Here is a 63,875-nt window from a genome sequence, read left to right on the forward strand (position 1 = left end):
CTCGGCTCTTCTACGTAAACTCCGACGTCCGGCTGAGAAAGTGGTCCCGGCCACGAGTGTACCAGCCAAACACGGGTACCAAGGCAATCTCTGGAAATCCCGGCCTTGCTCACCGAAATCTCGGCAGAATCCGAGAACGATAACTACGAAAATCTTCGGCAATAACTTGTTTATTAGCCCGCGCTCCCTACGAGGGGTTCGGAGTTGAGTTTGGAAATCCGGCTAAACTCCCCGAATAGCAGCACGCACAGACCTAGTCCGGTCTTACTTAAAGGGCCAAGGCCCGACCTCGAGCCCTTGAGATTTTCCTGAAGGCTAAACGTGATGACTTTCACGACACTCAGATCCGAGCTATAGGACTTAGAGAAATTTTCTAAAAAACCTAAAACTCGGAGCTCCTTTTGGTCGGAATGACTGGAACCCGAGAAGGCTAAGACATAGCCCGGGAAAAGAGGGCAACTTCGTTAAGCAGCCCGAAAATTAAAATACAAAGTTAGAGGTCGTCGAGGCGGTTAGCCAAAGCTCTAGCCTCATTCACGACAACAGAGGGAAAGATGAACACGGAATGACAAAAATATCTTTTCATTAACAAAGGGCCGGAAGGCCAATTACAAAATTGGAAGTCGGCCACTCAAGGGCCGACCCCGGATACAACGAAAAAGAAAAGAAAAATACGCTAAGTCCTAAGCGGCGGGAGCAACATCCGGGGGGTCGTCCGGCACATTGATGACCTCATGATCTTCATCCGGAACAGGCTCGGGGTCGGGGGCAGGAGCTTCGGGCACCGGCTCCGGGACGGCGTCCACCTCGGCCGCTGGAGCCGCCTCCACGACACCGTCCGCCTCGGCCACCCCCGTCGAAGGCTCGGCGGGGTCTTGTTCATATATTCCCGCCTCGGATGTCAGGATGGCGGAAAGGGCTTCCACGTCGGACCCCCAGCCCAGGTCCTCCCTCGGACGGACAGTCGAAAGGTCGTACTGAGGGCAGTACCGGCGCATCTGCACCCGGAAGTTCTCGAAGCCCCGGAGGAAACCGTCCACCGTCTCCTCCTCCAACATGTCGCGGAACTCTTGCGACTCTTTGAAGAGTTCCACGGCATGTTCGGCTCGTTCGAGTGCCCTCCTCTCCCGGGCCTCAAGTTGCTCGATTCGGAGGCGGGAGACCCCGTCCTCATACTTGAGGGCCGCGACCTCGGCCTGGACCTCCCCCAAGCGCGCCTCCGTACCGCGCATGGCCGACCTGGTCAGGGCGTGAGCCGCCCTCTCCTCCTCAAGCGCCCCCGCCATAGCAAGGCGCTCGGCCTCGGTGGCCGCCCTCCGAGCCTCGGCATCGGCCAATGCCGCCTCCAGCTCGGCGACTTTCTTCTTGGCCGGCTCCAGCTGTTGGCCGAGCCGCCAGGCCTCCTCTTGACAGCCTTGGGCGATAAACACCAAGGCGTCGAGCTCGTGGACATGCTGAAAAGAAAGGAACGAAGATATCGTGAGTCAAAAAGCATATGAACTCGCCAATGACTCAAGGCAATCAAGGAAAGAAACTTACTCGGGCAGTGTTGCAGTAGGCGCCGTTGACGACCTCCTCCAGCGGAATGTTCCGGAACTCGGCCCGGTCCGTTGGGAGCATCGCACGCCGCAACACGGACCGTGCGACCTCGGCATTACGAAAGGCCGAACTCCCCTCGAGAATAGGGGAGTCCGGCTCGACTGACTCTTCTCGGAAAGCCCGGGAAGAGCTCGGCACGATCGAGCCCGAGGTCTCGGAGCCGCTCGCTTCGGGGCCTCGGGCAGGCCCAGGTTCTGGCTGCTGCGGCCGGGCCATGGACGACTCCCCCCGCTGGGCAAGGGGGGCAGGGCAAGGAAGGGCCAATGGGCCCGCATCGCTGGCGACCCGCGCCCGCCTCGGCTCGGCTGCAGAGGCCCCCGCCTCGGGACCACTCCTCCCGGCCGACGTAGAAGCGCCGTCCGTCCTCGCCCTCTTCCGAGGCTGGGGCGCGGCTCCCCCGGCCTCGGCTTCTCGCCTTCTCAGGCGAGAAAAAAGTGATGTGTTGCTGGTCGGCAGGGGGGGAATATCTGAAATCAAAATTTCGTTAAGTGTCAGACCAGCGGCAGTGAAAGCAAAGAACGAAGAAAAAATAAAATAATGTAACCACCCTTACCCTCGGGGCGCGCCGAACTCAGACCTACGCTCGCCAGGGCGTCCTCCCGCAGGAGCTCGGTCAGGTCGTTGCCCCTCCCGAGGGCTCGCACAGAGTCCAGGGTCCTCAGCTCCCTCCTCGAGGGCTCGGAGAGCTTATTGAGGGTCTTCAACCGAGGGTCCCCCCACCTCGGGTCGAACCCCCAAGGCGCCTCGGACGCCAGGAAGAAAAATTTCCCCTTCCACTCGTGAATCGAGGAAGGGGCACCCTGGAAGAGTGACATACCGCCCCGAAAGGCGAAGTATAGCCACCCTGCGTCCGCCGGGTTCTTCTTTAACAGAAAACACCGGCGGAAAAGGCCTATCGAGATCGGGATCCCATGCCCGAGGCACAGGGACAAGAACCCGATTATGGTCCTCCACGAGTTCGGAGCCAACTGCGCCGGAACGAGCTGGTACTCGGCCAGCAGGTTGCTCACAAACTCGTGGGCGGGAAAGCGCAAGCCAGCCCACAGTGTCTCGCGGTAGACCGCGATCCGACCTGGGGGCGGCTGCGTCACCCTGTCTTCCGGCCCCGCGGTCTCAAGGCGAAACCCGGGCTGGAAGAAAAAACGGGAGCGGATCAACTCCAACTCCTCCCCCGACAAGCTCGACCCAACTTCTTCGGGGCCCAAACCCATTCCCACAGAAGAACGAAATAAAAGTTAAAAGCGGAAAATGGAAGCTGGGGAGGAGAAGAAAAGAGGAAACCCTAGTGAAAACTGGGTGAAAACCTACTGGACATCGCCGGAAATCGCTCCGGGCACCGACGGCAAGGTTCGGTTGAGGAAGGAAGTAAGGGAGAAAGATAACGAAAATGAGAAACGGCCAAACAAGACCTTTAGGGCAACCTCGAGGGGTTTATATAGACCCCCCTGACGGCCCAGATCGACGGGGTCGGTTCCCATCCCCCGATCGGGTTGCGCCACGTGTCGACCTCGGAAGCCGAGGCACCGTATTCACTCCGGATTAATAAATCGGGTATGAAATCGAAGCGTTGTCCCGTCGGATCTCGGGGCCTCATCATGGGTCCGCAAAATCAAATCGTCTTGAGGAACGAGCGGACGCCGCCCCCGCTCCCCTCATTTAATAAGATCTGGGACACGTGGAGCATCGATGTGGCCTCCACCTCTCCGGAATTATGATCTAGTAACACGAAATCGGAAGCGTCCGACCTTGGGTCACGCCGCGTGTCCGTTTTAAACCCCGTAACGGCACACTCATTAATGAGCGAGAAGCCTCGATTACGGGATCGAGGCACCGCCTCGACGAGCTCGAGGACCCCCATCATTAATCCGCCGTAAAGCGATCCTGGCGATTCAAGGGACGCCACCTCCGCTTCAAGAAGCATAATGATACGAGCTTCATCATAAGCTCACTGAATAAAGCAGCCTCGAGACGCCAAAGGGCGCAGGTTTCACCATGAAAGCTCCGAGAAGCGCAAGGGGGCGGACGAGACTCACCCCCCAACCTTAGTGACAGACTTTACTTTCCACGTCCGAGCCCACAAGTCGCTCGAACTCGGAAGTCGGGGGGTAGTGTTGGGGGGAATAAGATTTTTTCCCAAATGACATAAATGCCCCTAAGAAGCCGTACAACTTCCGACCCCGGACGGCCGAAGTCGGCGTCCGACTTCGGAACGCCCGACCTCAAGACGACCGACCTCGAGACCTCCGACCTAAGAAAAACCCCGATGTTCGAGGTCTACTCTTGTCAGCCACCTACTACGGCCGTGCGCCTCTGAGGTCTGGCCGAGGACCATACCCTGACGCCCCTCTGGCATTTATTGCGCATGGTCGCTGTAACTCTCCGGCTTACTCCACAATAAATGCGGATCTCCGGCTTACTCCACAATAAATGCGGATCTCCGGCTTACTCCAAAATAAATGCGGATCTCCGGCTTACTCCACAATAAATGCGCATGGCTCCTGTCATCTACGGACTCTCAGCTCTCCACGGCAAATCAGCCCAGCAGAGTCTAGTCAACTATGATAAGTCTCCGATCTCGGCCATACCTCCGACACCAATGCAATAATTCGCCTGATAGCGTGCTAGTTCGGGCTGTATGACGCCCTCACCGCCGACATCAGTGCAATGATCCGCCTGACCGTGCGCCGACCCGAACGACATGCCGAGCCGTACTACGGCTTCGCCTTGTTACATCGCAGGTAAACCGACCCCCGCCTATAAAAGGGAGCCTTGGCCTCTCAGGAGGGGGTTGGAAGATTGATGCACTCTACAGACACTGTTTATCTCCTTTCTACACTATTTGCCCCCTCCCTGACTTGAGCGTCGGAGGGCCGGCGCCGGAAAACCCGGCCACCGGCTCGTGTGCAGGCACCCAGACGGAGGACGCCGCCAGCTGACGGATCGTCGCCTCGCCGCGTGGACCAGCCGTCCCTTCTCTCCGACCGCCCCAGACGGAGGACGCCGCTCGCCGACGGACCGCCGCCCCGCCGTGAGAACTCGCCGCTCCCTTTCCTCGACCCGAAAATTGCCCTCGGGTCCAATTTCCAGCAACAGTAAAATATGCTCGAAACTTAATTTAAATATATATAACTCTTCACAGATTTTCTTTCCAAGGAAAAAAGTTGATTTGTATGAAAAAAAAAATTAATTTTTATAGCTTTACCCGACCCGATCGTCTAACACACACTGTTTAACTCTACCCGCCCTGCTTCGCTCCAATATTCTACCCGCTTTGCCCTACTCCAAAGCAAGTACAAAGCAAATATGGGTAATGGTCTATCTGATCCATACCAATCCGTTGTCATCCCTAGGTAAAAATGCTTGGTACATATAATGTATAAAGAGAAGGATGAGCTCAATGCTTCTAATAGACTTGTAATAGAAATTTGTTGAAATATTTTAGTTATGGGGCACTTTTGATAGAGTCTACAAATATAAGAATGAAGTGTGGTCGCTTCTTAGAGTTAAGAGCTTGTCTCCTGAAGCACTTATAAAAATGATAGAAACACAAGGCTATAAAAGTGTCGATTTATACTCAACATTCATTGGTGCAAGAATATTATGTAAGAAGATATATTTAGCTAGTCAAAACCAAATTGCTAGTTGAAAGACTAATTTACCTGACTAACTTTAACTTATCCTCACTAAGCAAAATTCGAATTTCAAGGTATCTTCATTTATACATAAGATTCCAGAATTGTTGTTGATATGATAAAATTAACTTATGTTGAAAATGGTAGAGGATTGTTGCAAATTTTCAAAATAAAAGAAATAAAGTTTTATTTGAAATCAAAAGCAAGCAATCATTGTGGTGGTTGGCTGCTTAACATGTTTTCAAAAGGGCATCTACCAATGGATTTATAGAAAAATTTAAATAACTTCATTTAAACTTTAAAATTCAAATTTCTAATGTATTTCTAATGTCTTTTCATGAAAATAAAGTAATTGATCAACCAAACATGATCAAATATTGGGCTTATCCTAAAGGCTTATCACATATTTTTCTTGCATACCTGATTGGTAGGGGCAAATAAAGCCTTAAGAAAAATAGTGGTGCTACATACCTTGAAGCCATTATCATTTGAAGATTTCCAAATTTCTTCCTCTTGCTCATGCCAGATCAAAGAAGTTTGTGCAAATCTGTTAATTGAGCCACCATATTCAATAATACAGGCTAGATAGCAATGCCATGCAAGAGGTGTGTTGTGTGTATAGTAATTGTTTTACCAAAATCACAGGAAAATATTAAACATAATGAGAGCTAAAAGCATAGCAAATATTCAAATCAATTAAATAGAGGAGGCATATCGTGCAAGACTCATCATTTGCTAAACAACACATCATACCATATACAGAGTACAAACCAAAAAATGCACCAAGAATGAATTCCAGCACCACAATGCAGCACTCATTTTTTGAGCAAGCAAAGCCTAGCCATACATGACATAAATGCATGCAATAGCATGGCACTGCCCCAAGAGACAGTATGGCTAGTGCATATAAAGAAAAGAAATCAAAATATCAAAATATAGCAAGCACCAACTCTTGTAATTGAAAGCAAGTAAATAATTGAGCTAAGAAGGGAGAGGGAACGGAGGGGAAAGGAGAAAAGGGAAAACCACAACGGTTGCCAAAGGTTCAACTGAGGCCATCCAAAGCAGTGACCAGGTGCCAATAAACTATAGAAATTGAAGCTAAAGGAATTACTGAGGCTAGATATTTGAGGTAAAAGGCCACATATGATTCATCTATTTCTTGTAAATTTATAGTAATAGGGTCAACGTTAGAGAAGGAAAAAATAAAAAACAACTTACAAACAAGGTATGCTTTCCTAGACTATTGCATAATGTGAAGGAATGTTTTTGAATAGTTGCATAATATGCAAGAATCCTTTAGTCACCTTGATTCTCCATGATTCTTGAGAAGCATGATTCTTGTTGATGAGGATTGTTTTGAATTGTTGCACAATATGCTAGAATCTCTTAGTCAACATGGTTCTCTATAATTCTTAGGCAACATGATTCTCGCCAATAAGAAATGTTTTTGAATTGTTGCAAAATAGGAAAGAATCTCTAGTCAAAGTGATGCTTGATGATTCTTGGGCTGAATGATTCTTGCCAATATGCCTCCGCAAGATAGGTGATCCATCAGAGATACCTATCTCGGAGCGAAGAAAGGTGAATCGTTGCCATCATAGAGGTTTAGTGAGTACATCTACAAACTGGTCTGGAGTAGATACATGAGACTTTTGAAAAACCATCGGAAACTTTGTCCCGTACAAAATGGTAATCTATAGCAATTTGTTTTATTTTGGAGTGAAATACGAGATTAGCATATACATATATGACACCAATATTGTCATAATAAATTATTAGAAAGGTGGGAAACCCAATTCATGTAGAAGAGACTAAGCCTAGGCTAATTCTAAGGTTATGGCAGCAACAACTTGATACTCCATCTCATTAGATGATCGAGTGAGAGATCATTGCTTTCGTGAACACCATGAGATAGGATTGCTCCCAAAGTACATAATATATGCCATAGATGTACTATTATCTTTGTCACCCGCCCAATCGGTATCGGTATCGGCATAGGCATGAAAGGAGGAAAAAGAACAATGCCTGAGTTGTAGGCCATGATAAATGGTTTCTTTGAGATATCGAAGTACACATTTCATGGCAATCCAATGAGTTTCCGAGGTTTAATGCATGAATTGAGATAATTTGTTGACTACAAATACGATATCAGGCCGAGTGAGAGGTAGATATTGAAGAGCACCAACAACTCATCTATATTTGGTAGCTTCAATGTGAGGAGAAGAGAATTTTTCTAGAAAGGGCTTGAGCAAACTTGTACAAAAATGAGTTATTATTGCCAATGAGAATTAAATCATCCACATGGACAAAAAAATATGCAGTAATGCCACCATGAGAATAAATGAATAAACAAGGATCACACTTTGATTGCATAAAACCATAGTCAATAACAAAGGTGTTAAGAGCTTGATACCATGCCCGAGGGCCTTATTTGAGCCCATAGATAGCCTTCTTAAGCCGGCAACATGTGTGGGTAGAGAGGGATCAATGAAATCTGATGGTTGTTGTATATAAACCTCTTTAGTAAGGTTACTATATAGAAAGGCATTATTCACATCTAGCTATTAAAGAGCTCACCCTTTTGCTAAAGAATACTAAGAACAACTCTGATTAAAGTCAATTTTACTACTAGAATAAAGGTGTTATGATAATCAAGATCAGGTCTTTAGTGAAAGCTTTTGGCTACAAGTCTCACTTTGTAGTGAGCGATATTACCTTCAAAATTTCGTTTGATATGAAATACCCATTTACATCCCATTATATTTTGATTTTATTGAGAAAAAACTAATTCTCAAGTGCCATTCTGAAGGATAGCATTGAATTCATCCGATATAACAGCTTGCTAGTTAGGGTCCTTTAGAGTTGAGACACACATGTTGGTTCTTGAGCAGGGGGAAGGAGTTGTTTGGTGATTGTGGTTAACAAAAATTACATAATAATTGAAACCATCAACGGGTTGCACAGTTGTTGAACCCCATACATCAACATAAAGAAGATCAAGAAGGCCACGACTAGATAAACTTGATACATCAAAGCGAAGTCGATGACTTTTATTGCATTGACACGACTTACAAAGTAAAGTAGGATGGACTTTGAAAAGGAGGATAGTGAACTAGACCTTAAAAGATATTGAAGAATTTGAGTAGAAGGATGGCTAAGATAATTATGACACCAACCATAGCCAGTGGCCGTGTTTGAGATGCATGCACCGAGGATAACATCTCATAAATATCATTGTTATTTAGGCCTCGAGTTAGAACTACCCTTGTGCATCGATCCTTCACCAAAAAACAATCAAGAAAAAATCAATAAAAGCTTGATTATTTTGCAAAACTTAGAGATAGAAATTAATTGTTTTTATATAGAGAACACATAGGACATTAGATAATCAATATGAGACAGTAGGGGAGGATAAAGATGAATAGGTTCGGCTGGGATTTTGGCAATGCTCTCAGTTGTTTTTGAGAGGTGGGGCTATGCTTGTATATATATAATGGAGTTGGTTATAACAGATTCAGAAGATTACAATTTAAAAATACAGATCCAAGAAATCAGGAGATTGTTGTGGAGATATGATTTTGTTGTTGCAGATCCTAAAAAACTTGTGGATATATGATTCGGTTGTTGCAGATCTTAAAGAACTTGTGGGGATATGATTCGGTTGTTGCAGATCTTAAAGAACCGAGCGTAAATGATCTTTGCAGATCTTCTTGTTATTGCTCCCTTGCAAGCTGAACGGTGGTGGAGTAACTTTTAGTTTGTCTCGCGGAAACTGAAAATGTGAGAAAGGTAGAGGCTTGGTAAGCACATCAGCAATTTGATCTTTGCTTGATAAGAACCAGACGTCTAGTAGCTTCTGTTGAACCTTCTCACGGACAAAATGATAATCAATTTCCACATGTTTCATCGTGCGTGGAACATAGGATTAGCAGAGACGTAAGTTGCACCAACGTTATTATACCATAACATTGGAGGACATGAGAAGAAGATACCCAGTTCACGCATAAGAGACATAATCCACAAGGTTTCTGCAGCGGCTTTGGCGACTGCTTTATATTCGGCCTCTGTTGATGAACGAGCAACCGTTAGCTGCTTCTTGGATGACCAAGAGATAAGGTTGGAACCAAAATAAACACAATAAGCTCCAGTGGATTTACGGTCATCTGCACACCCTGCCCAATCGGCATCTGAAAATACAGATAAATGAGAGGAAGAGTCCTGACTGAGAAAGAGGCCATGCTCTATATGGTTCTCTTGAGATAGCGAAGAATTCGCTTGACAGCTCTAATACCATGTTGAAATCACCACTTGTTCCAAAAGCTTGAGCCGATAGGATGAGGTAGATTTATTTATATATTTTATATTTTCTTACACTCTCCTCACACGTGGGCCGAAATTTTCTTTAATGGGTGAGCCCAACATGTGAAATTTTTAATAATGGGGTTAAAGAGTGCGGAGACAGGGTTCGAACTCAAGACCTTTGCTCTAATACCATAAAGATAAATAGGCTCGGTTAGGATTTTGGCAATGCTCTCGGTTGTTTTTGAGAGGTGGGGCTATGCATGTATATATAATAGAGTTGGTTGCAACAAATTCAGAAGATTACAATTTAAAAATACAGATCCAAGAAATCAGGGGATTGTTGTAGAGATATGATTCGGTTGTTGCAGATCCTAAAGAACTTGTGGAGATATGATTCGGATGTTGCAGATCCTAAAGAACCGAGCTTAAATGATCTTTGCAGATCTTCTTGTTATTAGAGAAAAGTGTCGTAGAACCAATATGTGTAATCTCCAAAACTGACCCATCACCAATGATTATTACATCGAAACCACCATAATCTAAGTAAAGAGATAGATTCCATAAATCAGATGTTACATGGTGAAAAGCGGCCGAGTCCATGAACTAGCTTTGATCAGAGGCATGAGAGGAAGTAGCACAATTGGCAACCGGCTAAAAGAAAAAAAAATTGTTTGGCATGATAACACTATTTGGTCATGTGACCTGATTTGTCACAAATATGACATGTCACCCTTGAAGTTTGGTTTGGATGACCAGCTTTGGCGCTTTCAATAATTGGAAGGATGGGTGTTATTGGTTTGGTTCTAACTAACCTTGTTATGGTGATGGTAGGTATTGGATTTTTTTTTGTATAACTGGCAATGGCTATAGAAACTTCACTTCCAACTTCCTCTTTCTTCAAATATTGTTCAAATTTAATGAGTTTGTCATGGGATTCTCCAAAGGCAATGGGAGTCTCTCGAGCTCTAATTGCAGCAGAAATCTCCTTGAATTTTGGCCCAGACCATTAAAAGTATGAAAAATCAAGTCATCCTATGATAATTGGAGTATTAACAAGAGCAAGGTCATCAGCAATACCTTCATGAGTTATAGATATTTAGCCACCGAGCAAGGATCATGCTTGGTGAGCATTAGGCACTTCTTAAGACTCATAACGCATAAGCATGTCCTATTTTCGAAGAGATATGCTAGCTTCTCCTATGCTTCACATGATATCTTTGCAGTAGTGATGAGAGGCATGAAGCAGCTGTTTGTCTTGATGAAGCCAATAAAAATAAGCCGGATTTAGGCTTCTTTTCCCATCATTGATAGGAGTCATGGGCGGAGGGGTTATGGTTCCATCAACATATCCCATCAAGTCGTAGCCAACAAGGGGCACATTGAATTGAGAACGTCATGATGGATAGTTCATGGCTGTGAGTTTTAGCGGTAGTTGGGCTGCAACATTTATAGAGACAAGAGTATTGTTCGGTTTAGAAGAGGGAGGGTTGGACACAATCATAGGATTGGTGGCACTTGAAGATGTTTTTTCTGTTATGAAGAGAAAAAAACTTAGATCGTCAGCTTGTTTAAGCAAAGAGCCTCGATATCATATAGAAATTGAAGCTAAAGGAATTATTGAGGCTAAATGTTGGAGGTAAAAGACCACACATAAGTCATCCATTACTTGTAAATTTATAGTATACAAGATCAACGTTAGAGAAGAAAAAAACTAAAATACAAAATACAAATAAGGTATGCTTTCCTAGAATATTGCATAATGTAAAGGAATGTTTTTGACTAGTTGCACAATATGCAAGAACCCCTTGGTCATCTTGATTCTCCATTTTTCTTGGGCAATATGATTCTTGCCGATAAGAAATATTTTTGAATCGTTACATAATATGCGAGAATCTCTTAGTCAACATGACACTTCATGATGCCTGGGCTGCAATGGCAAGAAATGATTCTCACCAATATAAGCAATCTTTTCTGATGCATTGCCAAATCTCATCATTGCCCTGCAAATTAAAATATCCTCCAAGAAGAGAAGCCAAATGATGCAAGTGGAAAAACAAACATCTAATGCTAAATTCAACAAACAAGCAAACACACATGCCCAATGGACATGGTAGGCATTTTGAGGAGCAAACCAATGGGGCAAGCCAAATCGCCGGTGATCCACAACACTTAAACCCCATTCCAAGCGACCCTGTGAATAAGCTGAAATCAAACATCAGACGCCCTGCCAGACCTAAAATCATCTAATCTAATGACTTCTTCTGGCGAGCAAGAACAAGTCCTAAGGTAAGCTCATGTCGATTCAGCCAAGTCAGTTTAGTAAGTTCCAGTTTCGTTGCAGGGCGATCCTTCGATAGCAGGGGAGAAAGCACCATGAAACACTCACGGTATTTAAGCAAAACAAGAAGGGCCGCAGAATTTCTTCCACCGGGCCTGAAAGTGTGTTCGTATATTCATTCCTTGCTAGCTTGATATTTATTGAAGATATAGATATAGACAGATAACTGGCATTGATTCTCTTCCCCATTTACTATATTCTCAATTCGATTCAGAACATTTTGTCAAGGATGTTGTAAATTTCCTTCATGGTCTTATTACCACATGAAATGTTTTGGAAAATAGACATACTATATAGTTGGATAAACAAAAAAGACTTCAAGCTTTCATGCAAATTGATGCAAGAAGGTGTAACATTTATAGCAAATAACATGATGAAATTATTTAGAGATTAAAAAAGAAGAGATGAGTAGTTGACTGACCGGTGGAGGACTTGAAGGGGGTATTAAGTTCTCCAACCATAAGGTAAGTGAAGTATCTTTTAGACTCAAGCTTAAATTATATTTAGAACAATCAAAATGTAACTTAACTCTTTTTTTTATCCTTCAGAATTAAAGACATGAATTATAATATTAAAATATGAGGTGTGTTAAATATGTCCCTGCTGCTGCTGCTGAGGGCCGGCCTGTGCCAGGTGCCGAACGGGAGAGATACTGGAAGAGGGCCGACTTGTCTCGGGCATCGAACGGGAGAGATGATGGAAAAGCTACTCGAACCATGCAAGGTTGCGACTCTAGTTGGATGGTTGTAGCGGGAGTCTTGGTCCATGACCGAGCTCCAACTTGAAACAGCAAAACTGGAGAAGTTCTCTTGCCAGAGTGTATCTGGCAGAAACTTTTCGATGCCTAAGTTAGAACGATACTCAGAGAATAGAGGAGGTTCTTAGTGGTTTGTCAGAGCTCTCAAGCACTTACTTAAAAGGTCCTTTAGAAAGTGGATTATATAGGCGAAGGCGATCGTCTATCGCCATAAAATTCGGACACTTGAGTCAGCCAGGATTGGCAGGCCTCCACACATTTCAAGAATCAAGTGCGGGCATTTTGCACACGGATCGTATCCTGCCCATTTGATCGGCGTGGTTTCAGAAGCTTCAGTCCCTCTAGTCGGTGATTCAGAGGCTTCGTGGTGGACTTTGGTTGGCTAGCCTTCCGTATGAGTTGTGGTCGGTTCCAAGACACAACCATCCTTTTTCTTAATATATATATATATATATATGTAGGGGCGATGCAGACGCTTCAGTCTTCGCATGGTTTTTTTAAACTTTCTTGGACTAGCTTAATAACTACCACACTCAAGATTTAAGCACGATGACAACTGAGACGTCACTTGCAAGCATCATTGCTCTTTATCCATGGAGGAGGCGGCCAATCTCATCTTCACAACTTGTTTCTAACATGAGAAAAAAACTCTCCAGGAAAGCAATAGTTTACTTTTAGAGCACAGAGAAAATGAGATGATGTTTAGTTTTAGTCAGGTCAATTCCCAAGGTATAAGCACTTAGAAGACACGTTGCTGTCCAATGACTGCATCAGCCTCTTCAAGCAACTGGGTGCCGGTGTTGCAGTTATAATCGTTGTAGCTGTTGTTTTAGTGGATGTGGATCTGAACTCAGCACAAGTCAATTTAATTCAATCCAAGCCTAGCACCAGGGACATGCTCATACCAAGATCCGAACATGAATAATTCAACATCCAAGTTACATCATCAACATGATGCTGATTTGAGCAAAGAAAAAGAAGAAGAAGAAGAAGAAGAAGAACACATATTTTCACCTTAGCCATATGAAATTAGGGTTTTGAGATTGACCTAAGGATTGACAATCCTGTCTTGATACTAGACCAGTGAGAAATGCTGGTTTGACTGCCCATGGCTGCCGTTCAAGCATGTGGAGATGGGTACATGCAATGGGTTGGGATAGGTGCTCTTGGGCTCAACCTGCACAACTCTAGCCCAACCTTGACCAAAAGAGTCCAAGTCATGTATGTGGCAACGATGGCAAGACATTGAAACGTTTCTTGATTTTTGGGGATCCTATTTGGAAAGTTACTCTACTTCTATTGCATGAGTAATCTATTTTTCACGTATACATGACTCAATTGCTACATAGGATATCTTTTATTGTGTTATGACTTTATTTTATGGAATATTTAGATTCCAAATAGCTAAAGGATAGGCTTGAGCTTGACTCGATTCAAAATATTTGGACTCATCAAATTATGATTCAAGGTCAATTGATCCTTGATACTTAAGCTCGAACTCGACTCGATAAAAAAAAATAATACTCAAGATCGACTTGACTCGAATATCAACCGAGTCGTACTCCAACTCCAATTAAAACCTTGATCATAATTAAAAAATATATATTGTTAAAACAAAATATAATATAGTATAAATAAATATAATATTAATAAAAATATATAAGCCTTCGAGTCAAGTATTTTGTTACTCGAGCTCGACTTGAAAAACCGCTCAACCTACTTGAGCTCGATAATAGTCGAATCGAGCTTGGATTCAAGTTCAGCTCAAGTAGTTCATGAGTTGCTATGCTCATTTGCACCCCGACAAGCAACCGAGAGCTAGGGGCAACGAGAATTTTTTTTTTTCTTCTCTCTCCATCATAATTGCCAACTTGATGCCAGCTGGGCATGCCATGCATATTGACACATAAGCAAGTTATTTTGCTGTGTTATATTTTTGTGTAGCCCTAGCGTCACTCTTACTTCTTATACGGATGAAGCGGATGCTATCCAGCTGAATTACTATTGGCCCATTGAACCCAAGCTTGGCTCTAATATTTCAAAACAAGCAATATTTACAAAGTCCAAAATCGGTGGAACCTGAGGATAACTTGCGCCTCTTTGTTCTTCGAGCCACCTGCACATTTATCTCTCCATTCTTCATGATGTCCATTCCCATGGAAAAGTCGTTTATCTTTGCTAACCTGCACTACCAGCATCTTTGGTCCCCAATTAGGGTGCAAAAACTTGCAAATATGATCGTTGCGAAGATAATCTCCTTACTTGATACATGTCAAATTCCATTCTGATCCCCTTATATATCAAAGTAGATCTCTCATCGTTCAACTATTATAATCCTCTAACCAATTCATGCGGTAGAAAAATGATGGTTTACCCTAGACTTCGATAGTTTCCTCATTTCATATGTTATCCTGTGTTGTTTCTGTGACAATCCAGAACCTCGTCCAAAATGGCTAACCGGAAAGTATTATTTAGGTTCCTTAATCCTGTATAAGTACCCAAAATCTACCCAATGAATAACCGATGTGGGACTAAACACATGCCCGCACGAATTCTCACATACTTTTCCCATTTAAGCCCTGACGTCCTCGTCAGGCTAAGCGCTCAAATCTAATTACAAGCACCACGATCGGCCTGCAGTCAGCCCCAATGGATCCGTGCTACAGTGTTCCTTAGTCCACATAAGTTATGAGCTGAGTACGCTCTGATACCATTTGTAACAACCTAAAACCTCACCCAAAATGGCCAATCGGAAGGTATTCTTTGGGTTCCTTAATCCAATAAATCCATGCAACAGTATCCCCTAGTCCACATACATTATGAGCTGGGTCTATTCTGATACCATTTATAACAACCCAGAATCTCACCCAAAAAAGCTAGTCGGAAGGTATTATATGAGTTTCTTGATCCTGTAAAATTTATCCAAGATTTTTTCGGTGAATAACTGATGTGGAACTAAACACACGCCTGCACGGGTCCTCACAGTTTCTCTCTTTCTTAGCTCCATGGCTTAGGATGATGACTATATGATAATAATGTAGCTCCCCTACCATGATAATGTCCTATTTATTATGTAGAGATCTTTCTCGATTGCTAGTGTTGGTATTGTCAATGGTTATTGTAGTGCTTACAGTTCCGATAGCCCTCCAATTTTAGAAAAATTTTTTTTTCCTGAGTGGAGCATTTTGATCTTGATTTGAATTTGAATGTTGAATTTGGGGTTGGTGTGCTTAGATTTCTATTCGATAGTTGAGATTTGGGACGGGATTGGTTTTCTTGAAAATTATGATGGATGAGTTCGCACTTCTTGTATCATTATTTGCTTAATGAAATGTTTGGATGGGGCTAGTCCCTTACCTTTTTTCTCAAAAGAAAAATGATGCATTAGAAAACAAAACAGGAGCTAGATAAAATCCAAATAGTCCTCAATTTCAGACTTTGCCAATGCTAGCATCCAATGAAAATTTTATAAGACCACCGGCGTGTTTGCTCCAGCAATTGGAAAGGAAAATGAATTTGGCTAACTACAGGGTAATACGTCAGACTGGTTTTCATATACATACACATACACGCACACACACGGCTCCTCTTTAAGTATTGCATTACACTTTGTTATCAGGGGAAAGCAAAAGTGTTTTCAAGTACGAGTACTGTGACCAAATCAAGATAAAGCACGACATGTATCTAACAGCAGACTGAGATGTTAGGAGTGCTGCTGCGCTTACAAGCAATTTTCAAGATTTTACATGCTACAGGACAGTAAATGATCGGCAGGACAGGGGTTGTACCTTTTGTGGGGAAGAAAGATTTACCTCTCCCTAGAATTAGTTGTTTTGAGATCTATATAAATAAATTTAGAGTGCTTTGAAACCTATACCGGTATACTGGCACGATTTATTCGCCGATGTTATATTAAAAAAGTAATTATTTTTTTTGTGTGAAAGATGCAACCATACCCTTGCTGAAAGTAATGGCTTGTAAATGAGGATTTTGTTGCTGAACAATATTGAATTTGCCGTATCAAGCGCAGACGCCTAAATATATAAATAAAGTAAATAAACATTTATTTGTGGGTGTAGGCACCTGAAATCCGGACCTAAGCCAGAAAAAAAAAAAAGCAATGTAGCTTTATAATTCAAGAAAAATTGGCCAATTCACGAAGTGCCACGCCAGCATCACTTAGTGCCACATGAAGGGCCGACAAGGCGAGGGTTTGGATGGTGGCGGCGTTGGCTATCAGCTATTCGATGTTTCAATTTCTAGTGCAGAGTTGAGGGCCGCATGGGTAGACCTTCGGCATGTTCAGCTAGATTTGCGAGCTCGCTCAGTCATCTTAGAGAGCGACTCGGCCGTGGTTATCAGATGGATTCAGAGGGTTCGAGAAGTGTGGGCGACGACCACCCTCTGCTTCGTGATATTTGAGCCATGACGAGGGATGGAGTGGCCTTTTAAGCCAAGCATGTCTTCCGTGAAGCTAATGGGGCTGCGAATTAGGTGGCCGCATATGTAGCCTGTCATACGGGTAGTACCGTATGGGTTGGGGATGAGGAGTTATTTCTGATACTGCAAAATATCCTATTTTTTGTTTTTATTGAGTATATTCGTACTCGTCCTCGCAGCCAAAAAAAAAAAAAAAAAAAAAAAAAAAAAAAAGAAAAAGAAGAAGAAGAAGAAGAAGAAGAAGGAGGAGGAGGCGTTCGGTAAGGAAGTATATTCCGGCCAGCAGATGCCAAATCCACTCGGCTTCGAGTCCTGCACATTCTAATCTCCTCCGTCCAAGCGTCAAGCACTTGGAAGACGGTTCTAGTACGCTGTCGTCCTCTCCCCCGCCCAGAATTAAACAAACCAATGACCCAGAATTAAAAAAAACCGAAACCCATCTGCTGTCTCCACTCTAGTTCTCTGCCCCTCCCGTCGCCAAGCAACCACGTCCCATGTGAATCACCAACACCCGATTCTCGACTCCCAAGTCCCAAGTCCCAAGTCCCAAGTCCCAAATCCCAAATCAGCCCCTGTAAAACGCTTCACGCAGCCCAAATAGTACCCAAAACACATACACAATGTGCACTTCCCAATGTCCTTGTGCCACGTTGAATGGGGAATCTGCTTAGGCAACCTATTTGGGCCGTGTAGAGTCGTACGGGCTAACCTAAAGCCTCCTTTGACCCGATCGCTCGTTTTCCCACTTTCTCGACCCCAAGAGTCAGAGCTCCGACCGGCCCTCCGCCGGAGCAAGTTACCGCTGCCTTCTTTCTTTTCTCTCTCCTCTTCTCTCTTTTCCCGTTTTTTTCCCATCATACTTGACCACCTTTTCGTCTCCCAATTCCCTGCGCCAATCGCGGGAACTCCTCCCAAAATGATTACAAGCCAAGGAAAGAGAGGGATTTTGCTCGAAATCTAGGGTTCCTCAATCCCCACACGGTACTGTGTTCCGCAGGATCGCGGGCTACTTGGGGTGGCGCGGTGGGGGGAGTGAGTTCTACTAGGGTTTACGGACGGCGGCGCCGGCGGTGGAGGCGGAGGAGGCGATGAGGTGAGATGGGCTGCGTGCTTGGAAAAGAGGCGGCCCCGCCTCCCTCACGGCGGAGGGAGAAGGAGCTCAACCACCAGCAACATCACCAGCACAACCATCACCACGAACCCCCGGCGGTCGCATCTGTCCGGAAAGCCCAGGCGTCGCTGCCTAAGATCGAGACTGGAGTCGACGTGCACGACGCGGATCGGGCGGAGGAGAAGGAGGAGGAGAGGGAGGTCAAGCCGGATGGCGGGGGCGTAGGGGCGGAGAAACCTCAGAGGAGGGATAGGCGGCGCCTGAGGATGGACCCGCGGTTGAGCAACCCGCCCAAGGGCGTCCACGGCGAGCAGGTCGCCGCTGGGTGGCCGGCTTGGCTCTCAGCCGTCGCTGGGGAGGCCATCCGGGGGTGGACCCCTCGCCGGGCCAATAGCTTCGAAAAGCTGGATAAGGCAATTCTCTTGCTTTTAATCCCTTTTTCTCTTTAATTTAGCAGTTTCTCTTTTTGGATTTTATCTAAAGTTAGCATTTTGATGCGTTTCTCAGATTGGGCAAGGGACTTACAGTAACGTCTACAAAGCTAGGGATATGTTGACGGGCAAAATTGTTGCTTTGAAGAAGGTCCGGTTCGATAATTTGGAGCCGGAGAGTGTGAAATTTATGGCCAGAGAAATCAACATTCTGAGGAGATTGGATCATCCCAATGTTGTGAAGTTGGACGGATTGGTTACTTCCAGGATGTCATGTAGTTTGTATCTAGTTTTTGAGTACATGGAGCATGATCTTGCCGGTCTTGCTGCCAGCCCTGAAATCAAATTCACAGAGCCTCAGGTTTGATCATTTTTATATTCCCAGTTGTTACTTTATAGAAAAGGTTGCTACTTTTTGCATCTTAAATTTACATTAAAGTTCTATTTTGATCAGGTGAAGTGCTACATGCATCAGCTGCTGTCAGGGCTGGAGCACTGTCACAATCGGGGTGTGCTGCACCGTGACATCAAGGGATCAAATCTCTTGCTTGATAATTCTGGAATACTCAAGATTGCAGATTTTGGGTTGGCTTCATTCTTTGATCCGAACCATAAGCAGCCCATGACGAGCCGGGTGGTCACACTTTGGTATCGGCCACCTGAGCTTCTCCTGGGTGCTACTGATTATGGCGTGGGGGTGGATCTCTGGAGTGCAGGCTGCATTCTAGCAGAGTTGTTGGCTGGGAAGCCTATTATGCCTGGGAGGACCGAGGTATCTCATCTTTTATCAATACTAAGCACTAACATCCATTTCTGCACCCTGTCAATAGCATGAGAGATATTTTTGTTATTTGATGTGATGATGTTCATGTCTTGATTACAATTTGCTTATTTTATTAATCATTTTTTATTCAAATGGATGAGAAAGATTCTTCGTCCAGGATTGGATACAATATATTAATGTCATAATTTTGCAGTCGGTTGAGATAATTATGTTTTTCAAGTGGATAGATCTTGTGTCTTGATTATGCTCTATGACTTCATCATTCAGCAAATTTGAAGAAACTTCCATGCAAATAATTGTTTATTCAAATAAATGATAAGGTGCCTCATCTAGCATCAAATATTCTGTGCTTTCTCGTTTCACTCTTGTAGCTTGTATTATTTTATTTTAATATTTAATGTGTGTATTCTTAAGTAAGATTTTACTTATGTTACAAAACTACTTTTTTCATTGCTTATGTTATCCAATGTGCTATTTTAATCCTTCTCTTTCTTTCTCTTTCACAAGCACATTAACAGCTATCTTAAAGCAGGAATGTTTATCCATTTAGTCTTTTTCTTCTTCCCATCAACCAACAAAATTTATTTCATACTCTTCTTTTATCTTGTCAATATGATGTTCAAGGTAGAACCTATGTGGTCATGGGAAGTTTTGGCTTTTCCAAATTGCCTTGCCTTAATTGTGGATTCCATGATCTTTAATAAAATTAAGATCAGATAGAACAGGACAGGAAACTCTTTCTAAATTTATTTTGTGTATTTGTTTAATTACTTATATTTATGTTCTTTTCAGAAATACAGTTTCATTTTTCCATGCCAAGGAAAACAGCATCATATACAACTATGGAAATATAAGGCATATCTTAATGAGTTTGGATTTTTGCCAGTTCATATTTCCATCCAGTCCTTCCGGGGACCTTCTGACAGTTGGATCATAATATTTGATTATCAATGATTGACATGGAGTTAACTTGACAGGAGAACCATCTGTTCAGCTACTCACCAGTGTATTATTTAAATGGATAGGGAATTTTATGTGGTGGGAATTGATGGATACACGAAGTGGAGAGGATCCTATCTTAGTTTTAATCTTTAAGTCTCTAATTATATTAAAAAGTTCAATTTCTAGGGCATTTCTCTTTCCTTTTCCTTCGTCTGCCTGATTCATGTTTTTTAACTTCTAAGTATCATTAACCTCATGTGTTTGGGGTTGATCGTGTTTTTGATTTCTTTCTTGGCAATAGGATACTTTTTATGTCAAATTTTCTACTTCAGGATTTGATGCTTGGTGCAATCTGAGTGGAGAATAGGGTCCATGGACTGGAAGGAGGGTGATTGGGTATTCATATCATCAAGTTCTAAGCTTGTTCTTCTTGATTTTTTAGTGGTTTCTAATATCAGGCTGAACATAAGACTTTATTTGAAATTTAAGTTGATTTTTTGAGTGTTTTTGCATAGACCTATAATAAATTGAAATTTTGAAGTCAGCTAAATTATACATGATTTTGGTGGGTGATGATGAAATGCAGCTTTTGGATGTCTTAGGTGCCTGAGAGAGCTTGCTTTGACCATTTTTTTGTGGCTTGAAAGGGGTAGGACTGGACTAGAGACATAAATGCCCTTTATATCTTCTTAGTCTTAAGTTTCTATTAAGCCATGATTGGTTTAGTTTACTTAATAAAGTAGACTAATTATAAGTCATTTAGGGTTGTTGAAAGGAGGAGTTGGAGCTGGTGTAACAATATGCAGAAAATTTAATATAAGATCTGATTTCCTCTTCATCTTATTTGATTGATCTTTTTTGACCAACGAATGAAATATTCACCGGCAGTGCAAATTGTTTTGCTATTACTGAAAGTCTGAAACTCTCAGCAATTATAGTAGAAAACTTGGGTCTAATGTTCACGTTATCTTTTGTCCTTATGGGCAGTGGAATCAAGGATGATACCACATGGACTGTCTTTTGCTTCTTCTTGACAACAATTGTGTTGATATATTTTGTTATAAGATGTGAAATCCTTTATTTTGAAAGTATAAGACAAAGAAAATCATAAAAAAAAGTTGAAAACTTGTCGAAAGAAAAGGTGAAACGACAAACATGAAACACGTCACTATTACAACAGGGCTAACTTTAGTCTCTGACTTCTTAATTCAGTTATTTCACTATGATGTGGAGTTTTGCCCTCAAACAGCTTCCTTGTAAATATAAATGCCAAGACATTCGTGTCTCTCAATCATGTATGATCCAACTTCAAATTGTTTGCATTACCTAGCAAGTACATCCCATCCGAATCAGATAGATTCATATCTGAAAGAGGGCATATCTCTAGTAAATCCACTGGCCGCCAAGAATATGAATGATGATTTTGTTGTTTGTCTGAGTTATCTAATAGGAATGTACATGTTCTTAAGTGCTAATGTATCTCGATTCCATTTCCACTTACATAAACTTATTAAAAATGTTTTTTTAATAACTTTCTTCCTCGAAGAACTGCCTTTAATTTTGGCAAGGAAACATGACATTTTTACTGCAGATAACTGTTACGAAGTTCCTTGCTATATTTTTGTGCACCACCAATGCATAACTGAATATTGGTTATACTTTATTGCCACTGTGTAATAGTAATCATGTTTACCTATTCTAGGTGGAGCAACTGCATAAGATTTTTAAACTGTGTGGTTCTCCTTCAGAAGAATACTGGAAAAAATCAAAGTTACCACATGCTACAATATTTAAGCCCCAACAACCATATAAACGGCGCATAGCAGAGACATTTAAAGATTTTCCTCCATTATCATTGCCTTTAATTGAAACTCTTCTTGCCCTTGACCCGGCTGAGCGTCTAACTGCCTCTGCTGCTTTAAGGAGTGAAGTAAGTTTCCTACGCCTTGATGTTTACTATTACCTTTTGTGGTATTGCAAATGGCATAGCAATTTGTTTTTCCTTGGATGAAAGCATGTGTTAAAAGCTTTTCTTTCAGAATGTATCATGCACAGGATACTTTATTATTATTAGTAGTACGACTATTATTATTCTTGTTATTGTTCAAGGTTTCAGATGCTGGTATCAGATCTCATATTGGTTTTTTTTTTTTTTTTTGCCGGAACAGTATGGTACCGGGTACCAACATGGTATGAAATTGCATCTCATACTAACACATTGTGTATTGATGTAGAAAACCTGTCGGAATGATACAGTACCATTTGTGTTGTCCCATTCTAATGTTATTTAAAACTTTGTTATTGTTACTGTTATTATTATAATTATTATTAGTATTAGTATTATTAGTATTCTCATGGTTGTTGTTATTACTACTATTATTCTTATTGTTATTGTTGTTATCATTGTTATTATCATTGTTATTATATGAATAATTATAGTGAAATGTTTCGTATCTAGTTTCTGAAAGAATGTTTTTGTCCTTTGGTATAATCAGCTCTTATGCTTAATTATCAAAGGATGATTAATTGGTTTATTAGTGAAATGTTTCATATCTAGTTTCTGAAAGAATGCATGACTTGAATTCCATCTCAAAGAAAAAAAAACATTTAGAATGTTTAAGCTTTTGAGACACGACACGGCATGGCATGGCAGACCAGAACAAAGCCCCTTGACTGTGGTCTTAAAGTTTCGAGATGTAGCTTAGTCTTCATAAATTTCTCAAAAGAACACTTCAATTTAAGCATTGGGACTAAATTTGCTGTTAAATAACCAATTGACCCCAAAAGTTTAAGCTGATTGGGAATTGGTCGGCAAGGCATATCAAGCTTAGCAGCCCCTCTCACATGTGGCCCATACCCTGCACGGAAGGATAATGGCTAAGTCAAGGATAGACAAGAATTAGGATTACAGATAACTGACAATAATTAAATAAATAATTGAAATGAAGTGGTTCAAACTTATGATCTCCAGCAAATCCGAGCTCTAATATCATGTTAAGTATACTAACTAATTGAACCCAAAAGTTTAAGCTGATGAGCAATGGGTCAACAATGTATATCATGCTTAACAAATTCCAATTGCTTTTTGGGTGGGTTTTCCAGACTCCCTTAGCTTCAAAAAAGTTCCATTTGCTTCCAAGTACCAAACGATTCATGCACCAAGTGTCTAGAAGTTTGTTGGTGATCCACCACTTTTTTCCTTTGTTAAAGTGTTCCACTAATACCATGTTAAGTATACTTTAACTAATTGAACCCAAAAGCTGAAGCTGATGAGCAATGGGTCAACAATGTATATCAGGCTTAACAAATTCCAATTGCTTTTTGGGTGGGTTTTCCAGACTCCCTTAGCTTCAAAAAAGTTCCATTTGCTTCCAAGTACAAAATGATTTGTGCACTAAGTGTCTAGAAGTTTGTTGGTGATCCACTACTTTTTTCCATGGTTAAAGTGTTCCATTGACTTGTCTGCCATAATTACATATTTATGTTTTTTGATGGTTATATGCTAACTTGTTATATGATCATGATTGTCAAAATACGATTGTTTTGGAGGTTATTCTTTTGGACATTTTGTGAACTTTGTTGCTACTCCTGACAAAAGTGTTCAGAACTTCAGATAATAATAGACCCAGATTCTTCTTGTTCTAAGTTTTCCCTTTTTTACTTTTGAAATGATTTCATATTCTCTGATATCATAGTTGTTCCTGGGAGAGGAAAATTCTTTTCTTTTTTTTTCACATAATTTTCTTTATCAGATTGAAGGTCTGTATTGCTATTAAGTGCCGAAGTTAAGTGGTCTTTGATGATAACCATCCCTGGAGTGCAGCTAGAAGAATTAAATGTGTAAGCTTCAAGTTTTGCAGCAATGGCTGCTCCTCACTTGTGGCCACTCTAATCTGATAAGGACTGTCTTCCAAACTTAGGTGGTTTATTTGAATACTATATTTGGACAGATTCAACTCTGCGCAGAAGCATGTATTGTGTCCTTCGGTACAACCTCTCTTGTCATTCTTAGAGTTTAGTCCTCCATTGTGTACATTAAAAGAGGGCATCCTTTTTTTTGATTTGGAGATGAGGATGACAAGAAGAAAGGCCCTTTAAAAGGAGATTAGTATGTAAAGATGGGAGGGGATGGGGAGAGGAAGTGGACATGATAGGGCTCTATGAGTGCCTTCAAGTATTTTGACTATGCTTGAAACTTTGAATGTTATAAAATGGTATGAGAGTTGAGATAAGGATTTATTGGATTTAAGTGGATTTAAGTGAGATAGAATAAAGATTCTTTTCAAGAGAAGAAATTAAAAAAACATGAACACAGGAGTAATGATAGGAGATTATCAAGAAGGGAAAGCTTTTAGAGATATAAGATAAATAAAGCAGAGAAGAAGAAATAAGGAAGAGGGTGAACCTTGGCACAATGGTAAGGTTGCTCCATTGTATCCTGGAGATCACAGGTTGGGAAAAAAAAAGAAGCCTCTCCACATGTGGGTAAGGCCCGCATACATCGAACCCTCCCTAGACCCCGCAAGGCGGGAGCCTCATGCATTGGGCCACCCATTTTAGGAGAAGAAATAAACAGACAGGAGAGAAGATAAAAGGAGAAAGAAAAGAAGCAATATAAGGAGATATAAGAATAATTATATAACTAAACCATCATTGTCTTTTCCCACAATTTTGTGGAACCTGTCATTACAAGGGAAGCTTTGAACCTTGCGCTTCCCTAAATTCATGACTCGAACTTATTTAGATGACATTTTGATGAATCATTGCATCATACTCTTGGGTTACTTGTGGTGACTCTTTAATATTCATTAAACTGTCACTCTTTAAGCAATGTTCTGAAAAAATGTTTTATAACTAAATGCCTGAATATTGTTGAATGCATTTAGACAAGAATGAAGAACTGGTACTTCTTAGCAACATGGGAATCAAATTGTGTTAAATGACTGGATGAATGTCTAGTGCATTTACAGAAGAATGGCATGCTGGTACTTCTTAGCAACATGGGAAATGCAATGTTATGAGATCTCCATCGTTCAAACTTGAGGTTATTAATCATTTCAGATGAGACCACCTTTAAATATATTTAGCACTTCTGCATTCTATCTTCTTATGTTCAGAAGATGTGGAAGTAAATTTATGATATATGATGCATATGTAGGTGCTACTACATGAACCAGTTCGCAGCAAGTTTCCAAATTATATTGGACAGGGGTTGATGTATTCTGCACCAATATGCAATGGATATATGCCCCATTTTTTTCATATATTATGTATATACATGTTTTGTCTGTTTGTAGTTCAATAAGTAGGTTTGGAGTTTGAACTTGTTTCGTGTCACATTGGGAAAAATAGAATAGGTAAAGTATCGTCAAGTGGTATTCATCAAGTTCAACAATACCATCATGTTAGTCATAAACTGTAACTATTATTTGATCAAGCAATAGACACTAAGAGAAACTGAGAAAAACCTCTTTTTCATATATACTGCAAACTTATTGGAGGTGGCTCACATTTATTAATCACTCACACGTAAGTGACATGAGAAAGTAAGAAAAATAATTCCCCTTTAATATAAAAAATGAGAGAGGTGATGGAGCTGTGCGTCTATCACAACTTCCCATGGAAGTCTCTTCACCAGTTCCCTGAAATCTGCCAGAGTTGTAAAACAGGCTAAGATTATTCATCAGTTATTTTTTCTATCACAGTTACTTCAAGCATATAGCCCCTCAACAAAAGGAGCCTGGAGACTGGACTTAAGTTTGGTAAAGAAGTTCCCTACAATGCATGTTTAAGACTTAAGCACCTTTTAACTCATATGTCAAAACATTGGGTGCACTTAGCAATTAGTTTCCTGATAACAAAGTTAGAGTATTAGAGACAATCACAGTTGCGCAAAACTGTCATAATTGCAAAACAGGTGCACATTAAACATGCTTTGAACATGAGGACAGTGGAAGGAAAAACATTTTCACCATATTGTAGGGTAGAGTGGATCAAAATATGTTGGCTGTTGACAAGGTTGCAGATGCTTAAGACAAGCACAAATGTTAGTCGGATATGTCATGAAAGGTAATGAAGCTAGCTTTAAGCACATGAATGTTCAGATAAGAATGTATTATTTTACCTAACAAAGAAGAAGATCTTGGAATCATGTGGAAAGTCTACAAAGGTGGCAAAGATCCTAGCAGACGTTATGGAAGTTTAGGAGGGATATGAAAAGGTTACCATTTTTGGATAGTCCTTGGTAGCATACAAGTTCACTTACCTAGTGAATAAGGCCACTTGATTATGTACAAGAATACAATACGGCATTTTGCTTGCATAGATGCTACTTTATTATGCTATGGGTAGATTTGCTCATGTTTCCCTTCTTGATTCTAGTTTTAAATCATACTTTCACCACTTCAGCTGACTGCAGCGTCTTGTGTAGTCTGGTACTGAAACAATGTACGGCAGAAGGATCGTGGATTTTGGTTTATAGCTGCTATCATTTTTGTAGTCATGCATTTATATTGTATGCTCTGTACATACATCAAGTGATATTTAGGAGCTGGAGAAAAAACTAATATTGCCTAATTTTTTTGTTTCTGTTGTACTGAAAAGTTAGTTGTTTTCTATCTGCTTTCTGTCTTCAGAAATCATGCTTGTATAAATTTTTCATATTCAACCACCAACAGCATTCTATAAGATTGCCGCTATGACCTGAATAATTTTTAATGTTGCAGTTCTTCACAACTAAGCCTTATGCATGTGAACCATCAAGTCTGCCAAAATACCCTCCAAGCAAAGAGATTGATGCTAAACGAAGGGATGAAGAAGCTAGAAGGTTTTTGATCATTGACTTGTTACATTCTTTAATTCATGTTTTAAAAACTTTTATTGAGAAATCTTTGCTATTTAATCTTCCCTAGAGCATTCAAAGCATCCCATTTAAGGTCTGTTTCGGAGAATCCTGCTGGATCCAGTAGAATCTGGCAGGATGGCTAGAGAGAAGGAAAGGAGAGTGGGAGGGGGAGGGAGAGTGAGAGAGGAAGGGCAACTGCAGTGAGGTTACAGCTCCAATTTGGAGCTTTTGGTTAAAAGTCTACCTGAGATGCGTTGGGAGGCTGTTTTTTGAGCAAAAGCTCAATGGAGAGACCTAGGTTTAAGTCTCGGCAACAAAATATTCTGAAAATTTAATTTAAAATACTTTTTATTTCTATGTTCATTTAAGTCGGTGACTTGTTACTCCCATAATCATATAATTAAGGATTTTGAGTTTAACCTTCTGATGAGGAGGAGGGGGATCCACTCTCTTTTGATTGTTTAGATAAACCATAGAAGGAAAGGAGACAGAACAAAGTCAAACATTGAATAACTATGAGATAGATTTTGTGTATGATTGTGTTGCGACTCTTCTTATGGATCATTGACTTGTTTATTTAGGATATTATGCTTGTAACTAGGGGCGGCAATGCTTAACATGTTTAACTTGATTCTCTTGTAAGTCAGCTTGGATTAGCTGTTTGACAAAATGGTCAGGTTCAATTTGATATTTTTGACACATTGAATAAACAGGTCAGGTTCAGTTTGATAGATTTTTAACCTATCTTGAATCCGACCCAACCTGTATCTAGTTCGACCCGACCCAATTGCCGCCTTTGTAACATGAACATTGAGAAATACCGGTAAATATTTATGTTGCTATTATGATTGTGGATATATGAATAATTTATTGTATCTAGATAAACAAAATCAAGTATTTATGTTGCTATTAGAGTCAAGAACTACCCAATTTGCTATTATGATATTTTTGTTACTTGGTAATCAGCTATAAAAAATAAGTATATTATTTAAATTAGAACATAAAAAATAATTTATAATTTAACAATACTTTATAATAATATTATAGTATAGTACAAATAATAATCATAATATAATATAGTTATAATATTATATTAATATAATAATATCATATTAGTATAATTTAATAGTATTATTATTATTATAATATACTAACATTATTAATATATTGTTATACTTTATAATAAATATAGAAATTAAAAATATTATGCGATGTATTTTATTATTATTTCTTGATATCAAAATACTTTTTTAGTTTGGCTACCAAACAAATGTTAAAGTTTAAAAGTACTTTAGAAATATTGTTACCAAATAGCAAATAGCTTTTTATTAAAAGCTCCACTAGCGAAAGCTTTACTGACTGAAGCTTTTTAGGCAAAAGCTCTACCACCTATAGAAATGCCAAACATGGCCTCTACCTTTTTGTCCAAGCTTAGGACCAGCATCTGTGTTTCTTAGCCAAAAAAGATAACTAAATGACATTATGGTTTTATAAAGAGGGCTAATCTAAGTTGTTTAAAGCTTGCATTGCAGTTACCTGATTAGGAGTCAGTGACCACTCATTTATTGACATATAAAGTAACAAGTTATGGATACATTTCTAGAAATTATGAAAAGCTATATACCTAAAGCTGGATACGTGTGATGAATAGTAGCGAATTTGTCTTAGGTGATTGGGTCTTCCCAAAGTTTATTCTCAAAAAAGAAAAAAGAAAAGAGAAAAAGGTCTCAGGGCAGTTAGATTTATGATAAGCATGCCAATTTATGATATCTTGGCCTTAATGAAGTTTATAGTAATATCGTTTTCGGAGCATCTATAGATAACATAATTTGCTTCTCTCAAATTCTTGTGAATAGAGTAATCTTTGTTCTTCAGATCAAGCATTACATTGTTCAATGAGCGATATTATTTCATAATGAGGAGTAACAGGAAGGCAAAATTCATGATTGGGAAAGTACAGCAAAATCTTAAGACTGCCAGGCAATCCTGCTGAAAGTTGACATGAGGAGAAGCTCTTCAATGTGATTTAGCTTACTTTCTAGCTTAATTTCCTTGACATCCTTGGACTTCCCATCAATTGCATCCAGCCATGGATGCAGAATTTTTTTCTTTTTCTTGAAGGTCAAGCCTTCAGGGGTGAGGTGCCAACCAACTGTACTAATAGTTGTTGTCAACCATGGACGTACTTCAACTTAGTGAATTTAACTACCTAGGAGTAGGTAATTGCGAGACAGGCATTGCGAAACCATGAACAGAAGGAATGGAAGTTTTCTTGCTCTAGATAATTTCAGATTACGATGACATTGCTAGCATCAGCAAAATCTTGTTAATGCTGCAATTTAATTCATGATCTTGGTGGTCAATCACATATCCCATACTCCCACAGGTTGTCCTCAAAGCTACCTTTGATATTTGGTGATGATGACAACTTCAGCAAATATTTATTTTAATTGATTTCCCATGTTCTTTTATATTTGATTTGTAAATTTGCATAAAAAGTTACCTTGGCATTTAGATAAGAGTTTTATTTTTTTTTTTAAAAAAAAAGACATAATCAACCATGTCATTAAATGACTTTGTTAACTTTTTTGGTGGCACCACGATAGTGGACAAGAAGAATGTCAAGCACACCATCATCTGACCTAATTTTTTCATATTCAAACCACTAAAGCCAATTTAGCTTCCTTTCTTTCCCCAACCATTGGATTGTTAAATTTCAGATGAACATTAGATTATTTGCGTGTCTTTTAGGGTTTTTATAGCAGAGGGATGAGGATATAAAACTATAAATATTTGACTTACAGAAATATTTTTTAAAAATGATTTTTCTTTTCACCATTTTAATGGTATGCTCTAAGATGTGATATTGATGTTTTTATATAATATTGTGTATTGACTTCTTTGAGATTGACATGTACCTAGTGAATAAATATTATGTTGTTCTAATTTTTTAGCAATAAATTCAAAATGGTTATAACTAAATTAATTAACTATATGGTTTCATCCAATGTCATCCATATTCTTTTTATTTGGTTCTTATAAGTCCATTTTTTTTATATCTATCAATCATAAGACATATTGACAATAGTCTTAAGTAGTGACATAATTAATTTGGAAATAATTTATGTCGGATTCATTTCCAATGCGAAGATTTTTTGTGACTACGTATCTTGAATACCGCATGTTCTTGTGTTTGATTATAAAAAGTGCATAAGGTGCTGTTAAGTCAGAGTATATGAATGTAGGTTAAGAGCTGCTGGTGGTGGAAGAGCCAATGGTGATGGAACGAAGAAGACAAGGACGCGTGATCGTGTTGCTAGGGCAGTTCCAGCTCCTGAGGCGAATGCTGAACTACAAGCAAACCTTGATGTATGTCAGATTAACTGTTGCCCCTCAACTTATTTTTCCCTTTTGGTTATTCTATTATTTAGTAAGCCACAAGTTTTTGGGATAATCGACTTAGTATATATGTATGTACATAAGTATGTAGGCATATATTTATATGTAGATAGAGATGGACTATTCTCCTTTTGGAAGAATAGAGTCTCTACTTCTCTCAAGTCCAAAATCAATAATCAAGCACTCAAATCAAAGATCACACTGTTGATCACGATGTATACCACTAAGATGTCTAGAAACCAGTAATTACGTGTTTTAGCGATCTTAATTTATGCAAAGTAGACACAAAATGGACAGTTTTCATTGTACTAGTATGCTAAAGTATATGATAGATCTTTTATATTAAGAATCCACTATATTGGTCATGATCTAAATATGTTAAAATATGTATGGAGTTAATGCTTTGATCATAATAAAATATGATCTCATATCATTTTAATTGTATATCCATGCACCTATTTGATGCATAGGTTAGAGACCACTAAACGCATAATTTTTGGTGTCTAGGAATTTCTAATGGTATAAATCATGATCAGTGGTATGGATCTTCGATTTGGATATCTAGTTATTGACTTTTAACCCAAGAGGTGTAGATACCCTCTTCTCTGGAGAGGAGTGTAGTCCACACACGCACACAAAACATATATATACATACATACATACATACATATATATATATATATATGTAACATTTATTGATATATTTGTAGTAGAAATATGAGCAATAAAATAAGTCTGCTATATAAAATTTAGTTGGAATTGTTTGCAAACTTTTTGTGGAGATTTTAATGGTTGCTTAAATGAAAAATTCCCCCTTAACTAGGCCTTTGTAACAAATGGACGGTTAGTTGATTGCAATAATAGATAAACAAACAAAGAAAATATTGTGGCTGATGTATATTCTTCAAAAGTGACAGGTGTTTATTTGTAGAACCTGACAATGTTATTTGCTAGATGTTGTAGACCTGCTTTCCCCTTGGAAAAGGTTTGCAAATACATTTTCAATTTATCCCAGGAGATACAATTATCACTTGATTTCTTTTATTTGTGAGTTTTTTTAAAAAATGAACAAAATGCACAACAATAGGACCTTGCCGGTACTGTCTTGGTTGGACTAGTTACAAGACTTCAGCTGTTCAGATTACTTTTGAAATATACACGGTGGTTTTTTGCCCAGCTTCCTATACAACTGCCTTTTTAAAGTTGTAGACTTTTTGGTTCAGCCACAATTTTTGACCGTTCAGTGACTCTAATCGCATTGATTTGCATAGATGGTTGGCAACTTTCTCTTGGTTTTTTTTTTTTTTAAGAAAAATGTTTGCTGCAGCGACTATGTTGGTTGGTTACTTTTGTCTTGCGTATCAAGTCTCTACTGCAAATGGCCAACGATTTTTGCCTTGGTATTCTGCTATTTTCACTACCATCCAATCTAAATTTGCCCATCTCCCTTCTTGGGAAATCTTGATGGCAACTAAGCATTAGCTTTCGAAGGTATCAACTTCCTGGAACTGAAGAGAATTGTAGCATTTGACAGATTTGATGATACCTACTGCCCAGACTATTTGTGTTCATATTACTATATCTGAATGCGTGGTTGCAACATTGAGATAATGTATGCAGAAATAGTGTATGTAATACTGTCAAAACATGGAACTAAAGTTGATCTTTTCTGTACTAACAGAGAAGGAGGCTAATCACACATGCAAATGCAAAGAGCAAGAGCGAAAAATTTCCTCCACCGCATCAGGATGGGGCACTCGGATTTCCCTTGGGTTCTTCGCATCACATGGATCCTGTCTTTGATCCTACAGAGGCTTCATTTAGCACAGTGTTTCCCTACCAGAAATCCTCTGTCTCGACTTGGTCTGGTCCCTTGGTGGAGCCTGCTCCAGTTGGCCATTCAAAACGGAAGAAACAGTCTCGCTCGTCAAGACCCTCGCAGAATAGATAATTCTCAAATTCAATGAAAAAATTGTGAGAGCCACAGATTTCATTGAAATTTGAAAGATTTATTTTATAATATTCCCTTGTTATATTAGGATATTACACGATAGCCCTTCGATGGCCGGGAAGCCTATTTAGTGTATGTAGAGGGAAAAAGTCTTGTTCATTATTTTCTCTGTCTACTTTTTCCACCTTTCAATTTTTTTGGACTTGGATGTATAGGCTGGAGAGAAACATAACTGATTACGGTGTATATTTTCCTCATTGAAAACGGAATCCTGGTTAGGTTGGACTATGTCAAATATTTCTTATGGGAATCATTTCAGTTATCTGTATACTTCAGTACACCAAGTACATGTAAACTGGAAAAGAAATAGGAGAAGAGAAAATACTTAACCCAGGGGTGTTTGAATCTTCTACAATGGGTTGAGAAGAGAAAAAGATTTATTAAAAACCGACGCACTTTCTATAAGGAAGTGGGGGTCCTTAAAATTGTCAAAACTACGACTGGACTTCTTATGTGATGATCCAACATGAAAAATATCTCTGAAAAAAGGTAAGTGATTGTCTATTTGTACAAATGTTTCATTTCATGTGTTCTTCGATTTTCCAGTAACTTAGCATGTTCAAATGACTGATTATAACCATGCATACCTTATGTAGGTTAGCATCCAATCGAAATTATAATTGTTTGCACAATTCTTTTATGTACCAATTAATTAGCTAAAAAGAGAGACTGAAACCCCAAGAAACTCCAACCCTGATTAATGCTATATGAATCATGATTTTCAAAAATTAAAAAAATGTTGCATGTCACAAATAATAACCTCTATCTTCTGATCATAGAATGAACTAAAAGACAAATAATGATATGCTACTCCAAAAAAGTCGGATCTTGAAATCAGGAGCCTCCTAATTTAAAATTCTTGACTCTCAAAAGCTTAGTCGATAATGTATATTACAAAAATCAGATTTTTCAAGATTGGCATGCTACTAATAGAAAGAAATTGTTCGCACATATTACACTTATTTTTTTCAATATCATTTTTTTTGTTTGAACGGATACTTTTGGATTAAAACAAATAATTATTGCTACTAATAATAGGTGCACGTGTATCCATATTTTTCCAAGATTGTGCCTCTATTTGAATGGAGAATTTTGAATTAGAAAAGCATAGCTACTGTTGCTGGAAATTGGACCCGAGGGCGGCCGTCGGCTGAGAAGGAGGAGCTCCGGTGCTGTAACGGCAGGAGGAGGCGGTCCGTCGGCGAGCGGCGTTCTCCGGGAGACCTGCAAGAAGCCGGTGGCCGGGGTTTCCGGCGCCGACCCTCCGATGCTTAAGTCAGAGGGGGCAAATATGTAGAGGGAGAGAAAAATATCTCAAGAGTTGCCGAGTTTTTCCAACCCTTTTCCCAGAGGAGGGGTTTTCAGAGGGGGGCTTAATTTTGGAGAAGGAGATGGACTGTATGTAAAAGTCCGAAGCTCTTCCTTGGGAGGAAGAAGCCCCTTTTTAGAGGGAGAAGCTCCCCTTTTATAGAGGGAGTGCCAGGGTTATCTGTGATGTGACTGGACGAATTAATGGGTTACCATCACGATTCGATGTGGGCGTGGAAGTAATGAGTTGCCGTGGATGGCCCGTTCCCATCATGGGAGGAGATGGCGTGCAGCCAGAGCTTGCTTGTGGCGCGCAATGCAGTCCATTCTTGGAAATGGTGAGGCGTTGACAGTCATAGCAGGGTATGGTCCCTGGTTGATATGTCGTGGCGTGGCCGGCAAGTAAAGCATGGTGCGGCGAGGCTACTGCAGGGCATAGCCGCAGCATGTGGACGACGAGCCCGGCCGTCTGGGCTCGGCCTGCTGTGCTCGGCCTTCTGTGCTCGGCATTCTGAGCTCGGCAGCCTTCTGAGCTCGGCAACCTGCATGAGCTCGGCCTGGATGAGACTGCTGCAGGTCGTGGCTGCAGCATGTGGATGACGAGCTCGACCTTCTGAGTTCGGCTCGGCCTGCATGAGCTCGGCCTTCTGAGCTCGGCAGCCTTCTGATCTCGGCCTTCTGAGCTCGGCCTGGCCTGCATGAGCTCGGCCTGGATGAGACTGCTGCAAGTCGTGGCTGCAGCATGTAGATGACGAGCTCGGCCTTCTAAGCTCGGCTCGGCCTGCATGAGCTCGGCCTGGATGAGCTCGGCCTTGCTGTCGGATTTGGGTGCTTTAATTGTATTTGTAGGGTGGTCCATTTTTTCCCCCAACACGATCCCCCGACTTCCGAGTTCGAGCCGTTTTTTGGCTCGGGCGAAGGAAGTAGTCCAGTCGTCGATCATCCTGTAATATAGCCAAATATATATGGAGATGTGCGTGCCAAGTAGGGTGTACCTCTCATGCAGTTGGAGTTAAGTGCTTCAGGTCGACTCGGCAGCCTTCTTTGGCTTGTGGTCGACTCAGCAGGGTGCCCCCACTCAGATCGGGGCATGTCGTCGTAGGAGGCATCGAATGGCGTTGAATGTCGTCGAATGTCGTTGAATACCTCGGGGGTCCGCGTAGGTACTACCCCGTTCTTGTCTTCCCGAGGTCGAGAGAGTTCGGGACTCTACGGTCGACGCACAGGGCATCCCGATCTGAGTCAAGGTATCGAGCACGAGGTCGAGGAAGCTGGGGCTCGCTGTCGACCCGGTGATGCTTCCCGAGGTCGAGGGAGTTTGGGACTCTACTGTCGACTCACGGGGCATCCCGACCTTTATCGGGGGATCGTGCGCAAGGTCGAGGGGTCTGGAAACGCACTATCGACTTGCGACGCTTTCCGAGGTCGAGGGAGTTTGGGACTCTACTATCGACTCACGGGGCATCCCGATCTTAGTCGAGGGATCGTGCGCAAGGTCGAGGGGTCTGGGAACGCACTATCGACTTGCGATGCTTTCCGAGGTCGAGGGAGTTTGGGACTCTACTGCGACTCACGGGGCATCCCGACCTTAGTCGAGGGATCGAGCACGAGGTCGAGGGAGCTCGGGCTCGCTGTCGACCTGGTGACGCTTCCCGAGGTCGAGGGAGTTTGGGACTCTACTGTCGACTCACGGGGCATCCCGACCTTAGTCGAGGGATCGTGCGCAAGGTCGAGGGGTATGGGAATGCACTATCGACCTGCGCGCTTCCTGAGGTCGAGGGAGTTTGGGACTCTACTGTCGACTCACGGAGCATCCCGACTTTAGTTGAGGTATTTGAGAGAGATCGAGACCAAGCTCGATATCGACGCGGCGGGGCGTTCCAGGCTCAGCTGGGGCATCCGAACTTGGTCGGGGCATCATTGGAGACACATGCAGGAGATGGACTTCGTTCGTTGGCGATCGTGCGCCCTTATTCGGAGCGGGACGACGTTGGAAATAGAGATACCCGTAGGTCGTTTTTTTGGATTCTCCGACCTGAAAATAGATAAAATATTGAAATTATTTGAAGCCAAAGTGGCGTCCTGTACCTTTTGGAGATATTTTGATAGCTCTCGAGCTTCGAAGTCCCTCAGGACTTGGCTCAGCACCGACCTTCTTTGGCTCGATTTTCTAGGAGAGGTGTTCTGCGCTCGGGCTTCTGAGCTCGGGCTTATGAGCTCGGCAGCCTTCTGGTCTCGGCCTTCTGAGCTCGGCTCGGCCTGCATGAGCTCGGCCTGGATGAGACTGCTGCAGGTCGTTGCTGCAGCATGTGGATAACGAGCTCGGCCTTCTGAGCTCGGCCTTCTGAGCTCGGCGGGGGCTTCGGTGATGGCGACGCTCTGAAGGAGAGCAACGTCGCGGGCGCCGTCCTCAGGACTTACACCCATGAGGAGGGAGTACATGCTGGTTTCTTGCTGCCGGAAGACAGAAGAGTTTGAAGGGCAATGGAATTTAATGGAGCTGTACCTTTTGCCACAGAGGCTTACAATCCCATTTTAAAGCTCCATAACTCTCCTTCTCCAGACCTCAGCTTTTATTTCTCTTTTCCTCCAACTCATTGACGTGAGACTTGGGCTACTACTTCTCACTGGTTGCCCCCACATACGTCGTTGCAGCGGGAGCCATGCCTGATTCAAGATGGCTCGGGAGAAAGTTTCTTCCTCTGCTTAACATGAACCCGTGGAGGCGGCACAGGAGGGGCCTCCACTTGTTGCAGGCTTTGGGCTGCAATGGCTAGCGCTTGGACTTGCTGCACCAGCGCGTCGAAGTGCTCAGGTTGGACTTGTGGAACTTGATTTATCGGAGATCTTGGTGGTGAATTCTGGACTGAGCGTTCGGGACTTGGAGCATGATGCCGAGAGGCATTAAAGGCTCCTCTGCTCCTTAGTTTCATAGCCGCAACTCGGTCCCTTCCTCTAGCGCCAACTGTTGCTGGAAATTGGACCCGGGGGCGGCCGTCGGCTGAGAAGGAGGAGCTCTAGTGCTGTAACGGTAGGAGAAGGTGGTCCGTCGGCGGGCGGCATTCTCCGGGAGACCTGCAAGAAGCCGGTGGCCAGGGTTTCCGGCGCCGGCCCTCCGATGCTTAAGTCAGAGGGGGCAAATATGTGGAGGGAGAGAAGAATATCTCAAGAGTTGCCGAGTTGGAAATAGAGATACCCATAGGTCGTTTTTTTGGATTCTCCGACCTGAAAATAGATAAAATATTGAAATTATTTGAAGCCAAAGTGGCGTCCTGTACCTTTTGGAGATATTTTGATAGCTCTCGAGCTTCGAAGTCCCTCAGGACTTGGCTCAGCACCGACCTTCTTTGGCTCGATTTTCTAGGAGAGGTGTTCTGCGCTCGGGCTTATGAGCTCGGCAGCCTTCTGGTCTCGGCCTTCTGAGCTCGGCTCGGCCTGCATGAGCTCGGCCTGGATGAGACTGCTGCAGGTCGTTGCTGCAGCATGTGGATAACGAGCTCGGCTTGGCCTGCATGAGCTCGGCCTTCTGAGCTCGGCGGGGGCTTCGGTGATGGCGACGCTCTGAAGGAGAGCAACGTCGCGGGCGCCGTCCTGAGGACTTACACCCGTGAGGAGGGAGTACATGCTGGTTTCTTGCTGCCGGAAGACAGAAGAGTTTGAAGGGCAATGGAATTTAATGGGGCTGTACCTTTTGCCACAGAGGCTTACAATCCCATTTTAAAGCTCCATAACTCTCCTTCTCCAGACCTCAGCTTTTATTTCTCTTTCCCTCCAACTCATTGACGTGAGACTTGGGCTACTACTTCTCACTGGTTGCCCCCACATACGTCGTTGCAGCGGGAGCCATGCCTGATTCAAGATGGCTCGGGAGAAAGTTTCTTCCTCTGCTTAACATGAACCCGTGGAGGCGGCACAGGAGGGGCCTCCACTTGTTGCAGGCTTTGGGCTGCAATGGCTAGCGCTTGGACTTGCTGCACCAGCGCATCGAAGTGCTCAGGTTGGACTTGTGGAACTTGATTTACCGGAGATCTTGGTGGTGAATTCTGGACTGAGCGTTCGGGACTTGGAGCATGATGCCGAGAGGCATTAAAGGCTCCTCTGCTCCTTAGTTTCATAGCCGCAACTCGGTCCCTTCCTCTAGCGCCAACTGTTGCTGGAAATTAGACCCGGGGGCGGCCGTCGGCTGAGAAGGAGGAGCTCTAGTACTGTAACGGCAGGAGAAGGTGGTCCGTCGGCGGGCGGCATTCTCCGGGAGACCTGCAAGAAGCCGGTGGCCAGGGTTTCCGGCGTCGGCCCTCCGATGCTTAAGTCAGAGGGGGCAAATATGTGGAGGGAGAGAAGAATATCTCAAGAGTTGCCGAGTTTTTCCAACCCCTTTTTCAGAGGAGGGGTTTTCTGGGGGGGCTTAATTTTGGAGAAGGAGATGGACTGTATGTAAAATTCCGAAGCTCTTCCTTGGGAGGAAGAAGCCCCTTTTTAGAGGGAGAAGCTCCCCTTTTATACGGGGAGTGCCAGGATTACCAGTGATGTGACTGGGCGAATTAAGGGGTTACCGTCACGATTCGATGTGGGCGTGGACCGTGGAAGTAATGAGTTGCCGTGGATGGCCCGTTCCCATCATGGGAGGAGATGGCGTGCAGCCAGAGCTTGCTTGTAGCGCGCAGTGCAGTCCATTCTTGGGAATGGTGAGGCGTTGACAGTCGTAGCAGGGTATGGTCCCTGGTTGATATATCGTGGCGTGGCCGGTAAGTAAAGCATGGTGCGGCGAGGCTACTGCAGGGCATGGCTGCAGCATGTGGACGACGAGCTCTGCCTTTTGGGCTCGGTCTGCTGTGCTCGGCCTTCTGAGCTCGGCTCAGCCTGCATGAGCTCGACCTGGAAGAGACTGCTGCAGGTCGTGGCTGCAGCATGTGGATAACGAGCTCGGCCTTCTGAGCTCGGCTCGGCCTGCATGAGCTCGGCCTTCTGTGCTCGGCCTTCTGAGCTCGGCAGCCTTCTGATCTCGGCCTTCTGAGCTCGGCTCGGCCTGCATGAGCTCGGCCTGGATGAGACTACTGCAGGTCGTGGCTGCAGCATGTGGATGACGAGCTCGACCTTCTGAGCTTGGCTCGGCCTGCATGAGCTCGGCCCGGATGAGCTCGGCCTTGCTGTCGGATTTGGGTGCTTTAATTGTATTTGTGGGGTGGTCCATTTTTCCCCCCAATAGCTACTAATAGGTGCACTTGAATCACATCTCATGCGCTTATGTGTTCAAACTCTAGTTTTCTTTTTCGTTGAGAATAAAAGGTCTACTTTAATTAACGAGAAAGGAATGTTCACTTCCTACTATAGAACTAGTTGGAGAAAGAAAGTTAATATAAAGACCCAATGAAGAAAATAAATATTATGATGTCATTATAGTAGTTATTATTAACATTAAAAATTTTGAGGCCATTGTGGCCATTATTAATGATGTTCGAAATAATTGTTCAACACATGTAACAGCAACAGGTAGTGATTTGCTAATAAATGAAACGAAGCACAATGATGCTCGTGGCCATGGCAACAACCATTATGCTCATGTACTTACGTGACGCATGGGCTAATTAAAGCAGATGGGTGGAAATATCTGCATGAGTTAAGAATGCAGCTTGGTTTCTCCTCATAGTAGGAGCCGGATTCAAGCTAGGATTGAAAACTGTCACCTTTATATAGTTTGCGTGACACATGCAAAACACATACCAACTAAAATTATATCAAATTATAAAAATAATCTAGAGAAAGTTACCGCTTTCTCATGATGAGGAAAGCCTGCTAGAGCCGACCAAAAAGAAGGCAAGATAGCAGCTCGATGTCGAAGACGAGACAAGAAAGAAGCTAGGCATCGTAGATGTCAAGAACTGGCCATATAAAAAGAGAAGGTCATCGCTTTCTTGTGAGGAGGAAAGCCATCCAGAGCCGACCAAGAAGAAGGAGAGATGGCAGATCGATGTCAAAGAGGAGACAAGAAAGAAGCCGGTCATCGTCGATATCAAGAACTGGCCATGCAAAAAGAGAAGGTCATCGCTTTCTTGCGAGGAGGAAAGCCATCCAAAGCCGACCAAGAAGAAGGAGAGATGGCAGCTCGATGTCAAAGAGGAGACAAAAAAGAAGCCGGGCATCGTCGACATCAAGAACTGGCCATGCAAAAAGAGAAGGTCATCGCTTTCTTGCGAGGAGGAAAGCTATCCAAAGCCGACCAAGAAGGAGAGATGGCAGCTTGATGTCAAAGAGGAAACAAGAAAGAAGTTGGGCATCGTTGACATCAAGAATCGACCATACAAGAAGCTCGCTGCCACCGGTGCAACACTGTGCTGGGGTTTGCTTGCAACCTTGCTGCGGTTGGGCATCGACCGCCCGGTCTCTCTGTTCGAGAAGAATCTCTTCCACAGCGACATTGATAAGGAGTAGAACCAGCTGCAACTAAAGGGGAGAGTCGTGGAGTCATCGCCACTAATGGGGATGTTAACCAATGAGGAGTGGCCGCGATGAAGAACCCCAAGATCGGGTTGCCAGTCACCGTGCTCAACCCCCTGGCACGCGAGTACCATATGATTCTCAAGAAGCTTGGCACCCGCTACTACCGCTTCATGGGTGAATACAATAAGCTCGTAAAGGACAACAAAGTCAAGATCGGTCACGTTCTTGATATCTGGGGGTTTCATGTCAAGAGAGGCCGACAGGAGGGCGAGCTCCGATTTGCAATGCTAAATTATGGCCAAGAAGAAATAGGTGATGAAGAAGAAGAAGAGCCCACGACTCAGGAGGAGGAGGCTATGGAGGCGCTGTTGAAGCTGAGGAAGAGGCCAGTGATCTTCCAGCATTAGCGGTTGGGTTGGGTTTTCTTCTTTCTTTCCTACTCTTCTTGGGCATGCAGTGCATACCTACGTTGATAGACGGTGGGTATAGGCATTCTTTAATTTATATAGTATTGTTATTGTAATTATTCTCATTGTTGTTTATATTGAATCTTTGAGCAATGTTAGTCTCAGGACAAACAATTTTGCAGAAATCAACTTGCCCAACTTTTTATTCATTCAATGTTTGTAAATACCAGTTAACCGAATTATTACATTCAATGGTCCAGATATGGAAGGACTAATTATTACATTCAAAACTGCTTCTGTTAATTATTAACTTATCTGGATTTTGTAGTCTTCGCCCAACTGCATGCACATGTTGTTTTCGCCTATAAGCTGAGTGAAGGAAATGACCATTAATTATAATTACTTTCATATTAAGTTTGATTATCTCTGTAATTTTGTCAGGTATTTTAATTATTTCAATCTTTTGGAGGCTTGACTGATGGTGCCACCGAATGTCTGGGTTGGGTCTAGCTAGTTTTCTCGTTCACCCATTCTTAATTTCCTTTAACCATGGTTTAAAATTACATTGTACATTTACATAATGATGAGTATTCAAGAAACTGTCATTGTCTAAGAGGAGGAGGTTTTCTGAACAATGAGTTTCGTCACATCGAAAGTGTTAAATAAATATTGGGAAATTAATATGCTTCGATATAGTGTTAGGAAAGGATGTGTGTACGTGTGTTGATTCAGTTCATGATCTACTACGCTCATATCCTTGGGTAGCCAAAGGATATTTGGCACTCCACATCAAATCCTTCTGGTCAAATAATAGCGAACAAGGCCTTGAAGAATGCTGCTGCTTGAATTGACACTTGTCCAACCCCCAATGCAAACCGAACTGTAAGTCAACATATTGTTGGACCTACCTAGATATCCAAGCCAATCCAGGACCAAGAATGCAGGAATTCTACTCGTAATTTCCCATTCACATCAAAGTCGCAATCTTTATTGAACACATCCAAATGCAATATCGGGTTAAATTCAAGCATCAAGCATCGCACCGGCTACAGCACTAGAACATAAATACCTCAATCAATTCTAGCAATTCAGCCAAAAAGAAAAAATTCTGGACAATTATTGTTCATTAAATTATTTGTTTATCCACAAATTTCAAATGTTACAGTATCAGAATGAAAGGCTACTGCTAAATCAAATCAAAATCATGACATCATTTTAGAACGTGAAATTTTGGATGGATTGTCATGTCATGAAGCTTGGATTTTTTTGTGCATGGCAAGTAGATCTTCAGACTCTTTTTGTTTAGCAAATTGTGACTGGTTAAGTTCATAGAACCCTGTAGCTATTACTCGTCCGCTTCTGCTTCTCATGTTGATGCAGACACAACCAACAATTTTCATCTAGTTTGCACAACTCTGCCTTCAAATTTCCTGTTGGCTGAGCTTTTCCAGATCCACCGTGACATCGAGCCCCATGTTGAGCAAAGAAGTGACCATTGCAGGAATGTCACTTTTAAAGGATTCAGCTAACGTCTGGCCAGTGCATGTAGAAAGAGGTGCAGAAATATTAAGGGAGCGGGAAGGGCGGAATTTAAATGCTGCCACAAGTTACCAGTAGGCAATTTTTCCAGGAAAAAGCGCATAACTAATAAAAGAGAAGTATCATAGGAAAGTTAACAGCTAACTTCTTTGAAAGTAACAAGAATATAGAGGATATACAACAGAGCTTGAGAATGAAAAGGATCCATATGAGCATGGCATGATGTTATAACACGCTAACCATTCAGAATTACCTTCCTGTCTTCTTTCTTTTGTCTCTTTATCACCTCCAGTGGCCATTCACTGATCAGCCTTTGTAGCTCATCTGGAATGCACAACTTCTTCTGGTCAGGCAGATTCTGTAGTATATATGCAGTAAAAATATCAGTTTCATTTCTTTTTTTAAAAAAAGTTAGGTAGTTAAGAAATGCAAACAGCAGGATAAACTCAAAAATAAGCAGAAAAGATCGTTTCCAACTCGTTGACCATTTCCTGAACCCACTCAATTCAGTAAATCTTCTAAATATAGAAGAATGAAATATAAAAGATATTCATTTGCTTAGTATCAATACATCATAAACTACACAAGTGTAGGGCTTAGTATCAATACTCCTTTTTCGGAAGTGTAACTTGGTTCCAGTAATAGTTCTAGATTTACAGGAATATCCAATACTGATCAGGACCCAACAGACCTTTATATTAAGAATGTCATATTGGCACATTAACTAAAAGCATTCTGATATCAATGTTTACTTACTTGCAGCAAATTGTAATGCTACAATAAGCAGAACATTGCAATAGGCCTTATGGCTCAACCAAAAGACAAGCTGTACCAAGCTGTATCTCTCACAAAATTTATATATTACTTCACCATCGCTGTAAGTAATCTATCCCATATCTAAAACAAGGTGTGAAATGGTCCAACCTGGTAGAGAAGATGAATAGTTGCAGCTGCACTCTCAGGATTACCTTCAAGTAGAAATCCCTGAAAAGCACTATAAGTTAAGCAGCAGAAACAAAGAAAATGTTGAAATATAGCAGACTACCGTAGTGCAATATTTTAAGAATCTATGAAATCAATAATTCTAAAATTAATCTATATATTGCTTGTCTCTCTTTAATGATTAACCTACATAATCAGAGATAGCTATGCCCTGGTACTTGTTTGGAATAGGTTACTCTTGACAATATAGCTATACATTCATTGGACCTAGCAACACAAGTCAGATGAATGGGAGAAACATGCAAAACTTTGTAATACATCAAAAATTCCTGGCAATGTTAAAGTGGAAATTTTGTATGAGCTTGGTGAAAACCTGACATTGGCAAAGACAAAAAAGCATAGTCAGATGGAAGACTTCGAAGTTGAGATGCCTAGAATGGTTATGGATTTGGGATGGCTATTGAACTCGCCACGATAATGTCCAATTATATTCATGTGTAAGAATTCGTTGCCATACTAGAAAGAAAATTTCTGTTAAATGGTTGTTTATAGGCTTAGCCACTGATGTATATGGCATAAAAAAGGACTAGTGGCACATAGTTGCCTATTAAACAAGAATAGACTGATTTAAACAAAAAATACAGGCTATCTAATAGGGGTAAAGCTCATATGCAAGCTATGCGGAACCGGCCCATACCGGCCGGTTCGGCCTTAAAAAACGGTTCCGGCCTCTATGGGGCCGAACCAAGCGGTACCAGAATGGAGCAACCTTGAACCAACCGGAACCGGCCGGTACGGCTAGGAACCGATGCGAACCGGTCAGTTCGCACCGGTTCGACACAGCGCGCCCGCCCGCGCAAGCTGGGGGCAGCGTGCGACGCGTTATGCTATGCAAACCGGTTCAGCATCGGTCGGAACTAGTCCGGTAGGCGACCGGTACGCCTACCGGTACCAGTTCAGCATACTTTGCTCAAATGTAACCCTAGTATCATCCTGATGATGTTACCCAAAGTGAATTGCACTCATTATAGGGTAAGAAGGCTCCAGTTGGTGACACATGTCCTTTTAATTACAGGCTGTCAACTGTCACAATAAGTTAAAATTTGTGCCAGTACCTAGGGAAGCCACAGGATTACCATGTAACCCATTCCCATCAAATAAAATTGAGTAATTAAATCAATAGGTTGACCAAATTGAAGGGTAAAAGGTTATAAGAGATGTTGGTTACCACAACTACAATCAAGGGGTTTTCCGTTTGATAAGAATTATTACCTTAGCACATGAAAACCCACTTGCAAGAGTTTGTCCTTTTACAGATTTTGCTCTTAGCTTCTCAATTTTCCATATAGATTGAGCATCTCCTGTGAAAATAAATCAGAGATATTATTTTTTTTAGAACACCCATTTTTCCAGAGATGATGACCGAGTTAAAATCCAATATGGACTACATTATCCTCATTTAGTAATTTAAATTTTGTAGAGTGATCTATGGAACAAATAAATTTGATACAAATACACAGGATATGTAACTATGGTTAAAACAAGCAACGTATATGCAAACAAAGTACATGCATACATTTCTAACAATATCTAAATTTAGCCAAATTGAATTAAAATTTGGGCATATATCACTTTTTGAAGAAAATGAACTGTAGAACATCACCAAACAAACAAGTCCTCTCCTCCACATTTAGCATTGTCTTCCTGAAATAACAGCTAAGATCCATAACAAATACAAGGATTTTGATTTACTAATCTGATAATCTATAGCCGAAAAAAAGATTAGAAGATCTGCTCAACTGTCTCTGATATAAGGATATATTCATCACATTTGACACAGTGCAACCAGATATGAAAAGGTTGTGACGTGCCTATCTGCCCGCCTACTACTCTGACCTGCCCTGCCTAAAATTCAACCTAATTCAGAGGACAACAAAAACCTGACCAGGCTGCATATGGAAGATGCCTACACAACCAGGCTCTGAACAGAGACACCAGGGCCCATCAACCTAAGCAGCACTAAGAACATTCATATATCTTCATTTGTTTTATCTTCATTTGTTTAAGTTTTGGACTTGCTTATTCTTTGCAAACTCAATTTAATTTGCAAATATGTTTGGAAACCTTCTTTCCCCTCTTCAAGTTAGAGTTTAAATCATTTTCTGAATAATACTTTTAGAAGAGAAGGAAACCACCTGAAGGTTGTAACTAGGAGTCTAAACATCAGTGTACAGATTGCAAATTTACGCTCATGTCAATTTATCAATGGAAGCATATAGCTTTTTGACCTAATCGTGCACCTTCATGTGCAAAAAAAGATATATCATGTATGATACTGTATTGTGTTGTATTGCATTTTACACACACATACTCAAATTTGTGGTATGTATCTTGATGATATCTACTAAGGTCTTGCACCATGAACAATAAAAGAGTCTCGCATAAATCATTAGGTGATCCCTAAAGTCAAATGACAAAAAATATTAAACTTGGATACTTGTAATAGATGTTGATTGTTAAGGTTGCAAGTAAGATGATAAGATTGTTTTGGATTGGCTTGTTTGCTGGTAATTGTGCCTCAAAGATGTGTGGGATTCTCTAAAGGAATCTTTCAAGTTTTTGTTCTTCGTCTAGACTCTTTCCAAGTTTAGGGAAACCTTGGACATGGTTCCCGGTTTACATGCACTTAAACACCTTAGATTGTGATATTACAAAGAAACATTTCTCCCATCGCATCCAATTATCCACAATTTGTGCTAGGCCTTTCACTTCAACAAAGTTGATGAGGCAAGGAATTGGCAAAGGTTAGATATTACAGAAATTCTTAAATCTGCTATGGGTAAAAGAAACCTTAATAGTACCTGCAAAATAATAAGTTACAAAGTGTATAATAATTCAGCTACATCCAAAGATTAAAATCCAGAGAGGGATACCTTCTGCAATAATGTTTACTTCTAGTGATGCATAGAACTTCATATTGTAGTACTTTCCAAATTAATATGACCTCAATTAATATGAATACTAAAGATCATGTCAATGAAACTTTTCGTATTCTTCCAATAATATGGACTTAGACACCATACCAATTTTAGCTGCAAACTCCATCCAAATGTCAAATGCAGTTCGGTGCAGTTTCACTCCGGCCTTGATAAATCTTTTTGCATATTTTGAGATTAAATCCCATTTATTTGTATCATAACAGATGCTGTACAGCATTATGAAAAAAATAAGGAACAGCATCTTAAGAAATTCAATTAAGATTTAGAAAGAAAAACACTTCCACTTCGAAAGTAAACAGCAGGATGGTAACAGACATGCAATATATATAAATTTTGGAACCTTGAACAATACTCAGAATCTGAATACATGAAAAGTTAAAAAGAAATGCCCTTGTAACACTGTAGTAATGAAGAAGATACAATTTTCGCTGAAATAAATGACACAACATTTAGATTTAATTAGATAATTAAAAGAGGGCACTAATTCTATAGTATAAGAAACCTAGAATCTCATAACAACAACAGATTCTACATCCTGATGCTCACCAAATAACATGGATTCAGATCATTGCATTTTTTCACAATATTGTTTGGCAATAAAATAATTCATTTGATGTTGGAGGCACACTATGGCACAAAACGAGATGCGAGCTTGTGAACAACTAGATTAAGATTCCTTGGCCTCGTTTAGCAATAATGTAGGTGGTAGAGCTTTTCTCTGTAGAGTTTTAGATAGTAGAATTTTTACTAGTAGGGCTTTTAAAAAAAACTGTTGTTGTTTAGTAACTGCATTTCTGAAGTGTTGTGGAACAACATTTGTTTGGTAGCCAAGCAGAGAAAATGCTTTTAGTGTCAGAAAATGATTAAAAATAGGACATTATATAGTGCTTCAATTATCTAACTATTTGTACTAGCAAAAACTATTGTTATAATGTATTATTAATTTATAAATTACTTATTTTAATATTTAGTTTGAATAATATAATAGGTAATAAGTTATTATATTTATTTAAAATATAATAATTTTATAATATTACTATATTATGATAATATTATACAAATACAAGAGAGAGAACGGACACAGTAGAAGCAGGGGAGAGAGAGAACGGAAGAGAGAACAAGAGAGAGAGAAGGGGAAGAGGAGGGAGAGAGAAGCAGGGATCCCGGAAGGGGCTGCTCCTCTGCCTCCTCTGTGCCGCTCGCCAACCTTCGCTGCCCTCCGCTGGCCGATGTCCACCTTCCTCTCTCTTCCTTCCTCTCCCTCTCTCTCCCTTTCCCGCTCGCTTTCTCTTTTCCTCTCTTTCCTTCTTCTCCCTCTCCGTCGATGGTATTTCATTTTGGTTGCCGGAATTGTTCCGGCCCTTCGCCGGTACGGCTCGGTACGCTCCGAACCGCCCAATTCAGAACGATTCCACCAACGATGGTACTATCAAAAATTGTTATTATAAAGTATTGTTAACTTATAAATTATTTTTTATTTCAACCTAAATAATATAATAAATAATATACTTGTTTTTATGTGTAATGACCAAGTAACAAATGATGCCTTTAAGATTTGCCATACCAGGCAAATATTGTACTATACTAGTACCGAACCGGTATTGCAGTCTAGTACCGTATCGACACTTAGTACACCTTGCCATCTTGTATCGTACCATATACCGATAATGTACTAAGATGGCACCAGTATGAGGTCTAATATCGAGACAGTGAACCTTGGATGTCTTAATAGCAAACTAGATAGTTCTCGATTGTAATAGCAATATAACTGTTTGACTTTGTTCCATACTTCTTATTTCTTATAGTTCATCAATCTCTAAATAAGTAGAAGGGGTTGAACTCAAAATCCTTAATTGCATGATTATGACAATAAAAAGACATCAAATTAAATAATTATAGCAATAAAAAAATATTTAAAAGTAATGTTTAAAGAAAATTCTATTGCCAGGACCTGGGTCTCTTAGGCAAGCCCAAAAAAAAAGAACAACCTGACTTATCTCGAGTAGAGCTTTTATCCACAAGATCCAAATTTGGAGCTTTTCCCAAAAAAAAAAGAACAACCTGACTTATCTCGAGTAGAGCTTTTATCCACAAGATCCAAATTTGGAGCTTTTCCCCCGTAGAACTTTTTCAGCTTTTGGAGGAACTAGAAAGTTGGTTCAAAATTTTTACCAAAACCCCAAAATTACCCAAAAGAGCTTTTGGCCCTCTAAAGAGTGCTTTTTTGCCCTCTAAAAGTAATGCCAAATGGGGCCTAGCAGTGCACTTAGGCAAAACTTATAATCTAAATCTCTTTTTTTGTTAATGAGCTATGTAACAAATCAAGAACTAATATGTTTAATCAATTATGCTTTAGCATAATTGATTTTTTTTCCTTAAAAGATCAACTAAATGACTCTTGCATTCCATGATCATATAAAACAATGTATGGTTGAAGTAAAATATATAATCCCACCATATTTATTAATATAAGTGAGAAAAGTAAAATCAAATAACATTGCATAATACTGCAACCAGTGAAACCAAAATACAAAAAGTGGTTAGATATTAAGCATTTTAATTATGCATGTAATTTGCAAGATATTCAAATACCAAGACTTAGTGCATGGATATGGCTGTGGATAAGGACCAATTCATATATCAGATCCATAAAGATGACCAAAATTATACAGCATAAAGTTTGTTTTAAATATTAGTATATTATGGTTACCAATAAGACAGATTTTAAGAATGAATATATGAATATAATTTATATCTTTGATCACCCAAAGATGAAAGGATATATTTTTAATGATGGAAGTACAAAAAAGATTTATTTTATGGGAACTGAAAAGCTTTTGCTACTATTGGACAATGTCAAGAGATGGATCGATTGTAGTAGACCTAAGAGTAGCACTATGGAGGATAAAATGATGGAGCTTTCATAATATGGTATGGTCATGTGCAGCAAAGACTAGAGTCTGTCCTAGCAAGGAAAGACTTACAAGAACATGAAAGAAGCAAGAAGAAAAATATATAATAGCTGAGTATAAGTTTCACAGAGTATGAATAGGTTCTATTTAAAAAAGGATAAAGTCCTACTGAGAATGACTTGTGAAGAGTTCACAAAGTAAAATTTTAACCCAAAATAAAAAAGTTGTAACTCTCATTGTTATGGTAAATAATTCTGTTTTACTAATTTTAAAGAAGCAAGAGATCACCTTATGATTATTTCACAGAGCAGGGGCTGCAGCCCCTTTTGTTTTCTAAATAGGACGCAAAATTGAGGTACTGATGAACTTTAGACTCATAAAGACCTACCACTTTTACTGGTTGTAAAAGTACCATTATGTAATCACTTGTACCAGAATGTAGTTCAAAACATGCATGATATCTAAGAAAGAATGATAACTGAACGCTATAGATTTATTATACCTGAAGACTATGTCAGCAGTACCCGGCTGCAGTGGCAATGAGTTCTTTTGCAGGACATCCATAATCTTTACCATGAGTTTAGCATCTTTATGCTCTTTAGCATGCAGCTGCAGCAGAAAAATTGTTACTATTTAATCTATTGAAGAAAAAAAATCTGTCCATATAATCAATTACCAGCAAATAATGAGCAGAACCAATGGTTGGAGTTAATCCATAAACATTATGCTTCCGCAAAGCCTTCAACCCTTCATATACAAAAGAAACGCTCATTACAATAATGACAACTATCAAGCTTGTCCCAACAATCTGGGAAACGCTCATTAAAGACCAAATATTTACACCAACTTCAATTGAAACAAACTGAGAGATTTCATATGTCAAGATTATCTTTATCTCTAACTATTTAGAATACATCAGAAGCCACTTTAAGCAAGAATTTATATACTAAATCATGATACATAACAATTAAATGCAAAAAAAACTAAAATTTTTAGCTCATGAACAATGATTTGGATCATTTGGAGGCTTAGCACTGCCAATATCATCTATTTCGCATCCACTCAATGCACAGATAGAAAACCAGCAAAACAGTTATAAGATTGGATATTAGTCATTTCAAATATCAATGCCAAAAGTAACTCTCAAGTTAGATGGCTCCCCATGTTCATAACTAGGGTAGATCCACACTAAAATTATTCTAGTAGGATTTTAGATAACTCTCAGACTTGATAGACAACAGCTAAAGCAATAGACTTTAGACAGGAAACTACAAGACAGCAAGAGTCTAAATTGTGTATCAACCCTGCATCTCATTTTTCACATAGTGGTTCCACAAACTTAGATGAATATTTCTTTTTCATACTATTTCATTCCTTCTTAGAATTGCTGCAAAAATAATCAGTAACAATTTTGGCAGAAAAATATGCAAGTATTTAAGGAGTCTAACCCTCTCATAGAAGGCATACATATTCTTATTTATCAAACACAAATTTCTACCCGAGTTTCTTTTGTCCCTAACAGGATCACCACAATATCCTCTACGAATGAGAGAGAGAGAAAGAGATGGGCTTCATTAAAGCAATGCTCCTTGTAATTGTTAAAAATACTTTCTAAATTTGATAAAATGAAACTTTATGGCATGCCAATAATTTTGATAGAAAGTCAGAGGTTAAAGCTATTTTAAGTCTTGTACTTTGTAAATGTCCAACAAGAAAACCGCATACAATTAATCATAGCAGGACTGAAATACAATGCCTGGCCTGCCTAACCAATTTCTAATGCATACCTGAATTTGTATGATGTTGACTTGGGATCATGTCAAAGTTGAGACATTTAACTTATTCCGCACAAAGTTACCATTTGAATCTCCTACCTTAAGACTTCACCTTAAACTCATTCAAGCTTAAATAACAAAGATTTCAGCATGTTAGCCTAACCAGTTAAACCTTAAAACCTACATATCTTTCCATATTTTTACCCTCGATATAGTATCGAGGTATCAGGAACCAATTTAATTCATATCTTCCATCAATTTTTCTATCCTCTTTTCATTGAATGCTGCAAGTGCATTTCCAAGTGATTAAGGACACCCCTACTAATATGAATTGCTTGCAGATTTGATGATTAAAACTTGTGAAGTTTCAAAATCCTAACTTTCTACATATAAATGCAGGAAATGAAAATAAAATGAGTTAAGAAAATTTCCCAGTATGTTTTCTTTGCTTATGGCACTACTAATTGTTCTAGATTTCCAATTCCCCAAGAAAAAAAAAAATATCTAAATCTCCCTGATCAAAACAAAGCGAAGTAAATATAGAGACAAGTGTCTCTATACCTGAAATGAGACCACATCCTAACAAGCTGAGGGCATCACTAAGGGCATCCTAACACTGGGGAAAAAAATCTAACTCCTAATGCATGAGGCTTTAGCCATTGCAGAGTCTGGGGAGGGTCAAATTATGCAACCTTACCCCCACATGTAAATAGGTTGTCTCCATATTTCAAACCCATAACACTGAGGTCACAATAGAACAACCTTACCATTGAGTCAAGGCCTATCCTCCATATACTCGAAAAAGAATTCTAGGGCATGAAAATTCTCCACTACTATGGTGATTTATTATACCAAATATCCATAAAAAGTTCATTCCGGAATTCTATTTTCTCAACCATTCGGACGTAGCCAAAAAAGTCCTAGGAATTTTTTTTCACACAATTCTCTCATTCCCCACCCATTCCTCCACTCCAACAATCCCAAACCCTCAAACCTCACTCCACTCACTCAAATCACCATCACCACCACCACCACTCACCACCACAACTGCCACCACCAATCACCGCCAACGTGAGTATAATGACAACCACCACCATCACCATCACTATCACTACACTTACTACCATCACTACCTCCTCCATCGCTAACACCACCACATTCACCACCACATCGTCACCACCATGACCACCACCACCACAATCATCACCATCACCACAATCACCACCACTATGATCGACAATGGTGGTGATTGGGAGTTGGAGCAAGTTGGGTAACCCATGGACAGAAGTCATGACAGAGGAAGACAGAATAAGGCAATAAGGAGGGAAAGCTTCAGGGTGGCAGAGTCATCAGCCAATTCGATGAACTAGTTGTCATTGCTAGATAAAGGTCAAGATGTTGGGTGGGGGAGTGGGAGGAGCAGAAGGAAAGGAGGCTTACTATGAATTATGGTTTTATCTAGTTCCGCCAACATCCCTTTCATTGTCGCTAGTGGATGGTGAAACATGGAGCAATGAGAGGTTGGGGAAGGAGGAAGGAGAAAATGAAAGAAAAATGCAGCTGCAAGGTAGGATGGGTAGGATAGGGCTAGTGCGATGAGGTTTTCTTTTTTATTATGCGGCTTGGAGTGGAGCGTGGAAATACTGCAAAATCGGGTCCATCTAGAGTGTTATCTATACTCCATAAAGGGTATCCAAAGAGCAAATTATAAATTTTCCAATGGGGTTCAAAAAATCCAGAGTATTGAGCAATATTTTGAAAATCTGCACATCCAAACACACCCCAATTTGATATCGGCTATCAATGCTTGCTCCGTAACTTTCTAAAAAAACATCATAGTAGTCAATAGTTCATGTAACTTCACATATAGGAGCTATTATGATGAAACAGTTGCGAATCACAAATATAAGGAAGTGAGTTGTCTAACTCCGCACATTATACTAAAAGCAATGGCATACCATATTCAAGGGCACCTGCACGAGCACAAGCCTCAGAAACTCTCATACAAAGATGGCAATTGAAGTTTGCATGTATGCGAAGGTTTGACAATCTCTGCAATCAAAGTACAATTCTGTTATTTTCCATTTTAATTAATATAACTATTCTAATTATTTACTTTAATACTAATGTGCATGTTTATATCTGTTAATGCACATTAATCACTATAACAATATCATATTCCACCAATGTCGTTGATGCAACATCTCCAGCAACTACAATATGAGTTTCAGAACAAGAGTAATTATGTAGTGAGAATTCTAGAGCCCCCGCCCCACCCCACAAAAAAAGAACAAAAGAAAAAACACCATAATCATTATTGTTGATAATTGTTACAAGATCAAAGAATTAGGAAAGCACAAATTATGTCTCCACCACTAATTAAATTTTGCCAACATGTACTATCCATCTCTCGTCCCTCTACACTCTTTCTCTCCATTTCCAAGACCACAATCATCATAATCAGACTGTCAATGCCAGCATCGCTCTCATCAACAAATAGAACATGGAATCTCACCCACTCAAAATCCCCAAAACTAACACTATCCAGTTATCATGATATCAGCAATGCAGTTAAAAATTACAGAAAGCCTTCTCTTCACCATAACTTCATTTCTTATCATATAAAGAATTAATACTACAATCTTGATGTCAGGTGTTAGGAGTACACCAGCAAACCAGCAATCCATGCACATATTCAAAGTGTACTAGAACAAGCATATGTCGGAATATAGACAAGCAAATGGTGAAGATAAGCACATATAAAACTAGTGAAAAATGGAATAGCACTAACAAATATTCGCAGTTTCTGCAACATCTGAAACAGGAGCTTTATATCCTCCTGATTGGCACAGTTGCTAATTAGCGACCATAACCAAGCATTTGGAGGCATGGTACGAGCTTCAACAGACTTGGACATTTTTTGATATAGCTCCTGTACAATCTCTGTAGTCAACATCAAAAATGTATTTAGTAGATCTTGAAAAAGCTTGTTAAAACATTGATCTTTGCTATGGAGAAAACATTTAAGTACAAATCCATTAAAAAGACACAGGTTGCTACATGAATGCAATGATACAAATAGCAAATAATTCTAACAAAATCATATTTAATACTAAATATAGAATTACTAAGCAACAAAGGAGATGATATCATTATTAGTTAAAAAAGTTGAATCCAAAAGAGATTAAACTTAACAGTTCAGTCAAAAGCACTGAACTTGACAATACAGTCAAAGGAAAAGTCTAAATAACTTAAATCAGACCCTTAACTTTGTTTTAGTTAGAGATAGGTCGGCTAAACCTAGACGAACTATTCTTATGACCACTTTTATCATCAGCTTCGACATGATCCAAGGAGCAAACCATTTACTTGACACAGAGTATGGCAATACTTTGTCCCAATAGTACAAAAGATCTGGTCAAAACCACTCCTCGTACAATACAAGGGATTTTTAAACCCCCCCCCCCAAAGTTCGCTTCTCAGAAGTTTTGTTTAAATGAGTAAGTATGTCTCGAGCAGTGTATCCATTCATGGATTCAAAGAACACCCTTAGTGCAAAAAGATTACATTTATTTTATTCATCACAATGATTTCAATCATTTTGATGATACTCAACTGACACAAATCACCGAATTTTATCTTTCTGATAAAGTCGATCTTAACTCTGGAGTTGCATCAGCATGAATGAATGAGTGTCATGCTACTTGAAGAAAAACAATATTGAACTAAACGTGTAATGATTTTCCACTCCTCAATTTAAACACAGCAAATGAATGATCAATGCAGTCAGAAGATGATAACCATAAGCCCATGGGATAGCTTGAGGGTACACCATCACTACTATAGTCAAATCATACACCTCATTTCTCATTCCCAGAGTACACAATACAGATTTAAGCCAGTTATTCCAGCTTCAGATATGCACTCTTCAATGCGGTCCATCTATGCAATGAAGTCTTGATACATTGAGGTAGCAAAAACAGACAGTTGGATAGCAGGATCATCACTTTATTAAATATGAAGAGTTAATATCAATTCAAATTATAACTACTATTATACATCATAGAGGATATAGGTAAGTGTGGGTTTATAGAGTACACTTTTCAACAGGTTAATAATCTCAATATCTATAATGTCAAGCTACAAATTATTAGTTATCAAAGCACAAGGGAAAAAAATACCAGAAGAGAAAAATAGAAGAAATGAACCTGTAGGCTGTCTGGTCTCTTTATTTGCCACTGAAGAAAAACAGGCACGAACCATAGGAGAGCACAGTGGGTGATGTACCAATTGTCGAGACATAGTGGTTGAAGGACGTGGATTGCCATTGGTAGTTACTACAACAATAAACAGAAGATTCACAGATTTACAGAAAAATGTCTAATGAGATGTAACCATGTCAAATGTACTCAACAAGACTTAACACAGGCAGAACTACCACTGCTTGAATTTCATGATATAAATAACAGGTATTTTAAGTTCATAGTGAAAAATCATGTGTTAATCTCAAAAATTAAGGGATCAGATGGTAAGCAGTTTCTGCCCCCCTTACCATATATTAACACAAGAACTCAAGTAACTTTGACCAATATGGAAAAAAACAATTATAAACAGAAAACTGTACCGAGATCAAGTGATTCAAATTTATGTCAAAACAGCCTCATCATGCAAAGCAAGAAAGTGCTTTATTTGTGAATACAGTTTGATGTTACATAGTTTCATTCCTTATTTAATTGGAAGGTCCTTTAAAGAATTATTTTCAATCTGGGTATGTTTTACATATTCTACTTCATAATCCATTAATTCCCAAGGAAAACACATTGAATACGGGAGGACTTTAAGATTTTCTAGTCAAAGTTAAACCTGAGAGATAAAACAACATAAGATATAATAGGTTGGTGTGTTGTCAACAACAATGAAGCCTCTGGCTTGTTTCTCAAGAGTGCTTGATGAAGAACATAATAAAGTTACATTTCTGACCAAATGCAAGATATAAAGGGGGTGTTGGGGGGGGGGGGGGGGCGGGAGAGAGAGTAATAACACATTGCTTTAGGCTTTTGCTTGTAATTTTCCTGAATTCCATCTATTTCATTCAATTTGGTCTCAACAAAAGAATATGATATCTGCACATTATTTTATTGTTCAGTTAGTAAAGAGAAGCCACAATGCAGCCAGCAATTATTCTTTTCTCATTTTTTTTGGTTAAAAAACTGTCAGGATTTTATGAGATGGAGAAAGTACAAAGAAAGTAAGAGAGAGAAAAAATAGTAGTCAAGCTTCACAAAACAAAAGAGATTCCATAACCACAAAAGACTAGTTATCTATTCAAAATCAAGTGCTCATACGACATGTGCACCTCTCCATTCAATGACAATCCTTTAATAATTGACTTCCAATGAAAGTACTCAGAGCTAGCAGGCATAACAAAAAGGGAAGATGACTGCATTAAAAGATACCTCAAACTTTGAACAATCAAAGCAGCAAAAAGCCCTCTGGCATCTAGTAGACTCCAAAGTCCAAATTCAGCTTCTTCAGACCATGAACCAACAACATCAGATGAACTACACTATCCAATTCCTCTTCGCAAGCACCATCATTCGCCCAACATGAAAAGAACTTGACCTAGAGTTTTCATCTAGCTCACATTACAAATCTAGTATGCATTAAGCACTGTCGCTGGTTTCATGCGTACACTTGTAGGATGCTTAATATGTTGTTGTTCACTTTCTTCATGATCTAAATTAAATAAGCCCAACCCACTTGCAGATGAGAATATTATAGGTACTAGGAATCATTCTTCAATCAAGCAAAGCCATATGAGTTCCCACAAATAAATGCAATTGATTGCTTTTTGCCTTAAAATTTTGCTAATATCATCGTAAATCTACCCCAGTTTTGACACATTATTTTGCTCCTCTACATGAATTATTGGGTGAATCAATGGTTGAAGATAAAAAAGATGTGATGGATATTTAGACAAAGCATCTTGAACAACCTCTGATTATGAAAACACCATATCCATTTTTTGGAACTCTTTCCCATTAAGCTATATACTAGAATGCTTTTTGCAAAAGGAAGGTAAGCACCACTCTAAATAAAGTCAAAGAGTTGCTTTTGCAGATACCTAGAAAAATGGAAGTTCATTCTTTGATCTAAACCAACCCACTAGAATCATCATATTTTGACACGTGATGACAGTAGAAGAAGCATGTGATGCAACTATGATTGGTCACTTTTAAGAACAAATTTATAACATAAGCAAAATCAACACCTTTAAGGTCATCAGATATTAAAGCAGAAATCCATAATCATGTGTCTTTTGTAGGATTAGGAACTGAGGAACTAATACAGATATCAGATTCTAAAGGATTTCTAGTGAAAGTTTGATGAATGTGACAGAACCAACTAGTCATTCACATACTGTAGATTTTTCACAAAGAGCAGAAATTTTGAAATTGATGTGCCAAAGCATATCCTTTCAAAGTGCATGCTCCATCGATCATGTATTACAAAAGCCAATTATAGAACAGAATAAAATAGAGCTAAATAAAGGATCTGAACCTGATTAACTCTGATAGATTTTCTATGATGCCACCAATAGCTGATTAATATGAATCTTTATAGTAATGAAAAGAATATCTGAAATGACCATTTAATCTTTAGTTTCCCAGCCAGAATCATTAACATCACAAATTGCAAGTTTTCCATTTAAATCTATAGCAAACACCAAAAGTCTCAAATATAAGCAATAAGCTGGCGTCCGATATATCTCAAGATTCAATTTTTTGAGAACATTCTAAAATTTCTCAACCCTTTTGTAAATTAAATTTAAATTATTGACCAAAGCACAACTTTACACAGGAGGGCCCTGTCATAGCATTCTGAAGGCGAGTTGTTACACTAGACACCTTACCACATGGACATAGTTGAGAACAATAGAAAAATGAACCAAAATATTTTCAAAAAACTCTTTTTTAAAACATTTCTTCTCAAACAATTCTTCCCAAGTGCCCTATTCTCACTCTGAGTTCTACTTCAAGAACCTAAACGTACGATTATTGTTTCCTTGCATCAATCATTCAACTAAGTTCGTAAAATTTCAACAAGGCGAGAAACTTATCGTCTTATTTGCAAGTAAATAGATTAAATGGTCATTGCAATAGATTACAGATCGAGTACAAAAGAGTAAGAAAAAAGAAAAGAAATGGGGAAGAGAGAAGAGATTACCGAAAGAACGAGGAGTTTGAAAAGAGAAGCTCCTTGGCCGCGGCCATTGTCCGCAGAGGGGAAGGCCGTCCACGGCGTCAACGGGATCGGAGGAGAGAGATGGGTGAGGGCGGAGAAGGACGGGGATTCGATCGAGAACCCTCGGAAAGCGTCGAGCGCTCGAGGAGACCTGCATCATTTTGGCGGCCGCCGCGGAGTTGGAGGGGAGTGGGGGGAGGGGCGTGGAATCACCAAGAACTAAAGCCGGGAGCGGGGTAACCTGGTTACTGTTACGAGCTCTGGCCCGGCATGATCTTGCTTGGACTTTGTACCGGATTCGGGTTGATAGGGTTTTCTTGGTACGGATCACATTTCGGCTTTCATCTTACTTGGATCATGAAGGTTGCTCCATTTGGCAAAGTGAGGCTGGATTCATCAAGAATTAAGTTTTGCAATTAGACCATAAGATCATGAGGATTGCAATCCATGCTTGGGTGGGAATGGAGGTATTTACCTTGATATTATATTGGTTAGATACTTGATATATTTTATATTGTTGTCCTAATTATGATGTTGAACTTATCTCAGTTCATAATGAACATGATTCTATCTAAAGTCTTACCAAATACTAATTGGAGTACCAATTAAATTGGTATTTGATTTGAAGCTTTAATATGATTCTGCTCTTGATCCCCTTCCATGAACCTGATCTAATTTGTCAACTATCTGATTTATTCATACGTTATTTTTGCTATCATCCCAATTTTCTCCTTTGTTGGTTATGACTCAAATTTTAAATTCTAGTTTTTGTTGGTAAATAGCTTAACTTATTTCAGAAAACATTACCTTATCGCCTTCCACTCTCCTATGATTCTAATGCTAATCATGTTCCTTACGATAAATACCTTTCTAAGTTCATTAAATATTTCTCCTTGTAATCACCTAGGTAGCCGCCTAATTATTCGACTTCAATCAAGATTGGTCATGATCTTATAGTGCTATCAAAGCTCTACCATCATGTATGGATCAAAACTATTTCATTTCCAAGCTTTCTTTCACATTTAACTAATTCTTAATCTATCTTATCGTAATGATCTAGCATGAATTCCATCTCATTCTATTATTAATCCCAGTCCAATATTGATTGAACATGTATTCAGTTCTGAATTATGATTTCAATCTTAAGTTCTTATTCAATCACTTTATTAATGCTAATCCGGCTAACCTATGTCTTCATCTTAAATACAATAAAAGGCTTCAATTAGCTAGTTTTCTACATATAAATAGATCTCAATCATGCACTAATTTTGATCATATGATCGAAGAAAGGTGAGGCATAAGATTCGAAGTGGAAGATCTTAAGCTCTTACTAAGCGAGTAATAAGATTTCCCATATCTTTTTGAAGGCCTAAGTGCATCTTAAATTTTGAGGACCAAATTTTTATTAAGGGGGTTAGGTGAAATGCTCCTTTCCTCCCCATATTCTCCTTTCTAACTTCTTTTTTTTTTCTCTCCCATTTTTCTCCCTCACCTCCTTTTCTTTTATACCACCAACCTAAAATCCTCTCCTGTTTTGATTATTCGCTTTCCTTCTTTCTCACTTTCCATCTTCTCTTAGTCTATGTTTGGCTTGTCACCATGCTAGTCTCCTTCTTTTTCTTCCTTACCTGCTAGCCTGGTCAAGAGATATGCCAGGACCCTTCCATTTTCATTTTTGTTTCCATCTCTTCTTTCCTTGCCAATCGAGCAAATCAAGTAGCACCCTCCTTCTTCCAACTCTTCATCTTTCCTTGCTTACGCTACCAACTAGAGTTGATTATGAGCTAGGCCTAGGGCCTAAACTATATTCATTTTTAGCCAGGCTTTAGGCTAAGCCTATTTAAATTTGACATTTTTTATACCCAAGGCTAGCCCATGATCAGCTCTATTGCCAACCAACCACTAAGCCACATGTTTTCTTTCTTTTATTTTTTTTTTCTCTCCATATCATGTCAATCATGATAGCCAAAGTGCACATGTAATCCTCCCCTTCCAAGTGGTCTCTTCTAATCTCTTTACTCATGCACCAACTATATGTGAGGCCCAACTCCTTCATATTCTTCCGTACATTCTCTTCTATCTCTGCCCATTGGCCCTATTCCATTGCTGGAGGTCTCCACATACCTAGCATCTGAAGAACATGTCCCCATCCCTTCTCCCCAATTTTCTAACTATAGGATTCATGACTGATCGAGTGATATGTTGAACTCTTATTATCTATATTTATAGCCAAACCACTATTATCTATAGTTGTGCAAGGACCCTTCATTGCCTTGTCGACCCTCCACCGTTTTGTTAGAATACGGCCTCATCACCCCTGCTCGAATGGCATTAGAAGATGGCCAAATACCCCTCATGTTTCTCTTCCTATCCCTCTGCTCCTTTGTTTGGGTGGCTAGGACTGCCACCAAATCTCATCACTGCTCTCTACACTCAAGGATCTTGCTCCGCCGATAGCCAATCTCCTCTCATCAATCCGAACCAGGCAACCGAGCGCCATCCATGAGGTGCTCTATTTTGAGGGATAGGAGCCCATGCTCCTCCTTTACGTCTTCTTTCCTCAGTGTTGCCACCTCAGCTATCTCGCTAACCCGCCAGCAGCCACCTGAGCCCAGCACGAAGCTCACAATCTCTCCTCTCATTCTCTCCTTCCCCTTTCCCAGCTCTCTCTCTCTCACACTTGTTAGCTTCATCCCTCTTATTCCACTCTCTTTCTCTTAGTTTCCCCTCTCCCCTCTCGGTCTTCATCTGTATCTCTATATCTCTTCCACTCTCTCTATCTCCATCTCATATTCTTTTTCTCTATCTCCCTCTCTCTTTCTATTTCTCTCTCTAACTTGGGCATTGTCACTCTTGCAAGTCAAGAGGATAGGTACATCCAATCTTGGAGACATATTTGGCTCAGGAGATAGATCCTCCAGATAAATATGAGTATCTTAGGTAGGCCTTGCATATCCTATAGATCAAACCTTACAAGGTGTGCGGTTGTCTGTCATATCCCACTCGTGCAAATGGGACAAGGTGTGACAAGTTATATCATAAATTCCTAATGATAAGCCAGATAATATCTAATGCAAAAAATTCCAAAGGGGAAGGGACGAACAAACATCAAGGGGCATCAAATAATAGGATGGGCACAAGTGAGGGAGCTATATTTTTCATCATTTACGTCTAACCTAGGTCCAACACAAAACTAAAGATGAAAAATGCTAAAACCATTATATAGGCAACATCTCTATTTAGTTCTATCCCTTTTGCCTGCAAAGATCTCTATCATGTTGATAGAAACAACAAATCCTTTTATTCATGGTCTTCAATATACTTTTTTTTTTCTTTGTCCACAGTTTCTTTAACTTTAGCCTATTGCAAAGTTAGACTTTCTGGTGCAATTGCAGAGAGTTCCATCTAAAGATTCTACTTAATGTGGATAAAATGTGTATTTTGAGCTTTTAAACTTTCAAGTGCAATCAAGGGGAGTTCCACCTAAGCATTATACTTAATGTAGATAGAATGTGTATTTCGAGCTTTTAAAGCCATTCAGATGCATTATCACTAGTTTCGAAAAAGATTGGTATTGGTCAAGTGATAATAACTAAAACTCATGGTTCAATTCCTAAATCCATTAATAAAGCAGCATCTATATATTAGGCTGTGCAGCTATATTTCTCTTATTAAATATATGGCAATATCTTTGGATGAAGCATAGGAACCCAACCTTCATACACGGTCCAACACATGCATTATTACAAATAGAATGTAGTATAAGTAGACCAATGCACCTCATAAACACCAATTAGATTTTGAATCTGATTTAATCATTTGAAAAGAAGTGATATCTGCCTAGAATATAACCCCATCATTTGTATTTGTCTCAAGGATATGTTGAACATGACAACAATCAGATTCTTCAACCAGATGTGCACGTGTCAATTTCTCACTGTTTAAAATTTTATAGCTGAAAGGATAGTTCGCTCTCATATACCTGATTCTTTTATGGTATAATTTGTTAGAAATGTGTGCAACTAGTAATGACTACATATTCTTTTTGTTCGACAATAGTCAGAAAGTTCTATTGATAAGAATACTAATGTTGGCCATCAATGAATCAAACATTTCTCAATTATTGTAAAAGAGAATAAAAGACAGCCACCAATCAAAAGATTTACTCATATCACATCCAAAATAAGTCAAACAAATGAATACTAATGAAGTTCTCCAACCATATAATGGTTAAATTTGTTTCCGTAAGTCCCTAAACCATATGACTTTTTGCATACATTCCTCCTAAATATTAAAATTTGCATGAATACCCTCCTAAAATTGATATTTGCACGTACACCCTTATAAAATACTTTTTTTATGTGTATACCCTTTATTTTCTATTTTTCTTGCATATGTGCCCACACCATCTAACGCCATCAAAAAATTAGCAGTTTAAAATTAAAAATGACTGAAATATCCTTAATGGGTGGATGTGCAAAAGAAAACATTTATAAGGGTATATATACAAATAATACTTTGCGAGGGTATTCATGCAATTTCACAAATTTAGGAGGGTTTACATGCAAAAAAAATTCTAATTTTATTTTGACGCCGTGTAAACCTTTGAGATAATTACCAATGGAATACAAAAGAATGGCAAAAAAACAACTCAAGAAAATCATGTTATCTTTATTACATCAAGTAATCAATCTTTTATTGAGCTGATGAGCTATTCACAATCTCACCCTAACTTATGTTCTTTTATGGGATAACCACCTTGCCTTCATCCATTTCTTCAACAGATAATGTTTCTTTGAAATCATTGGAATGTTTGCCAATTGAATCACCTGTTAAAGAAAACAAAATAATTAAAACAAAAATCATCTTAGCAAGTTATTGAATCACCTGTTACGACATTCCATTTTTTTTTCGTGCTCAACCATGCCAACCTGAATAACTTTCTTAGTCTTTTTTAATTGAGTCTTTAAATTTTTGATAAAAGATATCATATAAATATCCCTCATTAATTTTTTGACAAAGGACAACTGACCCATACCCACTTTTTTCATCAAAGGATAATTTAGTAAAAATATTATATAAATAACATCCATTCTTTCATTCATTCCTTCTATAATAAATAGAGAAGAAAATCATTTCTATCCATCCTTCCATCTTTAAAAGGAGCAACAAGGGTGCCCTTACATAATCATATTCTAAAATGATTTTGTAAGAGTAAGATGTTAACTATCATTGGTAGAGATGCCAACAATCAAATGTTCCTAATTGCATGAGCTTTGGTTGAGGTGGAATGCAAAGACTCTTGATCTTAGTTAATTCGTCTTTTGGATGAGGATCTAGGGCTTAGAGATGGGCTTGGTTGGATAGTTCGTGACCAACATGAGGTAAAAGTTTACATTTTCGCTACTTGCTAATTTTATTATTTTCAAACTTTAACTTTTATTACATGTTTCTATGTAGGGTTTGATACAAGCAGTTAATGATTTGCTGCAACGTGCCAAATACACATATTGTTCAAGGCACCTCTATGGAAATTAGAGGAAGAGAACTTCCTTTTTAGGGTTGCAAAGTGTATAACAAAATAAGATTCTTTGATGTCCTAGATTAGTTGAAAGAGCTATCAGAGGATACATGGAGAGACTTCACAAGAGTGAACCTAAGAATCTTTGTGAAGGTCTTCTTTCATCTATTTCCACGGTTTAATGTCATTAATAATA

At 40.0% G+C, this 63,875-nt stretch overlaps 2 protein-coding genes across 2 annotated transcripts; one reads left to right on the top strand and one right to left on the bottom strand.

The window, feature by feature from the left end:
- The first annotated feature begins 17,497 nt into the window (after nt 1-17,497).
- LOC103710755 (putative serine/threonine-protein kinase At1g54610) lies at nt 17,498-32,828 on the top strand. Its single transcript, XM_008796634.6, has 7 exons — nt 17,498-18,595; nt 18,690-18,974; nt 19,068-19,385; nt 22,042-22,269; nt 27,065-27,165; nt 30,429-30,552; nt 32,264-32,828. The coding sequence occupies exons 1-7, from the start codon at nt 18,170-18,172 to the stop codon at nt 32,531-32,533; spliced, it is 1,752 nt and encodes a 583-aa protein (XP_008794856.1). The 5' UTR covers nt 17,498-18,169; the 3' UTR covers nt 32,534-32,828.
- Nucleotides 32,829-41,841: 9,013 nt separating this feature from the next.
- LOC103699901 (uncharacterized) lies at nt 41,842-58,414 on the bottom strand. Its single transcript, XM_008781896.6, has 11 exons — nt 58,141-58,414; nt 55,122-55,250; nt 53,705-53,856; nt 52,872-52,965; nt 49,815-49,885; nt 49,641-49,747; nt 46,311-46,432; nt 44,500-44,588; nt 43,210-43,269; nt 42,539-42,643; nt 41,842-42,278 (listed from the first exon to the last, which is right to left on the bottom strand). Exons 1-11 carry the CDS (start codon nt 58,316-58,318, stop codon nt 42,168-42,170), a joined length of 1,218 nt encoding a protein of 405 aa, XP_008780118.4. The 5' UTR covers nt 58,319-58,414; the 3' UTR covers nt 41,842-42,167.
- Between the last annotated feature and the right edge of the window lie 5,461 nt (nt 58,415-63,875).

This window comes from Phoenix dactylifera, chromosome 8 (genome assembly GCF_051530095.1).
Source record: "Phoenix dactylifera cultivar Ajwa chromosome 8, Ajwa_hap1_PhDact_Kaust_v1.1, whole genome shotgun sequence".
NCBI classification, from domain to species: Eukaryota; Viridiplantae; Streptophyta; class Magnoliopsida; order Arecales; family Arecaceae; genus Phoenix; species Phoenix dactylifera.

Bases quoted from the DNA above. Each gene is read 5' to 3' on its own strand.
- LOC103710755 (XM_008796634.6), top strand. From the start codon at position 18,170: ATGGGCTGCGTGCTTGGAAAAGAGGCGGCCCCGCCTCCCTCACGGCGG. The intron at 18,596-18,689 runs GCAATTCTCTTG...TGCGTTTCTCAG, and splicing joins GCTTCGAAAAGCTGGATAAG to ATTGGGCAAGGGACTTACAG. The intron at 18,975-19,067 runs GTTTGATCATTT...TATTTTGATCAG, and splicing joins TCAAATTCACAGAGCCTCAG to GTGAAGTGCTACATGCATCA.
- LOC103699901 (XM_008781896.6), bottom strand. From the start codon at position 58,318: ATGATGCAGGTCTCCTCGAGCGCTCGACGCTTTCCGAGGGTTCTCGAT. The intron at 55,251-58,140 runs GTAATCTCTTCT...TTATTGTTGTAG, and splicing joins TCAAACTCCTCGTTCTTTCG to TAACTACCAATGGCAATCCA. The intron at 52,966-53,704 runs GTTAGTGCTATT...CTTTGATTGCAG, and splicing joins TGCAGAAACTGCGAATATTT to AGATTGTCAAACCTTCGCAT.